This window comes from Marmota flaviventris, chromosome 12, assembly GCF_047511675.1.
Source record: "Marmota flaviventris isolate mMarFla1 chromosome 12, mMarFla1.hap1, whole genome shotgun sequence".
Taxonomy (NCBI): Eukaryota; Metazoa; Chordata; class Mammalia; order Rodentia; family Sciuridae; genus Marmota; species Marmota flaviventris.
The window spans coordinates 69,516,533-69,588,621 of NC_092509.1; the positions used below are offsets into that span (position 1 = coordinate 69,516,533).

The 72,089-nt window shown below is 36.9% G+C and overlaps 2 protein-coding genes across 6 annotated transcripts; one reads left to right on the top strand and one right to left on the bottom strand.

Moving 5' to 3' along the window:
• Positions 1-2,977: 2,977 nt before the first annotated feature.
• Tatdn3 (TatD DNase domain containing 3) lies at positions 2,978-26,119 on the bottom strand. 5 transcript variants are annotated; one of them, XM_071600094.1, is made up of 12 exons: positions 25,800-26,119; positions 25,158-25,231; positions 22,968-23,000; positions 15,674-15,747; positions 15,386-15,470; positions 15,203-15,268; positions 12,369-12,431; positions 11,357-11,466; positions 11,134-11,189; positions 9,126-9,238; positions 7,856-7,936; positions 2,978-3,950 (listed from the first exon to the last, which is right to left on the bottom strand). In XM_071600094.1, the coding sequence occupies exons 2-12, from the start codon at positions 25,164-25,166 to the stop codon at positions 3,807-3,809; spliced, it is 834 nt and encodes a 277-aa protein (XP_071456195.1). In that variant the 5' UTR covers positions 25,167-25,231; positions 25,800-26,119; the 3' UTR covers positions 2,978-3,806. The 5 variants fall into 5 exon arrangements, with proteins under 5 accessions (XP_071456195.1, XP_071456194.1, XP_071456193.1 ...); XM_071600093.1 differs by lacking the exon at positions 25,158-25,231 and having other exon boundaries at positions 7,856-7,933; positions 25,800-26,117; XM_071600092.1 differs by lacking the exon at positions 25,158-25,231 and having other exon boundaries at positions 25,800-26,117.
• On the top strand, positions 26,004-57,464 carry Nsl1 (NSL1 component of MIS12 kinetochore complex). Its single transcript, XM_027934722.3, has 6 exons — positions 26,004-26,262; positions 29,469-29,547; positions 39,279-39,409; positions 41,047-41,101; positions 53,804-53,871; positions 55,589-57,464. The coding sequence occupies exons 1-6, from the start codon at positions 26,029-26,031 to the stop codon at positions 55,862-55,864; spliced, it is 843 nt and encodes a 280-aa protein (XP_027790523.2). The 5' UTR covers positions 26,004-26,028; the 3' UTR covers positions 55,865-57,464.
• The last annotated feature ends 14,625 nt before the right edge of the window (positions 57,465-72,089 follow it).

Sequence of the window (72,089 nt, forward strand, 5' to 3'; positions counted from 1 at the left end):
AACTTGGGCATAGCTATAAAACATTCCTCCATCTTCCACCTGTCTTTAGTTTTATTTTTGTCCTCCAATTATATTCCTTTCCTCATTTCCAGAAGTCCTAATTGGAAACAGCTTCCCCCTGCCTTGGCTAAAAGGCAAAATGTCTCCCTACCTCCCAGCATATGGTGACATCCCTTACTGAAAGAAATGGTTTTCACTCTAGCTCTTTTTTTTTTTGTTTTGTTTTGTTTTTTTTAGTAATAGTAAGATGAAATTATATCATTCTTGTAAGAAGAAATTAATATCAGTTCTTTCATTATCATGCACTTTGCTGCTTGCTCTTTTTCTTGCTCACTCCTCTCCTATCATAATCCTTACCTCTGTCACATGTTTCCTTCCCCTTTTTGTTTCAGTCTATGTAGAAAATTCGAAGACAAAGCTGGACTCAGTGGTGCACGCCTGTAAGCCCAGTGACTCAGGAGCAGGAAGATCCTGGTTCAAAGCCAGTCACAGAAACTTAATAAGACCTTGTCTCAAAATATATATATAAAAAAGGGTGGTGATGTGGCTCAGTGATTAAGTGCCCCTGGGTTCAATCCCCAGTACAAAAAAAGAGGTGAAAACAAAAATTTGGCTTGTCTTCAAAAGGCTTACAACCTCTAAGGGTGCAAAACATACGCAAGACAATTCTACTAAAAAGGAATATAAACTGGGTGTGGTGGTGCACACCTGTAATTCCAGTTAATCTGGAGATTGAAGCAGGAGGATGACTGGCTCAGCTTGGTGAGACCTTGTCTCCAAAAAATAAAAAGGGGGCTGAGAATGTCCAGCACTTGCTCAGGATGCATGAGGATCTGTGTTCAATCCCCAGTACTGAAAAAATAAACAAAGGAATGTTTCATTAGACTGGTTGACAGCACTCTGATCTTCATTATTGTGGCATTTCTCACGTTGCTTTGAAATTATTTGCCCATTTGGCTACCTCTTTTATTAAAGCATGAACTGAGGACAAGGAACATGTCTTATTCCTCTTTGTAACCTCTGGACATCATCTAGTGGGTCACTTATAGAAGGGCCCAATAACTTTATGGAATACATGAAAGGAATGAATAAATAAAGAAAATGACTAAACAACATGAAGGTGGGGATCATGCCTGGCTGGAGTGAGTGAACAAGATGCAGTAATTTATGTTGGACATTAAGATGAGAGTTTAACAGAAGAAATGTGGGCAGGAAGAGGTAGGAAACAGGGAAAAGAAAGAGTTGGAAGAGCTCTGAAGTCTGGTTTTACTATAAGTTCCTGTTGAATGTAGAAATTTTGTGTATAATAATGCTGATGGATAGTTACATACCTCATTGCTATCATTTGAATCATTTTTTTTTTTTTTTTTGGTACCAGGACTGAACCCAGGTGTGCTTAACCAGAGACACATTTCCAATGCTTTTTCTTTTTTATTTTGAGTCAGGGTCTTGCTAAGATACCTAGGACCTTGCTAAGTTGCTGAGGCTGGCTTTGAACTTGGGATCCTCCTGGCTCAGCCTCCCAAGCTGTTGGGATTACAGGTGTACATCACCACGTTTGGATCTTAAATGTCTTCCCAAAGTCCATGTGCTGGAGACTCAGTACCCAGCCTTTGCTGCTAGTAGGAGATAGTAGAAACTTTAAGAAGCAGGATGTAGTGGGAAATGTTGGGATCATGTCCTCAAAGAGGACATGCCCTTGAAGGGGACTGTGGGAACCCAGTCTCATCCTTTCTTGCTGTAAGTCCTAGACATGAGATGTGTGACTTTCTTCTATCACATATAGTCCACCATGATGTGCTGCCTTGGCATAGGCCCCAAGACAATGAGACAAACTAACTATGGACTGAAACCTCTAAAACTGTAAGCCAAAAAATACTTTCTTCATAAGTTTATCATCTCAGGTGTCTTGTTAGAACAACGGGAGGTTGATTAACACACTCATAAAGTACCCTATTATGTTTCTTAGCTACTCTGCTTTAGTTTGGACAATCTTCCCTAGCATTAGTTTTGATTTCTCTGAAAATGAATTTACCTCAAAATATCTACTAAAGATTCCTTACATGAAATCATTTTGATTTTTAGGAAGTTGATTTTTTTCTATGACAAGTACTTTTTCTAGCATTTGATGCTTAGCAAAAATTGAATACCCAGATTTTAGTATAAATCATAGAAGTAAATTTGTATTTTTAAATTGTGGTAAGATACACATAAGTTTTCACCATCTTATCCATTCCTGGGCCTGGCAGAATGGCTCCCACAAAGAAGGGTAATGAGAAGGGCCTTTTTGCCATCAATGAGGCAGTGACCTGAGAATATACCATCAATATTCACAAGTGCATTCATGGAATAGACTCAAAATTGTGCCTCTTGGGCACTCACAGATCTGAAAATGTGTTATGAAGAAGATGGAGACTCCAGATATGTGCTTTGATATCAAGCTCAACAAAGCTGTCCAAGCCAAAGGAATAGGGAATGTCCCATACCGTATTCATATGCAGTTATCTATAGAAGTAATGAGGATGAAGGTTCACCACACAAGTTCTATATACTCTTGTAACTTATGTCTCTGCTAACATTTTCAAAAATCTGCATATAGTTAATGTGAGTGAGAACTAACCACTTACTGGCAAATAAATTTATAAAACTGCCCCCAAATAAAATGAAATGCACCATCTTAACCATTTTGAAGTGCACATTTCAGGGGCATTGGGTACACTCACTGTTGTTATGAACATTACCACCTACCTATCTACAGGATTGTTTTTACAGTTAAGATGTGTGTGTGTGTGTGTGTGTGTGTGGTGCTGGGGACTAAACTTAGGGCCTTGTGCATGCAAGCAGGCACTCTACCAATTGAGCTATATCCCCAGCCCCTACAGTTTTTTAAAATGTAAAAACAAAATATTATTATACACCAAAAAGGCCAGATACATTTTTAAGAAAGTCATTTACATTTTAAATATGACAAAATTCATTGGAACTTTAAATTAGTTTATTAACTCAACTTTTGTGCCAAGGGGCACAAGTTTTAGGCTTGCTATTTAATAGTGACTGCCAAACAGGGGCCTTGGAAGTCAAAATCTAATATCATTTTGAAACCTTACACATTTTGCTCTTAAAGAGAAATAATTCAAAGTACTGAGTATTACAAACTCAGGAAAGAGATTTCTGATGGTACAAAAAACAGACTTTCCTTTCACTTGTTCAGTTCTATTGAAGCAAAACAAGTAGCAAGGGATCAAACCCAACCTCCTCCTCATGTTGGTGCTGAAGTCTTCCTACCTGTGGGAGAACCCCTTCCTAGAAGTGATGGTTTGGGTTCAGAAGGTGGTTTTATTTAGTGGGGCAAGGTAAAAAAACAGCAATAGGATTTACCCAATTTTCTGCTAGCTCTTGGCTAACTGAAAAGGAACACAAGGTTGGAATCAGAACCAGGGTTTCAGGATCCAAGTCAAGTTATCCTTATAAGAGAAATATTCCTCTAGAATATACATCTGTATCCTGTGGAATGGTCTCTTCAGTTTCTCTTTTTTTGTGTGCTGGGGATTGAACCCAGGGGCACTTAGCCACTACTGAGCCACATCCCGCCCTGATATTTTATTTTGAGACAGAGTCTTGTTAAGTTGTTTGGGGCCTTGCTAAGTTTCTGAGACTGGCTTGAATTTGTAATCTTCCTGAGCCGCTGGGATTACAGGCATGTGCCACTGCACCCAGCCTCAGTTCAGATTCTTAATCTGTACATTTCTTTTTCTCAAATGTTGCCCCTTGAAGCTGATTTGATTATGCAATGAATGGTTTTGAAGCTATTTCTGGAGCAGGTGTTGAAGCTTGGGAAAGAGTTTCAATGCATTCTGTGTTGTTACTTCTACCACTTCTTCCACTGAGATTCCCTTCACTTGGGCAATATATTCAGCTGAAATAGAAACGTTGCAGGGCTCATTCCGTACCTGAAACAAACAAACAAACAAAAAAAAACAGGTACTAATTCAAACATGACATTCAAGGGAAGCAGGTCCTTGGAGACTGTAGATAAAACAGAAAAAAATGAGTTGGTGAAAAACAACTGATAAGCTCTTCAACAGATAAATGGATAAAGAAAATGTGATATATATTCACAATGGAAAATTACCCAGCCATTTGCTGGTAATTGGATGGAACTGGAGACTATCATGCTAAGTGAAATAAGTCAATCCCCCCAAAGCAAAGGTTGAATGTTCCCCTTATATGCTGATACTAACACACAAAAAGGAGTAGGGGAGGGAAGAATAGAAACTCAGTAGATTAGACTAAGGGGAATGAAGGGAAGAGATGGGGGGATGGGAATAGGAAAGACAGTACAATGAATCCAACATAACTTTCCTATGTTCATATATGAATACACGACCAGTGTAACTCCATATTGTGTACAACCACAAGAATGGGATCCTAATTAGAATAAGTTCTAATCCTTGTATAACGTCTAAATATACTCTGTCACATATACCTAAAAGAACTGATAAAATCTTTTTTTCTGATAAGATCGTCTTGTTTTTTCTTTTAAATTAATTTACTTTTAAAAATTGGAGTGTTTTTTCTTAATAAGTTGATGAAGGCAGGAGAAAAGGTACCTCTGCAATATTATTCTAAGTCTATGCTCCTGCCTTGGGGTATTAACAAATGAAGTCCCAGTTCCTAGCATATGAAGCAATATGTAGTAGTGAACACTTGGAGACTAACTTGTCTGATGGATCAACTGTTCTTTAGTTTGTTGTGTAAATGTGCTCCAAAAGGTCACCACGCTATTGCTTGGCCTCTTACCTCACAGGTTATATGACAGTTTGACTAAAAGAAAAACACCATCTATCTGGAAAGACCAGATAGCCTATATAATGGAATTTCACTGATTCCAAGATGCATTTCTCCCCACCCCATCTTAACATCTATGAAATGGATATATATATTTTACTGACACTCAGTGGCATGTCTTAGTACAACATGCAGTGTTTTTTCTTTCTTAATATATTGTACCTACAATCAGTAGCATTTAGATTTGATGAAATAAATAATTACTGTTATTATTAATAAGCATTTACTCATGGTGATAATATTCAGAGGAATAATATTAATTGTTAACGTTAAAAAACCTTAGTAATTAATGTAGCCTAACAACACAATAAAAAATGTGCACAAAAATTTATGTTCAAGTATGTTCATCACATTGTTTATAATACAATCTAAATGGCCAATATTTATTATTTATTTATTTATTTAGAACCAGAAATTGAACTCAGGGGCACTTGACCACTGAGCCACATCCCCATCCTTATTTTGTATTTTATTTGGAGACAGGGTCTCACTGAGTGGCTTAACACCTAGCTTTTGCTGAGTCTAGCTTTGAACTCACAATCCTCCTGCCTCTGCCTCCCAAGCCACTGGGATTATAGGCGTGTACCATTGCACCCAGCCAATATTTACTTTTTTTTTTTTTTTTTGAGAGAGAGAGAGAGAGAGAGAGAAAATGAAACTTTTTTTTTTTTTTTTTTGTAGATGGACACAACATAATGCCTTTATTTTTATGTGGTGCTGAGAATCGAACCTGGGTCCCGCCCCTGCTAAGCGAGCGCTCTACCACTGAGCCACAATCCCAGCCCAAATATTTACTTTTTTAAAAAAATTAAATTATTTATTTATTATAATTTGTTATACAATGGCAGAATGCAATTCATTTCATATTACACATATAGAGCACAATTTTTCAAATCACTGATTGCATATTTACTTTTAACATTGGAATATTATATAGTTGTTAAACATGATATGGAAAGTATATCTGTTAATATAGGCAGAAGTGCATACATAAAAGGAAGTTACGAAATAATACATTCAGGCTAATCCTATTTTTATGAAATATATGTATATATACATACACGGATATAAAAAGTCTGGACGGACAGAGAACTTACATTTATTTAGTGCTTTTTTTTATAGATGACTCTCTGTTATAAACTTTTCATGAAATATTTCATTTAATCCTCAAAATAACTCCATGCAGTAGGTACTATTACTAGTAGTACCTCTTTTTCTAGTAGGTAAAAAAACATCCTACACAGATAGCAAGAAGGCCAGCTGAGGTTAAACCCAAGCAATCTGACTTTAGAGTTTATGCCTGTAACTATTATAGTGTGGCAGATAGTTTTATTTTCTTGTTCATGATCTTCCCTGTTTCTAACTTTCCAGAATAAATGTTTAGGGCTGAGGATGTAGTTCAGTGGTAGAGCCCTGGCTAGTGAGGCTGTGGGTTTGATACCCAGCACCACCAAACACACACACACACACACACACACACACACACACACATCTATATACACACATACATACAAAAAATGTTTATTGAATACCTACTTAGTACAAGGCACTATGCCACAAACTCAGTTTTTGTTAAATCATCTAAATACAAATAAAAAAACTGAGTTATAACAGCATTCAAAATTTATTCTCATTTAGGAGAAAAATGCTAGATCCTTTTCTTTCATTTAACACATCAGGACAGTAATTCTATACTATTCTGACCTATACCCAAATAGAAAAAAGAAGTTATGATCCTCTACTTTCTTGTTCCTGGCTTTTATACTTTGATAAAAAAGGATTTACAAAAATGTAGTTAATTAAACAGGTATGGTGGTGCATGCCTATAATCCTACTGGCTTGGGAAGCTGAGACAGGAGGATTACAAGTTCAAAGTCAGCCTCAGCAAAAGTGAAGTGCTAAGCAACTCAGTGAGACACTGTCTCTAAATAAAATACAAAATTGGGCTGGGGATGTGTCTCGGTGGCCATGTGCCCCTGAGTGAAATCCCCAGTACCCTCCCCACTAAAAATGTAGTTAATTGGACATTAATTAGTATAATTCACATTGCAATCACAAATAATCATCGTTTGTTAATAATCACATAATGATTTCTGCTGCTTCTAGACCTCCAAATTTTGAGGGACAGTTCTCTGAATTTGGGAGGTGTGGAGACACAGATCCAATAGACATCACAAGCAGTTATCAAATTGTACATTATGAGCTAACTGTAACAGACACTGTCTAAAGCAAATAAAAAGCAGATGCTGTGACTTCCTTTCAGAAAATTATAATTTAAAGCAGTAGCAATATGAAAGTATGAAATTTAAAAGGTGATTCTTTGTGGTCTACAATAACAAAATGAGATTCTATAGCAATGATCAGATACAAAAATCTATGATAATATCAATACTTGTAATGAAAGAAATACATAATAACAAGCTAATTAAAAGGAGAAAAATGAATATTTATTGATCACCTACAATATACCATCTGCTGTTAGGTGCTTTCAAGTACCTTAATGTAGTCCTTACCATAATCCTTAAAGTATAGTATTCTTTTGCCCACATTTTATAAATGAAAGAAAAAAAAGTTTCAGAGAGATTAAAAAGCTTACCCAAAGTCATCTAGTCAGCAACAGAAACAAAATTTGAATCAAATCTTTCTGATTCTAGACACTGTGTTTTATTACATAAATTAGGTCATGCTCCCTAACAAATAACATTCTTTGTAGCACAAAAGCTGTATTTAGAAAAAAACTCAATAAAGGGACTGGGGTAGTGGCTCAGTGATAGAGCATTTGCCTAGCATGTGTGAGGCACTGGGTTTGATTCTCAGCACCACATATAAATAAACAAAATAAAGGTCCATTGACAACTAAAAAATAATTTTAAAAAACTCAGTGTAAACAATCAACCTAGCATTAGGATTCCACTGTATTTACACTATACTGAAAAACATAGTTAAACTGAAACAGCTAAAACGAAAGATACAACCTAAATAATATTCAAATTGAAAAATCATTTACCTGTTTTTCTGGTCCTAGCACAGGTGAATCTGTTTCTAAGCAGATGGAAGTTAAAGGCAACTGTTTCACAAGTTTCTGCTTCTTAGAGAAAAGAGAAAGGCAATAAAATTAAAATGTGAGAAATATAGATAAAATATTAAACCCATATGCATCATTCCAGAAGAAACTAAAATTCAGGCTTTAATACTAAATTGATAAATACTACCTGGATTCCTACTATGTTCACATTATTCCACTATTAACAGTTATCATTAAAATATAAACACTCATTGATAAACTTATTCAAAGCTTCCAGGGAACTAAGCTTCTAGTTATAACCATAGCAAAAATGAAGTATATCCATCAAGAAATTCAAATATCTGATATCACATATCTTCTGAAAGACCCAAAGAAGAGAATTCCGTCATTGGCCCACCACTGCCACATTCAGTGTTTCTTTCTATTTACCTTTAATTTTTTGAGGAACTACTAAACTGAGTTGGGTGGTGTAGCATCTCACTGTGCCTTTGATTGGCATTAACATAATGGAGAATAATATTGAGCATGTTTATGCACTTATGGTCACTTGATGTTTTCTTGAGAAAAATATCTTTGTAAATCCTTTACCAATTTTTAAAATCAAGTTTTTTTTTTTTTTAATTGTTGAGCTGTAATGGTATGTTACGTATTCTAGATACCTGAACTTTTATCAGATACATGACTTGCAGATTTTTTTTTCTCTTTATGTGGGTTGTCTTTCCACCTTATTGACAGAATGCTTTGAAGTATATGTCTCTTTTTTTAATTGCAGAAGTTGTGAATTTTGATAATGGCTAATATATATATTTTTTCTTTGGTTGCTTATGTTTTTGTTGTTGTAGCTAGGGAAACCATTGCAAAACCCAGGTCAAAATATTTAGACCTATTTTCTTCTGAGGGTTTTAGAAATTTTAGCTCCTATATTTAGGTCTGTAATCTAGTTTTTAATTAATTTACATATATATATGTGAGATAGAGACCTGAGTTTAATTTTTGAAATGTAACTAGAATAGTATCATAAGTATGTTGTCAAAGCCTATATATTTTTTTTTTAATTTTTTTAATATTTATTTTTTAGTTATCGGCGGACACAACATCTTTGTTTGTATGTGGTGCTGAGGATTGAACCCAGGCCGCATGCATGCCAGGCGAGCGCGCTACTGCTTGAGCCACATCCCCAGCCCGTCAAAGCCTATATTTTAAAGTACATTTCACAAAGTATCGGATGATAAGTTTTAATGAAAGAACTTACCTGTCCACTTCTTATGATAGAAGGTGGAATTGAGAAGAAGTACCCAGCTCTTACTCCTTCCATGGCTACAGATGGCCGGCCATCAAACGCATGCAGCAGTACCTTATCAGCACCTTCCAAAATTAAAGATAAATCAGTGTTCCATTTTGTTTCCTTAAGAAAAGTTTTTCTCTTTAGTCAAATTGATCTACAGAGATTTGAAATTCTAGTAAATCTTGGTCACTGCGATATAAAGGCAAGATTCTATGACTTCAGGGTAGATAAATACAATGTTCAATAAATAGAATAAAAAATATTCTTGGGCTGGGGCTGTAGCTCAGTGATAAAGCACTTGCCTTGCATGTGTGAGGCACTGGGTTCAATCCTCAGCACCACATAAAAATAAATAAAGATACTGTGTGTTCATTTACAACTAAATAAATATTAAAAATAAATTTAAAAAAATTTTTTATATTTTATTATTTTTATTAGCTACACATGACATTACAATGATCTTGGCAATTCATACATTTGAATCAATTGGGGTATAATTTCTCATTTTTCTGATTGTACAGATTGCAGAATCACATTGGTCATAAAAAATAAATTCTTTTAAATAAAATTTAAACAATTTAAAAAACAATTATTTAAACTGCCTATACCCTCAGATTTTTTTCCAGAAGTCTTTGAATTGTCAAATTATTGCCCCAGTAGAAGATCTTTAGGCACATTTATTTTCCTAAAAAAAAAATGCTAATAAAAAAGAAATGGAGAGCTAGATGACTCACAAATTAAACAATTAAGAGTTGGCTTCATAAAATCAACTCTAGTTTTTAAAGGACAATTGCTCAGTCAGCATAAAAATCATGTTTTCAATCATGGGGTTGAGGCTCAGTGGCAGAGCACTTGCCTAGTAGATGAGGCAATGGGTTCGATCCTCAGGACCACATAAAAATAAATAAATAAAGGTATTGTGTCCATCTAGAACTAAAAATTTTAAAAAATGTAAAAAAATCCTGTTTTCAGTGATTTCAGAAGTGTTTAGTATTCATCGCTGAGAAATACAATGTTTAATTGCAGGCAATTACATCTGCTTCATTAATTGACAGTGTTTTTTCAAATGGTATGGGTGACTATGAGTTATGACAATAAATGGGCTACAAAATCAATTTAGTAGGTGATAACCCACAAGCATGGGCTTGCATACACTTAAATACATTTACATACAAATACACATATATGTGCTGCTTATGAAAAATGTTAGCTTTCTTTATGTGCATATGAGTCTCAAAATAAAGAAAATTTCTTACTGTGGATGGCATTTAAAAAAAATAATGCTATCAGATATGTTTTTACTTTAGGGACAACCATGAAGATGACAGTGCATTTTATGTATAATGGCCATAATCAGTACAGTATTATTTTGTGAAGCAATAGGCAGAAAACCTACAAAACACTGATCCAAGATGACTGTTGTGTGATTGCCCTGCCTTGCCTTGTTTTCTTCTTTCATGTTACTCATGGTGACTTAGAAGCTGGAGTTGCTGCTGGGCGCAGTGGCGCATGTCTGTAATCCCAGCAGTGAGAAGCTGAGGCAGGAGAATCGAAAGTTCAAACCCAGCCTCAGCAACTTAGTGAGGGCCTGTCTCTAAATAAAATATAAAAAAAGGGCTGGTGATGTGGCTTGGTGGTTAAGCCCCACTGGGCTCAATCCCTGGTACCAAAAGGAAAAAAAAAACAAACAAACAAAAAAAAGAAACCAAACTGGAGCTACTGATTTTTAAAGTAAGGAATATAAATTGATTCAAGTTTTCATTTGCTCTATCCTGTCCTGTTAAATATATTGCGTGAAACCCTTGTAAAAAGTACCCTGACTTGCAAAATCACCTTAGCTGATTTCTGTCTTTGCTCTTGCCTCATTCCCTTCTCTTTAAGAAATCAAATCAAAACGTGGCTTGCTCTATGAGATTAGGAACTAGAAATGTCAAACTTGAAGATTAGACACATGTCTCTCAGGAATCTTAAATACCTTGTTCCTGCAAGAGGCTGATGGTAGGTCTTCCAGCTGAGCGCGAGTGAACGTTTCTGTTTAATAACAACAAAATTCCTTTTAATACTTGGAAATCTGAAAGTATTATTTTTGTTCAATAATTCAGAGAAAAAAGAGATGCAGAACTCCATTTCAGGAGGATTCTTTGGTCATTATTTAATTTGCTCTATAGCTATTAATACAGAAAGATAAGTAAACCTACAGAGGCAAATTTAGTCTTTTGGCTAATTGAACCTGTGTGATTAGAACTTGTCTTTGCTCTTCCTTCTGTTTATCAGTGTTAGCAAATCTGGGAGAGAAATCTAGTCCAACCTGTAACAGAAAAATAAAGGAAATTACATATTTATGGCTTAATAAATCCCCAAAGAGATTCTATAAATCAGTGCTACGTGATAGAAACACATCATAAGCCATATATAGAATTCATATTTTATAGTAGCCACATTAAAAATATTGAAAAAAAAACAAGTGAAATTAATTTTAATAACAAACTTTATTTTATTTAACCCAGTAGATTCAAAATATCATTTTAACATGTACAAAAACCTGAGTTTTTTATATTATTTTTCTGGGAGAGGGTACTGGACTTTGAAATTCAGTATGTGTTTTACACTTACAGCCCATTTCAATTTGGAGGACTCATATTTCAAGTGTTCAACAGCTACATGTGGTTATCACACTGGACAGCATAGATCATAGATGACTGTTTCCTTTGATACTATATTGGCATGCATTCTATTATCTATACTCTAAGTTTGAATGTTATTCTTCTATCTTGAATAAGAAATGGACTTTATTAATAGGTGATGAAAATATTTTAGCATTATAAATAATTTAAATAAAACTGTTACAAACTATACCCTATTTAAAGTTTGCTTTTAAATTACTTATGAAGGGATACACACACACATGCACAACTTTAACAAAAGCAATGATCTACATTTAAGCAAAAGGAAAAAATAAAAAGCAAAGTATTTAGAAATGCTATTAGTATAGTTTTTCTCTCTTATTAATAAAGCCTATGGTTTTCTATTCTTTCATCCCCATGCTCTCTTGCTTATTGAGGAACTCTCAACAAATTCAGCTGAATGAAGTGAACATAATTATTCAAGTCAGTTATAATCACCAATATGAAACTAAGGATTATCTTCACCTATCATATATCATTTGGAGGTCTAGATTAAAAGTTGTTTGATCAGCTAATGGGTCTTTACCTCTCCAATTGCCAACAACTGATCCTTATACTTCTCGATGATAGGCAAAGCTAAATCCAAATCCTGGGAGAACAAAAAGTAAATTTGTTAAAATGGAAGAAGGGAACTACTATTTCATGAGCACATATTGAGTGCTAGGCTCTATGCTATGCCGATACTTTACATTCATTTAATGTGTTTAACCGGTTAATGAACTAAGAATAGTAACCCTTCTATAATTGTGAGTACTTCTAGCTATAGTCTGAGTAGAAACTTATCCCATACCTATTCAGATTATAAAAATATGACTTTTCAACGAAGAGTCCCATTTAATCATTGCCCTCTGTTTACAGACATTTCCTGGCAGTTAGTTAGGAAGTATAATTTGGTAAAATTTTGGATTATTATAGCCAACTGGATCTTTTAAAGACATAAATCACATCTTGTCACTCCACACTTTACATCCTCCATTACATGTAAACTAAAATCGAACAAGGTCTTTATGAGATATCTGTCCAATTCTTCTGATTCTATCATTATCACTTTCTCTATCCCTTTAGCCATATCAGCCTTCTATTTCTTCAATCCCCAGTACCTCAAAAAAATATAAAGTAAAACTAAACAAAACAACAACAGCAAAACACCATCCAAATTCCTATCAAATAATCATTTTTTTTCAAAGCACTTAGTGCTTTGAAAGTTTTCTGGTTTATATAATTGTTGATTGTCCCATCTAAAATCTAGCTTCCATGAGAGGGTTTTTACTCATTGTCAGGTCTCTACTGCTCAGAGGAGGGGCTGGCACATAGTAGGTGCTCAGTAAACACTGGTTAACTAAATGAACACTTATGGTAATAGACCTCTATATAAATAGTAGAGATCCTTTGGAGTGCTGTCCTGCTCTGGTTTCCAACATTTTGGATTGTGATTCTCTGGCAGTTAAGCTAATTGTATCATACTCAACAACTCAGGAGGACAAGAGGATAAGCATTTTTACCTGAAGTGAATTAAAAGCAATTTCTTTTCTTTTCTTTCTTTCTTTCTTTTTTTTTGGTACCAGGGATTGAACTCAGGAGTGCTTAATCACTGAGCCACATCCTCAGCCTTTAAAATTTTTTATTTTATTTTATTTTTTATTTTGAGACAGGGTCTTGCTAAGTTGCTTTGGGCCTTGCTAAATTGCAGAGGCTGGCTTTGAACTCATAACCCTCCTGCCTCAGCCTCCAGAGATGCTAGGATAACAGCCATGAACCACCATGCCTGGCAAAGCAATTTTATTTTGAAATAAATTATTTGCTATTATGGTTTGGATATAAGGTATCCCCCAAAGTTTCCTGTTAATGCAGGAGTAGTTAAATGTAAAATGATTAGACTATGAGACCTAATCAGTCCATCCTGGCTGGAGAAGGTGGTTCACTGGGGGCATGCCCTGGAAGGGCTGTTCTACCTGCAGTCCCTTCCTCTTTCTCTCTCCACTTCCTGATCTCACTGTGAGCTGAGCAGAATTCCTGCACTGGGCCTTTCTCCTATGATGTGCTGCCTCACCCAGAGCAATGAAGTTGGCTGTCTATGGATGAAAATCTCCAAAACTATGAGCCCCCAATCAACTTTACCCCCTCTAAGTTGTTCTTGCTGGGTATTTTGGTCATAGTGGTGAAAAGCTATCTAAAACATATGCCAAATTCATTCACTTCTCTTTACCTGTACCACTCTCACTTTGGTTCAACCCATCATTATTCTCACGTGAACTACTGCAATAGCCTTCTAACTATCCTTTTTTCTTTTTTGCCCTCCTCAGAATTCATTCTTCATACCGTAGACAAAGGGATCTTTTTAAAATATAAATCACACCTTGTTACCATCTTTAATGTAGGAATATACTAAATACATTAGTATAAAAGTCGATGGCCCTAACCAAAGGGTAATTACTTCTTTGAAATGATCTATCAACTCCATTATATAACAAAAAAACTCAAAAAATTGTGCATCTTCATGATGCTGAGTCAGGAGACAAGCATGAAATATAACACATATTGAATACAGTGAGTCAGTGAGACCATGTGGATAGGATGATTTTAGAGAGAGTATAATATCAATGCAATTTAATAGCTTGTGAGCAATTCTGAAGAGATGCTTTCATGTTCAGAGAACCCAATTATACCTGTGAATCTTTGTATCTTTCTTTTTCTAGATATATTCTATCACTTTTTTTCCATAGAAATATGACTACAGGACAAAAAAAAGTGGAATAAAGTAATTTATAATTCTATCAGATCATCATAATTACTATCATTTCTGTGTTTTTCTTTCCAGTCTTTTCCTTGTGGAATATATTTTTATTATTATTATTTTTGGGGGTACTGGGGATTGAACTCAGGGGCATTCAACCACTGAGCCACATCCCCAGCCCTATTTTTGTATTTTATTTAGAGATAGGGTCTCACTGAGTTGCTTAGCGCCTTGTTTTTTGCTGAAGCTGGCTTTGAACTTGAAATCCTCCTGCCTCAGCCTCCCAAGCTGTTGGGATTACAGGCATGCACTACGGTGCCCGGCTTGGAATATGTTTTTACATGAATGTTACTAATAGTCAATAAACTATTTGGTATTGTTTTTCTCCTTATTATAGTAAACATTTTTCATGTGCTACAATAACTTCATAATTCTCATTTTCTATAACTGAATTATAATTAACATTCTACAAGTCAGTTAATGATTCCTTTATTTCTGAATCTTGCAGCTGTTTCTATTTTTCTCTACTATAAATAATGTCATAACAATTTTTTTTTGTGAATGAATGGATTACTTTCTTAGAATATAAATTAGAAAGAGAAGGATAACTGGGTCAAAGTTATTACCAGGAGCTGGGGTAGAGCTTGGTGATAGAGCTCTTGCCTAGGATGTGTGAAGAACTGGGTTTGATCCTCAGCACCACATAGAAATAAATGAATAAAATAAAGGTATTGTGTCCATCTACAACTAAAAAAAATTTTTAAAAAGTTATTATCATTTTTATGGGTCTTGTTTTATGTGACTATTACCTTTAATGTAACACTTCTTTGGTCTTCTGGTGAAAATTCTTGAACTGGGTGAACACCCAAGCATGGCAGAATGAACCCGCTATATCTAAAAATGTAGAATAAATTAAGAACACAGGAATATAGAGTAGGCAACTACAGTGTCATTATAAAGTAGAAAAGAATCTTAATTTTAGGACTATGCTAATATGCTTTTCCTCCCATTCTCTTTAAAAATAAATATTTGATGTTATATAACTGATATAAGTGTCCTTAATACCAATTCTTTAAAATTTTAATTAGAAGGAGTACCTTTCTGAAAGTTGCATAATCTTTTCAAATTCTCCTGAATGTTCAGCAACTGCTACAAGGGCCATAACATTGGCCTGAAAAAAAAAATAGAATAGTTAAGAGTCCCAAACAATACACATCACACATTTAATTCAAATTCAAATTTTAAATTTAGTTATTTTTATTTACTCAGGCTTTTATTATTAATATAATAATAATGGCTAACACTGATTACTTACTGTTTCAGGCCCCAGGCTCAGTTAATATAAATATTATCTCCCTTAATATACACAGACCTAGGAGGTATGTATTGTTATAATCCACTGTATATATCAGTAGCAGAGTTTTGAATACAGTCAAATAGCTTAAATAGGTCATTAGGCCTGTGGGATTGTAAAGCCCACCCACCTAATTAGGCTGTATGTAAAAAGATATTGGCAATCATTTCTAATTCTATTACTCTCCCCCCGCCCCCAGCCCCCCCCCCCCCCCCCCCCCGCAAATAATAAGGATCCAACCCAGGGCCTTGGGCATGTTAGGCAAGTGCTCTACCACTGAGTTGCATCCCTAGCCCTTTTTCTAAATTCAGTTTTAAGGCAGGGTCTCACTAAGTAGCCCAGGCTGTCCTCAAACTCATGATCCTCCTGCCTCAGCTTCCTGAGTAGTTGGGATCACAGGCATGAGCCACCACACCCAGACTCTACCACTTTCTGATTAGACCGCGAAACGCTAGTTATGATGGATTTCATAAACATTTCCAAAAACTAATAATTTTTCTAGGAAATAAAAATGTTTCAGAAAACTTTTATAATATATCCCCAATCTCTAGAATAATGTGAATTTAAGAACTTACAGATGGACCATTCTGTTATACAAGACTAGTAAGAATAGTGGTTTCAGGAATATGTTTTGAATTCAGACTAACCTGTCTCTATCACTTCACTAGCATGTGTCTTTGAACTAGAGATACTAATTTCTCGGCTTTAACTGTGTCATCTATCAAATGGGAAATGGTTGGCTACAAAATAGTACTTCCTCAGAGGGTTATAAAACATTAAGTGAGATAAAATTCAGAAAGGGCTTAGCTTGGAGTGGCCTCCGGACTCCCTGCGACCGCTGCTGGGACTGGAAGACCCCAGCTGCCACATTGAAACAGGCAGGGCCTGGCGTGCCCCCTGGGCATCCCTCCTTCCTCGAGCGGCCTCGGCTGTCCCGGCCCCCCACCCAGGCCGCCCCGACCTGCTGTCTGCTCCCCGAAGCTGCTGACCTGGCTGCAAAAAAACATAAGTTTCCAAGAGGCAGGTGGACAAAGAGGAGAAGGGCTACCCGGAGCAGCGGGGGGCGGTGGGGGGAGCCGGCTGCGGAGGGCGACTGAGCGCCGGGAGCCCCAGACATGTCCAGGTGGAAGCAGGCGAAGCCGGGCTTGGTGAAAGACAAACCACTGTGACTCAGCACTAAACGATCCCGCTGAAACAACTGGTCGGCTCTTCTGATCCTATGGAGGTTAATGCCAACCGAGCCTTCATAGGCAGTGGCCACAGGATTGAAATGGGGCTTGGGAGAGACAGTCAGGACCCACCTGTTGCATTGGTCACCCGGCAAAGGGAACGAACTGTCACCATTTGCATGGGATACCACCATGGCAGAGAACTGACGTCACCAGAATGCGGCGGAGGAGATAACTTCATTGAAACCAGCAGTGACAGCATCAAATAAATTTATAGGATTAAACAGTAACTCAGCAGTCAAACAGAACAAGAAGTAACATGAGCAGCATGAAAAAGCAAGGAAGAAAAGGAGTACAAACAATGCAGGACAGCCTAAATATTCAGGAGGACCTAGAGTCATCAGAAAAATGGTCAAATAAAGAACTCAAGGAATACCTTAGACAGATGGAATGGAACCTTAAAGAGGATATGAGACAGCAAATTCAAACAGTGAAAGAACTCATTGAAAATGAATTACATAAACAGATAAAAGAAGAAGTTAAGCATCTTTATCAGGAGATAGAGATTATAAAAAAAAAAAAAACCAAACAATAATTCTAGAAATGAAGGAAACTATAAACCAAATTAAAAACTCAAATGAGAGTATCACTAACAGAGTGGAGCAAGTAGAAGCCAGAACGTCAGATAATGAAGACAAAATATATCATCTTGAAAAGAGTCTAGCCAACTCAGAAAGGCTGGTAAAAATTCACGAGAAAAACATCCAAGAGATATGGGATAACATAAAAAAAACAAACTTAAGAGTCATCGGGATAGAGGAAGGTATAGAGATTCAAACCAAGGGAATGAGTAACCTGCTGAATGAAATAATTAGAGAAAACATCCCAGAAATAAAAAAGGAAACGGATATACAAATTGTAGATGCATACAGGACACCGAGCATCACAGTAGACCAACACCAAGACACATTGTTATGAATATATCTAATATACAGAACAAAGAGAAAATATTAAAAGCTACAAGAGACAGGAGGCAGATTACATTCAGGGGTAAACCAATAAGGTTAACAACGGATTTTTCATCACAGACGCTGAAAGAGAGAAGATCCTGGAACAACGTATTTCAAACACTGAAAGACAATGGATGCCAACCAAGAATTCTGTATCCAGCAAAATTAAGCTTCAGGTACGACAACGAAATAAAAATCTTTCATGATAAATAAAAGTTAAAAGAATTTGCAGACAGAAAACCAGCATTGCAAAGCATCTTGAGCAAAACACTACACGAGGAAGAAATGAAAAACAATAACCAAAACCATCAGTGGGAAGTGCCTCAGTAAAGACAGAGGGTGGGGGGAAAGCTAATCATGGAGAAACAAACTAAATTAAAAAAAAAAGATAAATAATCAAACATGGCTGGAAGTACAAACCATATATCAATAGTAACTCTAAACGTTAATGGCTTAAACTCTCCAATAAAGCGACATAGGCTGGTAACATGGATTAAAAAAACAAATCCAACAATATGCTGCCTCCAGGAGACACATCTGATTGGAAAAGACATACACAGGCTGAAGGTGAAAGGTTGGGAAAAAATATACCACGCACACGGTCCTCGTAAGCAAGCAGGGGTGGCCATCCTCATATCGAATAAAATCGACTTCAAGACTAAGTTAATCAAAAGGGATAAGGAAGGACATTATATACTGTTAAAAGGAACCATTCACCAACAAGACATAACAATTATCAATATTTATGCACCAAATAATGGTGCTGCGACGTTCATAAAACAAATTCTCCTCAAGTTCAAGAATCAAATAGAACACAACACAATAATTATGGGTGACTTCAACACACCTCTCTCACCATTGGACAGATCCTCCAAACAAAAGTTGAATAAAGAAACTATAGAACTCAATATCACAATCAATAACCTAGACTTAACGGACATATATAGAATATATCAACCATCATCAAGTGGATATACTTTTTTCTCAGCAGCACATGATCCTTCTCAAAAATAGACCATATATTATGCCATAGGGCAACCCTCAGTAAATATAAAGGGGTGGAGATAATACCATGCATTTTATCTGATCATAATGGAATGAAACTGGAAATCAATGATAAAAGAAGGAAGGAAAAATCCTACATCACATGGAAAATGAACAATATGTTACTGAATGATCAATGGGTTACAGAAGACATAAAGGAGGAAATCAAAAAATTCTTAGAGATAAATGAAAATACAGACACAACATATCGGAATCTATGGGACACAATGAAAGCAGTTTTAAGAGGGAAATTCATCGCCTGGAGGTCATTCCTCAAAAAAAGGAAAAACCAACAAATAAACGAGCTCACACTTCATCTCAAAGCCCTAGAAAAGGAAGAGCAAAACAACAGCAAATGTAGCAGAAGGCAAGAAATAATTAAAATCAGAGTGGAAATCAACGAAATTGAAACAAAAGAAACTATTGAAAAAATTAACAAAACTAAAAGTTGGTTCTTCGAAAAAATAAATAAGATCGACAGACTCTTAGCCATGCTAACGAAGAGAAGAAGAGAGAGAATTCAAATTACTAACATACGGGATGAAAAAGGCAATATCACAACAGATGCTACAGAAATACAGAAGACAATTAGAAATTATTTTGAAAACCTATATTCCAATAAAATAGAAGATAGTGAAGACATTGATAAATTTCTTAAGTCGTATGATTTGCCCAGACTGAGTCAGGAGGATACACACAATTTGAACAGACCAATATCAATGGATGAAATAGAAGAAGCAATCAAAAGACTACCAACCAAGAAAAGCCCAGGACCGGATGGGTATACAGCGGAGTTTTACAAAACCTTTAAAGAAGAATTAATACCAATACTTTTCAAGTTATTTCAGGAAATAGAAAAAGAGGGAGCTCTTCCAAATTCATTCTATGAGGCCAACATCACCCTGATTCCGAAACCAGACAAAGACACCTCAAAGAAAGAAAACTACAGACCAATATCTCTGATGAACCTAGATGCAAAAATCCTCAATAAAATTCTGGCGAATCGGATACAAAGGCACATCAAAAAAATTGTGCACCATGATCAAGTAGGATTCATCCCTGGGATGCAAGGATGGTTCAATATACGGAAATCAATAAATGTTATTCACCATATCAATAGACTTAAAGATAAGAACCATATGATCATCTCGATAGACGCAGAAAAAGCATTCGACAAAGTACAGCATCGCTTTATGTTCAAAACATTAGAAAAACTAGGGATAACAGGAACCTACCTCGACATTGTAAAAGCTATCTATACTAAGCCTCAGACTAGCATCATTCTGAATGGAGAAAAATTGAAGGCATTCCCTCTAAAATCTGGAACAAGACAGGGATGCCCTCTATCACCACTTCTATTCAATATAGTTCTCGAAACACTGGCCAGACCAATTAGACAGACGAAAGAAATTAAAGGCATAAAAATAGGAAAAGAAGAACTTAAATTATCACTATTTGCGGATGACATGATAATATATTTAACAGACCCAAAAGGGTCTACAAAGAAACTGCTAGAGTTAATAAATGAATTCAGCAAAGTGGCAGGATATAAAATCAACACGCATAAATCAAAGGCATTTCTGTATATCAGCGACAAAACTTCTGAAATGGAAATGAGGAAAAACACTCCATTCACAATATCCTCAAAAAAAAAAAATACTTGGGAATCAACCTAACAAAAGAGGTGAAAGATTTATACAATGAAAACTACAGAACCCTACAAAGAGAAGTAGAAGAAGATCTTAGAAGATGGAAAAATATACCCTGTTCATGGATAGGCAGAACTAACATCATCAAAATGGCGATATCACCAAAAGTTCTCTATAGGTTTAATGCAATGCCAATCAAAATCCCAATGGCATTTCTTGTAGAAATAGATAAAGCAATCATGAAATTCATATGGAAAAATAAAAGACCCAGAATAGCAAAAGCAATTCTAAGCAGGAAGTGTGAATCAGGCAGTATAGCGATACCAGATTTCAAACTATATTACAGAGCAATAGTAACAAAAACAGCATGGTACTGGTACCAAAACAGGCGGGTGGACCAATAGTACAGAATAGAGGACACAGAGACTAATCCACAAAGTTACAACTATCTTATATTTGATAAAGGGGCTAAAAGCATGCAATGGAGGAAGGATAGCATCTTCAACAAATGGTGTTGGGAAAACTGGAAATCCATATGCAACAAAATGAAACTGAATCCCCTCCACTCGCCGTGCACAAAAGTTAACTCAAAATGGATCAGGGAGCTTGATATCAAATCAGAGACTCTGCATCCGATAGAAGAAAAAGTTGGCTCCGATCTACATATTGTGGGGTCGGGCTCCAAATTCCTTAATAGGACACCCACAGCACAAGAGTTAATAACAAGAATCAACAAATGGGACTTACTTAAACTAAAAAGTTTTTTCTCAGCAAGAGAAACAATAAGAGAGGTAAATAGGGAGCCTACATCATGGGAACAAATTTTTACTCCTCACACTTCAGATAGAGCCCTAATATCCAGAGTATACAAAGAACTCAAAAAATTAGACAATAAGATAACAAATAACCCAATCAACAAATGGGCCAAGGACCTGAACAGACACTTCTCAGAGGAGGACATACAATCAATCAACAAGTACATGAAAAAATGCTCACCATCTCTAGCAGTCAGAGAAATGCAAATCAAAACCACCCTAAGATACCATCTCACTCCAGTAAGATTGGCAGCCATTCTGAAGTCAAACAACAAGTGCTGGCGAGGATGTGGGGAAAAGGGTACACTTGTACATTGCTGGTGGGACTGCAAATTGGTGCGGCCAATTTGGAAAGCAGTATGGAGATTCCTGGGAAAGCTGGGAATGGAACCACCATTTGACCCAGCTATTGCCCTTCTCGGACTATTCCCTGAAGACCTTAAAACAGCGTACTACAGGGATACTGCCACATCGATGTTCATAGCAGCACAATTCACAATAGCTAGACTGTGGAACCAACCCAGATGCCCTTCAATAGATGAATGGATAAAAAAAATGTGGCATTTATACACCATGGAGTATTACGCAGCACTAAAAAAATGACAAAATCATGGAATTTGCAGGGAAATGGATGGCACTAGAGCAGATTATGCTAAGTGAATCTAGCCAATCCCTAAAAAACAAATGCCAAATGTCTTCTTTGATATAATGAGAGCAACTAAGAATAGAGCAGGGAGGAAGAGCAGGAGGAAATGATTAACATTAAACAGAGACATGAGGTGGGAGGGAATGGGAGAGAAAAGGGAAATTGCATGGAAATGGAAGGAGACCCTCATTGTTATACAAAATTACATATAAGAGGTTGTGAGGGGAATGGGAAAATAAACAAGGAGAGAAATGAATTACAGTAGATGGGGTAGAGAGAGAAGATGGGAGGGGAGGGGAGGGGGGATAGTAGAGGATAGGAAAGGTAGCAGAATACAACAGTTACTAATATGGCATTATGTAAAAATGTGGATGTGTAACCGATGTGATTCTGCAATCTGTATTTGGGGTAAAAATGGGAGTTCATAACCCACTTGAATCTAATGTATGAAATATGATATGTCAAGAAGTATGTAATGTTTTGAACAACCAATAAAAAAAATCTATAAAAAAAAAAAAGAAAGGGCTTAGCTTGGTTCCTGGCATAGAGTAAGCATTTGTACAAATGCCACTTATTAACTACTGAAACAACATCAACATAGTATATCTAAACTTCAAACTGTTTCAGCTTGAAATTAGTTACAGTTTGAGATTAGCAGGAAAGACAAAGAAGAACAAGGGAGACAACTATAGGTACTGACTTACCTTCTTGGCTTTTTCCAACACATCGTCCAGATCCTAAAATAAGCATAGATTATCACAATTAGATGAATATGTAATGACTCCTTGGCTGTGTATATTGATGCAGTTGAGGAACCATAAAGAATGACAATGTTAGCAAGGAACAGGATGGTGGAAAGTGAGGAGCCTACACTGACCCACCTCCTGTTACTCTCAAGTCTGGCTTCTTTTGTCACTGCACTAAAAAAGAAATTGCTGTTGTCAAACATCAAGGATATTTCTCTGTTCTTTTCTTACTCTACCTCTCAGCAGCACTAGGAAACCCTCATTTGTCTACCTTTTCCTTCTTAAAAGAGTTTCCATTCTTGCTTTGCACAACCACCATTTTCTCACTGGCAGCTACTTGTTAGTTTCATGACTGGCTTCCCTCCTTCTCCTGACTTCTCCCTCTGCTCTTCCTTCTGCACTTGCATTAAGGGATCTCATCTGTTTTCAGTTTTAAGTATCATTCTATTGGGGCTGAGGTTTTAGCTCAGTAGTAGAACACTTGTCTAGCAGGTGTGAGGCACTGTGTTAGATCCTCAGCACCATATAAATAAATAAAATAAAGGTATTATGTCTATCTGTAACTTAAAAAAAAATTAAAAGATCATTTTGTTGAATCTCCAATCTCTCCTGAACCCATGATTCATATTTAAAAATGACTATATGACCGCTCCACTTGGACTGATCAAGCTTTCCAACCTGTTCCCAATATAAATCTTTCTTTTCTTCCCACAAACCAATTTCGTTTGCTTACCTCCCCACCACATGCTAGTAAGCAGCTCCACAATTCTCCCTACAGTATAAGTTACAAATATGAGACTACTTTGATTTTTCCCTTTCCCTTCCTCTCCAAATCCAATTCCTTAGCAAGTATAATAGAGTCTATCTCTAAAATATTTCTTGAATACATCTACTCCTTTCAGACTCCTCCACTATCATTATAGTACTGTCACCAAAAGCTCAGTCCTTGTCTCTGATATCAATCCAATAACGAGGGCATAATTTGGAGAAGAAAGGAAAACAAAGTTTCATTGCTTTACTAGCAAAGGAGAAAACACGAGGGATTCCTGTCACAGAGACTGTGATTCTGCTCATCAGGGGGAATGGGGGAGGGCGGTTTATTTATTTATTTATACTTCTAATAAACTAGAAAAATACTTTGATTAAGTAAAACAACAATATACCATGAAAAAGCCACTCCCATTATCTGGAATACTAAAACCCTTATATAACATTACATATTTTAATATAAAACAGTAGAAACTCATCAGAAACCTCAAAATATTCAAAAACCAATGTTAAGTACTCAGAAAAAGCTCCAGAATCTGAAATCTCATACTCCATACATCCCAGTGTTACCCTAAATTGTGATTAGCTACCCATACGCTGTGTCATAATTGACCTTTTCAAAATTTACAGACAAGTCAATGCATCTATTTTAAAAGACTACCCTTTACAGTTAAGAACTTTACATTAACTTTTATATTCTACTCAGCAAGATTTCTGGAATAGGGGAGTTTTAAAGAGATGATTCAGGGGGCTGGGGCTGTAGCTCAGTGGCAGGCCGCTTGCCTAGCATATGTGAAGCATTGGATTGATCCTCAGCAGCACCACATAAAAATATATTAATAATTTTTTTTTAAAAAGGTGATTAAAAGGCTAAGTTCCTGTAGTTTTCTGTCCAGAGTTGTAATTCACTTGTTTATTTGTGAGCTAGTCATCTCTTAAGATCCCCCAAGTCTGAATAATTTCTATTCTATTCCTGTTCTGAGTGTGTGCTCAAGGCCAGATAACTGCCTAGGATGGGAAAGAAAGATAATCCTGTTTGCCCTGAAATTAGGGAGGGGGAAATTCCAGAGAGAAAGGGAGGGAGAGAGGAAATGAAAGAAAACATGTCCATTTTAAAATAAGCCTCAGTGGCAGAGCAGCAAGGGCTATATTCAAAGCACAAAGTGGATCATTGTTATAGTACTAAGCATCATTTCTTGTCTGATAATGTAAAAGTCTCTTAACTGGTCTACCTTCTATTCTACCTCCATCTATTTGCCACAGCAGCAAAATGATCTTCAAGTGGCTATTTGATCTGGTCAGCCTTATTAACTCCTCAGACCCACTTTTAATGGAACTGAATTGTGCATCTAATGCAATTCAAATTCCTTACTGACTTACCTTACCCATCTCCTACAAAATTCTTCAGTCTAGCTTCATTTCTTCCTCTCCGTAGCTCATTAGGCTCATCCAGCCTTTTGGTAAATTGAATGAGCTAAATTTTATCCTGGGGACCTGCAACCTGCCTGCTCCACTAAACCACCTTGCCTTGGCTGGCTTTTTTATATTCCCAGCCATAAGCCTCACCTCCTAACAAGTTTGCTCCCTGAAATAGACACCCACTCTTCCTTCTCTGTTAGCAGTCTCTTGTTTCCAACGTAGCAGGCAAAACACTTTATAAACTGGTTTTGTGAGTGTGAGTGTTATTCTTTTAGTTTGCCTCTCTGCTTCATTAGAACTGGAGCATGCGATGTGCAGATGGGGGGGGAGGGGTTAGAGAATATGGGATAAGCAGCCCGGTCCAGGGAAGGTAGGAAAAAGGACTTCAAGAACCAGAAACAGCAAACACAAGCTTTGTGGAGAGTTTACTGTAATCCAGGGTCAGAAAAAAAAAAAAATCAATATGACTGGGGTTAAGCAGGAAATCGGGCAGGTCTCAAAGGGACACGGGCAAGGCCTGGGATTTGGGGGCTTCACTCCCAACGCGGGAGAGAAAGACGAGAACCTCCCCACTCTCCCGAGCCCCGCCTCGTTCTCACATACGCTATCAAAGTCCGAAGCGGACAGGTGGCAGTGACAATCCACCAGCCCCATGCCAACCGCGCCCATCGTCACTTCTGCAGCCGCCACTTCTCTAAACACGCATTGCGAAGCAAAAGCCGGAACGCTTAGGCTGCGTCCCCTCGAGTTTCAGGCAGGACGTGTGCTCCTTCCACTAGTTGGAACTCGGACTTCCGGTCCCAGGGTCCCCGCCTGCAGTTCAAACTGGAAAATGGCGGGGGCTTCTGAGTCAGTGGCTGTCGCCCCTTCGCAGGACCAAGAGATAGTGGCCGGGACAGACAGCCAGACCGCAGTCCCAGCCAACCCCCGAGAGGACTTCCGAGTACGTTGCACTTCGAAGAGAGCTGTGACGGAACTGGTAGAACTGTGCCGCCGTTTCGTGCAAAAGCTCGGAGACGCGCTGCCAGAGGAGATTCGGGAGCTCGCGCTGCGAGATGCGCAGTGGGTACGGACCAAGTTTGCCGCCTGTTTATCACTCCCTTCCCCCGTTCCCCGGGGCTCCGGGCTAAGAAAGACCCTACTCCAGGCCTCAGCGGAATTAACGGTGCCCAGGCTGCTGTAGAAGCAGCCTGAGAAAGGCGAGGGGAGAACGAAATAGATGTTAGTGTCAGCTGGGTATTATTAATTACTTGGACTAGTGCTGACCTGGGAGAAATGTAAGGCGACCTGCATATATAATTATAAAAGAAAAAACAGGCGAAATTAATTGAAATAAAATGTTTTCTTTAACTCAAGGTACCATTTTACCACTTAAAGTAATGATACACTGAACGTGTTACTTTCCTTTCTACGTATCTATTGATTCCTCTTTTGAACGGAGCAGGCATATAATACATTCTGAGGAATTCTCCAAGAAAGGGTAATCCTGGAAAGTCACCTGGCCTTGGCCTTTTGCCGTTTTAGAACCTCTTAGAAGCAGATCGAAAACATTTTCTTTATAAATCTAAAATAAGTGAAGAGGGTACATATGTTGCTTATAAACTTCATTAATGCTAAAGTTAGTCCTTACAACACATTTTCCCTTCCTTTCTCGGATATTTTGCAAAGCCCTGGAGATGGTAGTTTTTGGAAAAAGGAAATAAATTGAGGAATTGGTGCGTATCATAAGGAAACACACAATCTGTGCAAGAAAAATAATTTATAGCTTATAATGCAGCACATTGGTGAATATGAATGATCACAGTGCAAAGAGTTAAAATAGAGATTAAATGGAAAAAGAATGAAGGAAATTCTTTGGGTCCCAGAATGATAGTGCTTGCCTGTAATCTCAGGTACTTGGGAGGCTGAGACAAAAGGATCACAAATTCAAGGGCAGCCTAGGTAACTTAGTGGGGACCTTGTCTCAGAACAAAAATAATAAAGATGGGGATGTAGCTCAGTTGTAGAGTGCCTCTGGGTTCACTCCCCAGTATTACTGGGGGTGGGGGGGAGAGGGAGGGAGTAAGAGAGGGGAGTAAGAGAGGTAGAGAGAGAGAGGAAGAGATGAGAAGAAGAGAGGGGAGAGAAAGGGGAGAGGAGAGGAGAGAAGAGAGAAACTCCTTAAATTGTAATTGTAATTTGTATTCCTATTTTATATGCAGTGGTTCATGGAGAGGGAGAGAGAGAGAGAGAGAGAGAGAGAGAGAGAGAGAGAGAGAGAGAGAGAGAAGGAGGGGGGGAGGGAGGAAGGAGAGAGAAACTCCTTAGGTTGTAATGTATTCCAGTTTTATATGCAGTGGTTCATGTCATTCCCTCTTATAAGAAAGGCAAGAATAGAAGTATACCTCAGAACATTTTTTAGTAGTTTTTTTGAAAGAGGACTGCAATAATAATAGAGTTTCTCTGATCTTAGGAAATGTTAAGGTATTTTAAACACTTAATTACCAATTACCATACATAAGAAGCAGAATGTGGCTTAACATCTTATATCCTCTTTAGTGAGATCTTAAAGTGAATCACCAAGATAAATTTTTGAAGGCTTAGACTAACTACCAAGGAAATTAACTTGTGTTTCATTTTAAATAAGCTTTAATTATATTGATGTAGCTATTCATCTAAAACTGTATAATATAGTAGCATTTATTCTACAAAAATAGTATTGGTAGGACTGCAGTGAGTATTACAAAGATAATTTGTATTCTTAGGTAATTCTTGGAAGTCCATACATAAATTCTTGCAAGCCCATACACATTTTGTATTGTGTTATGAACATTTTCAACCTAAATTTTACTTTATAAAATCCTTGTAGAATATACATTTTATAATTGTCAGTTATTTGATTTATGCCTATTTTTAATTATAAAAGTGGTACAAAACACATACTCGTTTTTAAAAATTTAAACAGTAGCATTTAAATTTAAGCAATTCTACTTTGCTTAAATTTAAGCAAAATTCTGCTTTGAATTTCTTTTCCTTATCCCTCTTCAAAGCTTCCTGGAGATAACTATTTGGAGAGTACCTGGTGGGGAATAAACTCCCCCTACACACCTTTTTTTATGGTTTTACTCCCCCTTCTGTTTTTGTTTGCTTGCTTGCTTACATTAATAGTGTCATGCTGATGAATTGTTATTGACTTGCCTTTTTTTTAAACTAAATATGTCTTTGACTATTACCTGTCAAATTTTTTTTAAGATGTATGTTTATTTTTTTAGTTGTAGTTGCACACAATAACTTTATTTATATGTGGTGCTGAGGATCGAACCCAGAGCCTCGCACGTGCTAGGCGAGCGCTCTACCACTGAGCCACAGCCCAAGCCCCTGTCAATGTTATATAGAGATGATATTCTTTTAAAGTACCATCTGGTGTGGATATTTATCAATTTTCCTGATTTTTAAATTGAATTTTATTTTTCCCCTTAATTTTTCATATTTCAAACAGTAGTGAAATGAACATTCTGTATCATAAAGAGTCCATCCTCTTTTAATTTTTTTAATGAAACTAATCCATTTGGATATATTGCTATAAGTGAAATTGTTGGGTAATAGGGAATATGCATTAAAAATTTAATGGCACTACCAAATTCCTTTAGTTCTTTATTTTGTATTGTGTTAAAGCAAATCTCAGGTCTTTCTGGTCTTTGCATCCCTAAATACTTCAGTGTATCTCTCTCAAAAAAAAGTTAAAAAAAAAAAAAAAAAACTTTTTTTTTTTTTTTTTTAATGGTGCTGGGGATTGAACCCAGGCCTTGTGCATGTGAGGCAAGCACTCTATCAACTGAGCTATATCCCCAGCCCCCCCCATATTGTTATTTATAAAGTAGAAATTAATTTTAGTTTATTTTAAGGATGTTTATTTTCCCTCTTGTTAACAGTGGCATTCATTCTGCAGCATGTGTATCATAGTACACCTGGGATTCAATTGAGTCCAAATTGTTAGCCTTTATTTTTAATTTCATATACAGGTTTTTTATTTATTTGTTTACAAGAGTATTCTAAAATTATGCAGCAAATTTTCTCACAGGTACCATAATGGCTATCATAGCTAAAATTGTTATCAGTACATCTCAGTGACTAAAATGGAATTTTACTTCATTGCAAAGAATAAATGCACTAATAGGCTAGTCTCTAACTTTACTATGTACATGGTCACAAATCTGAAATTATTTTGACAAAATGCTTGGATTTGGCATTAAAAAATTTTTCGGTGACTTGACTACTGTGAATTTATTGCAGACCTTTGAATCAGCTGTGCAAGAGAATGTCAGCATTAATGGGCAAGCATGGCAGGAAGCTTCAGATAATTGTTTTATGGGTATGTGTCATAACTTTTTCTTCTGTCATTAATTTCTTTGTTTTTTGGTCGCTAATTTTATTTTGAATGTTTCTTTTAAATCCCAGTTTTCATTATCACTTGTTTTTAATTCTTTATGTGAATTATGAGAATAAAAAGTGGAAACTAATATAGAAGACTATTGAAGTCATAATCTGGAGGAAACACAGTAGTTACCTTGATCCATCATATATGCTCTCTAGTATTATAAACAGGATTTCATCTGATTAATCTTTAAAGTTTATTGGAAAATACTGTAGTATTATCCCCAGATGAAGAAACAGGCCCATGTCAGCAGGCTGGTTTCTCCTGAGACTTCTGCCCTTGGCTCACAGATGACCACTTTCTCATTGTGTCCTTTCTCACTGTGTCCTTTTCACTGTGCATGCATGTCTGTGGTGCCACTTTTCTTATTACACAAGTCATACTGGATTAGGACCTTTTCATATTACTTCATTTTAAGTATCTATCTCTGAGGTTTTCTGAGAGTTAATACTTCATAAGAATTTTATAGGGTTATAGTTCAGACCAAAATGTTCTGTTAGAGGGCAGCTAACTTATCACAAAAGTCTGACTACCTTGCTGAAGGTAGTTGCTCTGGCAGATGAGAGATTATAAAAGGAGAGGAGAAGTTCTGCCAGCCCCCAGCCATTCCGGCCATCCCAGCTAAGGCAGCAGACCTGTGATTGAAACCATCATGGGTCCTTTGGTCCATCAAGCCACCAACCCATATTATACAGAACAAAGATGAGCTCTTTCTACCACCCTCTACCCATGAGCAGAGAGCAGATAAGCAGCAGTTCTTTTAAGCCACTTGTTTACAGGAGATTTGTTATACTGTAGTAGACAAAACACCAGAATACTATGTATGCAAATGGTTCTGTTGTCAGATTTGGCAACTCTAACATGAAATAAATTCACTTATATTGGGAAAACAAAAAAAGAAAAGAAAAAGAAACAGGCCCAGACGATTCCTATTCATTCCTTATAAAACAAGTTTTATTTTTGCAAGTGATCCTTAGAGTGGATACTGAAGCACCCTTAGAAGTAGTATACTAGTACCAAGCAAAGGATGAGGTCATATATTTGTAGAAGACTCCTTAAAAAAAAAAAAATATTTTCTTGGCTTACAGCAGAGTTGATATATATATAATCATTTATATACATATGTATGTATACACACACTCTAACAAGTATCTAAAGATATCAAAAGTTTTAAGAGAAAGAATGGTTAGTGTAGAAAGAAAAAAAAAAGTAGAAAGGGAATTATCAGTGTGAGAAGAGAGGCAGAATTCCCCTTGCCAGGACAGCAATGTCCAGAGAAGGGCTACCTTGACAAGAGAGACTAGTATGTCCTCATGGTGCTATCACTCAGATCTGACTAGCATAGCTTGAAGTCATCACTGCTTTATGTTCATATTATTGAGTTGAAGTCACTAGCATAGCTTTATGTTCATACCCTTGAGCTGACTACAGCCCTACCACAAAACTTTCTGTGGTTATAATTTTTCTTCTCAACATTGAGGTAATACTTCGCTCTGAAGACTTTACTGTCCTTAGGATTATAATATTTATCTCTTCAAAGTCACCAAAATTCACTTTTTAATTTATACATTAAAATGAAAAAAACAATTGAATGTGGTGGTGCAAGCTTGTGAGGAGAGGTAGTTGAGAATGCTACAGTATACTTTCACCTTCTTCCATGGGTACCTGGTAAATACTAGGTCCTATGCCAAATGCTGGAAAACTGAGGAACAGACATGGTCCTGACATTTAGGAACTATCATTCATGGAAGGAAATGGAGAGCTGTGACCACCTGTGCAGAAATCAGAACCTCTGTTTTCCAGTCACATGACTGCAATCTAGCCATAGCACAAGACCATCCCAGCTCCTCCCACTTCACCAGACACCCCAGCGCTGGAAGCAGACAGACTCCATCTTGGAAAACCTTTCTCGCCATTTTTTGGTAGGTGTGGCTATCAGTGTATATCTCCGTTTGAACAGACCCTGAAAGCTAGAAGATCCTGGAACAATATATTTCAAGCTCTGAAAGATAATGGGTGCCAACCAAGAATCTTGTATCCAGCAAAATTAAGCTTCAGATTTGAAGATGAAATAAAAACCTTCCACGATAAAGAAAAGTTAAAAAAATTTATAGGTAGAAAACGGGAACTACATTTTATGAAGAGGAAATGAAAAACAACAATGAAAACCAGCAAAGGGAGGTAGTACACTAAAGCAAAACATAATCAAAGAGAAAAAACAAGTTAAATAACAAAAATAAACCAATATGGCTGGAAATACAAACCATGTCTCAATAGTAACCCTAAATGTTAATGGCTTAAACTCACCAATCAAAAGACATAGGTTAGCAGATTGGATTAAGAAAAAGGATCCAACAATTGCTGCCTACAGGAGACTCATCCGTTAGGAAAAGGCATTACACAGACTGAAGGCAAAAGGTTGGGAAAAATCATACCACTCACATGGACTGCGGAAGTAAGCAAGGGTTTCCATACTCATATCAAATAAAGTAGACTTCAAGCCAAAATTAATCAAAAGGGATAAAGATGGACATTACGTACTGCTCAATGGAACCATACACCAGCAAGACATAACAATCATAAATATATATACCCCAAACAATGGTGCAGCTATGGAAGGAAATGGGTGTGGAATCACTATGCTCTTTGGAAAGTGGGAGAAGACCTAACAATAGGTTGTTGTTAAGTAAGATGCATAAATAAATGAGTGTGCTAGATAGGAAGTAGCAAGGATATCTGAAACAAAACAGCATGTGCAAAAGCACACAGGAGTGATGTGTTTGGAAAATATCAGAAGTGAATTGGGAAAAATGGCAGATGTGGCCAGAAAGAGAAGTTGAGGTTAAATCTCCAGTAGCCTTGAAGGATATGCTAAGGAATTTGTACTTTATCCTGCAGGCAATGTGAAGCAGTGAGGTTTTTGTTTGGTTTTGCAGTGCTGGGGATCTAACCCATCTGTGTCAGGAAAGCACTCTACTGTTGAGCTACACCCCCAGCCCTCAATGAGTTTTTTAAAGTAGAATTACATGCAAAGGATTCTGTTTTAGAAAACTAACTGCTGGCTGTCTGAGGGATGGATTGGAGAATGGAGAAATTTAAGGCAGTCAGCCCTTAGGGAGTTAATTGCAATAATGCAGCAAAAGATGGTGAAGACCTGCGCTAAGATAATAGAAAAAGATAGGTTCAAGAGATATTTAGAGCCAGGTGTAGTGTCACACCCTTATAATCCCAGTGGCTCAGAGTCTGAGGCAGGAGGATTGTGAATTCAAGGCTGATGTCAGCAATTTAACAACATCCTATCTCAAAATAAAAAAATAATAAAAAAAAGGAATGGGAATATATATAGTTCAGTGATAGAGTACCCATGAATTCAATTCCCAGTACCCTCCCCCCAGAAAAGAGAGAGATTCAGAAAATAGAATTAATAGGATTTGTTTTGTTTTTGATGTAGTACATAGAAGCAGTAAGTAAGTTTTACAAGGGCAGAGGTGTTTTTTTTTTTAATTTTTTATTTGTTTTAATTAGTTATACATGACAGTAGAATGCATTTATGCACTTTGATATATCATAATAATGGGATATAATTTCTCATTTTTCTGAGTGTACATGTTGCAGAATCATATTGGTCATGTAGTCATATATATATACATACAGTAATAATGTTTGTTTCATTCTACTATCTTTCCTATCCCCACATCCCCTCCCCTCCCCTCCTATCACTTCCGTCTACCTAATCTAAGGCAACTCTATTCTTCTGTAGTGCCCTGCCCTTATTGTGAATTAGCATATTAGAGAAAACATTCGGCCTTTGGTTTTGTGGGATTGGCTTTTTTCACTTAGCATGATATTCTCCATAATTTCACTCTTCTTTAAAGGGTTGGAATATTCCATTGAGTATACATATACCACATTTTCTTTATCTATTCATCTATTGAGAGACACCTAGGTTGTTCCATAGTCTAGTCTAGCTATTATGAATTGAGCTGCTATAAACATTGATGTGGCTGCATCATTATAGTATGCTGATTTTAAGTCCTTTGAGTATAAACCAAGGAGTGGGATAGCTGGGCCAAATGGTGGCCCCATCCCAATTTTCTGAGGAATCTCCATACTGTTTCCCATAGTGGTTACACCGATTTGCAGTCTCACCAGCAATGTATGAGTGCACCTTTTTCACCACATCCTCACCAACATTTATTGTTGCCTGTAATCTTGATGATTGCCATTCTGACTGGAGTGAGATGAAATCTTAAGAGCAGTTTTGATTTGCATTTCTCTTATTGCTAGACATTGAATACTTTTTGATATGTTTGTTGATCAATTGTATTTCTTCTCTGTGAAATGTCTCTTCAGTTCCTTAGCCCATTTATTGATTGGGTTATTTGTTTTTTTGGTATTAAGTTTTTTGAGTTCTTTATATATCCTAGAGATTATGCTTTATCAGAGGTGCATGTGGTAAAGATTTTCTCTCAATCTGTAGGCAGAGTCTCTCCTCACATTATTGTTTCCTTTGCTGAGAATTTGAATCCATCCCATTTATTGATTCTTGATTTTACTTCTTGTGCTTTAGGAGTCTTGTTAAGGAAGTCAGATCTTAGGCTGATGTGGTGAAGATTTGGGCTTATTTTTTCTTCTAGTAGGTGCAGGGTCTCTGTTCTAGTGCCTAAGTCTTTGATCCACTTTGAGTTGATTTTTGTGGGGGTGAGAGAGAGAGGTTTAATTTCATTTTGCTACATATGGATTTCCGTTTTGCCAGCACCATTTGTTGAATAGGCTATCTTTTCTTCAGTGAATGTTTTTGGCACCTTTGTCTAGTATGAGAAAACCGTATTTATGTGGGTTTGTCTCTGTGTCCTCTATTCTGTACTATTGGTCTACATCTACCATGTAGACCAATAGTATAGAATGTATTGATGCCAATACCGTGCTGTTTTTGTTACTATAGCTCTGTAGTATAGTTTAAGGTTGGGTATTGTGAATGGAATAAAATTAGAAATCAAAGATAAAATAAAAAAATAGAAGCTACTGTAACAAATGGAGACTAAATAATACACAATTGAATGATGAATGGATAGTAGAAGAAATCAAGGATGAAATAAAAAAATTCTTAGAGGTAAATGGGAACACTGATACTACATATCAAAATATCCGGGGCACTAAGAAGGCAGTACAAAGAGGAAAGTTTATTGCATTGAGTGCATTCATTAAAAGAATAAAAAGTCAACAAATAAATGACCTAATACTACATCTCAAAACCTTAGAAAAAGAGGAACAAATCAACACCAAAAGCAGTAGAAGACAGGAAATAATTAAAATCAGAGCTGAAATCAATGAAATAAAAAAAAATTGACAAAAAGTTGGTTTTTGAAAAAATAAATAAAATAGGTAAACCTTTGGCCATGCTAATGAAGAGAAAAAGATAACTCAAATTCTAAAAGATGAAGAAGGAAATATTACAATGGACATGTCCGAAATACAGAAGGTAATTAGAAACTATTTTGAAAATTTATACTCTAATAAGATAAAAAATATTGAAGACATTGACAAATTTCTAGAGACATATGACTTACCAAAACTGAATGAGGAGGTCATACATGATTTAGACAGATCAATTTCAATAATGAAATAGAAAACACCATCAAAAGCCTACCAACCGGGCTGGGGATGTGGCTTAAGCGGTAGCGCGCTCACCTGGCATGTGTGCGGCCTGGGTTCGATCCTCAGCACCACATACAAACAAAGATGTTGTGTCCGCCGAAAACTAAAAAATAAATATTAAAAAATTCCCTCTCTCTTAAAAAAAAAAAAAAAGCCTACCAACCAAGAAAAGCCCAGGGCCAGATGGATTCTCAGCTGAGTTCTTCAAGACTTTCAAACAAGAATTAACACCAATACTCTTTGAAGTACTCCATGAAATAGAAAAGGAGGGAACCCTTCCAAACTCATTCTATGGGGTTGATACAACCCTGAGTCCAAAACCAGACAAAGAAACACCAAGGAAAGAAAACTTTAGACCAATATCCCTGGTGAACATAGGTGCAAAAATTCTCAAAAATATTTTGGCAAATCACATACAAAAACATATAAAAAGATAGTGCGCCACACTCAAATGGGATTCATCCCAGGGATGCAGGGTTGGTTCCACATACAGAAATCTATAAATGTAATTCATCATATTAATAGACTTAAAAACAAGAATCATATGATCATCTCAATGCAGAAAACGCATAGGACAAAATACAGCACACCTTCATGTTCAAAACACTAGAAAAACTAGGGATAGTAGGAACATGCCTCAACATTGTAAAAGCTATATATGCTAAACCCAAGGCCAACATCATTATAATTGGAGAAAAATTGAAAGCATTCCTGCTAAAAACTGGAACAAGACAAGGATGCCCACTTCACCACTTCTATTCAACATCATCCTTGAAACTCTAGCCAGAGCAATTAGACAAAAGAAAGAAATTAAAGGGATACAAATAGGTAAAGAAGAACTCAAAACTCATCACTATTTACTGATGACATGATTCTATACCTAGAAGATCCAAAAAATTCCACCAGAAAACTTCTAGAACTAGTAAATGAATTCAGCAAAGTAGCAGGATATAAAAACAAACCCACAAATTAAATGCATTTCTATACATCAGCGATGAACCACAGAAAGAAAAATTAGAAAACTACTGCATTCACAATAGCCTTAAAAAAATAATAAAAAAAAGCCTGAGAATCAATCTAACAAAAGAGGTGAAAGACCTCTACAATAACAGCTACAGAACACTAAAGAAAGAAATTGAAGAAAACTTCAGAAGATGGAAAGATCTCCCATGCTCCTGGATATGCAGAATTAATATTGTCAAAATGGCCATACCACCAAAAGCATTATATGGATTTAATGCAATGCCTATTAAAATCCCAATAACGTTCTTCATAGAAATAAAAAAAGCAGTCATGAAATTTATTTGGAAAAATAAGAGACCCAGAATAGCTAAAGCAACCCTTAGCAAGATAAGTTTATTTTTTTTTTCCAGTTATAGATGGGCACAATACCTTTATTTTAATGTGATGGTGAGGATTGAACCCATTGCCTCACAGGTGCTAGGTAAGCGCTGTACCACTGAGCCATAACCACAGCCCCTGGGGCAGAAGTTTTTTGTCTGTTTTGTTGACTAAGATTTCTAGGATCTGGCACTTGAGATCCTTATGTAAATGAGTGAAGGAACAAAGGAATGAATGAATGAATATACAAGTGAAACCAACCTCTTCCCTTCCTCTGTTACTACCCTGAGTTATCTTAGTTACAGGAGGATCAGTTAGATTTAATGTTTGGAACATAAGTTCCTTGAGAGCAGGAACTGTATTTGTTTTTCTCCTCATATTTTTTCAACTTGGCACCTTATAGGTCCCTGTTAAGTGTTTGTTAAATTAATGAATAATTCTCTGTTCAAATTTGTTTATATGTTTCAATTTTGCAGCTTTTTTATCCTTAGGTGGCATTAAGAGACCATTTTCCTTCCCTACAAAGGTTTAGCTGGGAGACTTTTTTTTTTTTTTTAAACTGGTTGTGTACATTATTCTTTTCTAGTCAGTGATTTAACTTTTTTAATGGATATGTTAAAATTTAGAGCTGCTTATTTATAAATAAGTATTCTAAGTAAGAAATGTCTCTCTCATAATACTCTCTAAAGAAGTAATTTATTTGGATTCAACAAATATTCATTACATGAATGAAAGAGCATACCTGATGTATTTCATTAATCTTTACCTGATATGGATGTATATGCTGACATATATCAGCAGTTTCTCAGAATGTTTCAAATAATATACATGCTGTTTCAAATTTTATAACAAAGCTTCTGCTTAATAAAATAAATAGATCCATTTTAAATTTTTTTTTTGTAGACAGACAAAATACCTTTATTTTATTTATTTTATTTTTATGTGGAGCTGAGATCGAACCCAGTGCCTCACACATGCCAGGCAAACACTCTCCCAACTGAGCTACAACCCCAGCCCCTAGATCCATTTTTTAAAAAATATTTATTTTTTAGTTATAGGGGGACACAATATCTTTATTTTTATACGGTGCTGAGGATTGAACCCAGTGCCTCACGTATGCTAGATGAACATTCTACCTCTGAGCCACAACCCCAGCCCCAAATAGATCCATTTTTAACAGATTTTGACACAACAGAACACATCTGATGTAAACCAAGTAAGCTGAGGACCTAGTTTTTTAGGATTCATAACTACTTAGTGTTTTTACTCTTCAAAATTATTTTCAGAATAAAGTTGATCAGCACCTGAACTCATTTCATGTAGAGTGTCATTTCTGGGCCCTATGTTCATACTGAATCAAAATTTTTGCACTCATAAGGACAAGCTGATTATGAGTTCTGCAAAAGTTTTTTTCTTAATACCTTTATTTTTATTAATTTATTTTTATGTGGTATATTACTCTTTAAGATTTTTTTTATTTTTATGTGAGGATAATCACATTAATAACTTGTGGATATCTCTGATACTAAATGTCCTTTATAGTCTAAGGTTTTGTTTGTTTTTTTGTTTTTGTGTTTCTTTTTAGTGCTGGGGATTGAATCCAGGGCCTCTTGCATGCTAAGTACTTGCTATACCATTGAGCTGTACCCCAGCCCTACAGTCTAGTTCTTAAATATTTTTCATCCTTTTTACCTTTAGTTCATTCCGCAGGCATTTAGAATTTTTCGGTTTCTCAAGACTCTGTGCTATTACAAATACTGTTTTCCTCTGCCAAAAATGCGTTTCCTTATCATTTTTCCCCTACTTTTTTTTTTTTTTTTCTTTTGGTTCTGGGGATTGAATTTAGGGCCTTGTGAATGCTGGGCAAGAACTCTGCCAACCAAGCTGTATCTTCAGTCTTCCCCTACCATTTTTATCCAGTGGATTTACAGTTATATTTTAAGCTCAAATGTTATTTCTTTTTTGTATTAGGGAATGAGCCCAGGAGTGCTCTACCACCAAGCTATATCCCCAGCTCTTTATATTTTTTTTGCTAAGTTGCCAAGGCTGGCCTTGAACTCACAATCCTCCTGCTTTAGTCTCATGAGTTGCTGGAATAACAAAACTGTACCACTGAGCCAGGCTCAAATATTACTTCCTTTTAAAAGTCTTAAACTCCAGACATAGTTAGTGTTTCATTTTCTGTGTCCTGATGACATTTTGCTAATACCTCTGTTGATTTATCAAATTGCAGTTATCTGTTTCTTGGGATCATATTAGGTTAACATTTATATTTCTCTGGTTTAGGCCTGACTTCCTATTGGTGCTCAAAAGTGGATTGTTCAGCTGGGTGCAGTGGCACATGCCTCAAAGCCAGCCTCAGCAAAAGCAAGACGCTAAGCAACACAGTGAGACCCTGTCTCTAAATAAAATATAAAATAGAACTGGGGATATGGCTCAGTGGTCAAGTGCCCCTGAGTTCAATCCCTGGTACTAAAAAAAAAAAAAAATGGATTGTTGAATGAGTAAATTAACTAATCACCAAAGTAGGAGTGTCTATTAACTTGCCATATATGTTTTCTTTAATTATTTGTGTTTTCTAAATTTAATTTACTTATAACAATTTTTCATACTAATATGTATAGTGAGTTTTAAGAACTTCTTTTAGTTATTATTTTTTTCTGAAATAGATTCTGACATCAAAGTACTTGAAGATCAGTTTGATGAAGTCATAGTAGATATAGCAACAAAACGTAAGCAGTATCCCAGAAAGATCCTTGAATGTGTCATCAAAACCTTAAAGGCACAACATGAAGCTCTGGTAAGATGATTTATTTAATTTTTATGTATATTTTACCACAATAAAAAAATAAAGTATGTGAACCACATGGAGATAGATGATATTTTGTTCTCTTTGTCTTTCCTGTCTTAATCAGTACTATTTGTCTCTTAAGACTTATTCTTGATCTAAGTTGTATGAGGTGTGGAACACAGCTGATGTTAAAATTGAAATTGAAGATGGAAGCCTGATGATGACTTAATGATTCTGAGACCAGGAAGGGAAAGGAAATTTATCTTTTAACTGTTTTCTAGTTCTTATTTGTATTTGGAATATTATTTGTATATGGTTGTGTATTTTGGAATAACCCTTTAGTTAAATTGGTGGAGAAAATGATTTGAGTACTTATTTATAACGCTGAAATTCCAAATTTGCTTTATGAATTATGTATAATTTTTTTTTTTTGCTTTAAAACTCAACCATCTGGGTCATAAGATCAGGAAGTCAACTCCTTCAGACTGATCTCTTTAGATAGGCAGAATGATAGGCTTGCTTCTTCCAATTACTGTAAATATTAGTATTAACTGTATTATACCTTCATCTTTCAGATTTATTAGGACTGGAATAAATACAAAATAAGTCCACAAAGCAAATTAGATCTAAATGTCACCTTAGGGATTGTGGAAGGTTTATTGGAAGTGGCATTGCCCATTGAATACGAAATTTTTGCTGCTTTTAGACTATTCTATACTATTTGCCTTAAGTATTTGAAATCAGCATACTTTTGCATGTAAGTCTTCTAGTCTTTTCCCTTTCAGGGATTGTTCTAGGTCATTAAAGACTGGGCTTAATACTTTAAAACACTTTAGTCATCATTCTATGAAAAAAAAATTATAAGGAGATCGTTTCTCTTTTTCTTCCATAGCAGTTATTCTTCAAATACCTAATCTGTTACCACTTTAAAATTTCTTGAGAAAAACATTCTAAGCGTGTGTATTTTCTACTGTCTCCTTCCTTGCCTAGGTGATGTACCCACTGTACTTGTTTAAAAGTGAGGTAAAATGGATGGAGTGAAGATACCAAAGAGTTCTTTCTTTCTTCTTTAAATTTTATTCCATTTTTTAAACTCTTTTGCTCCTTTTGACTTTGGGCAGGAATAAGAAGAAATATTTTCCTCTTTCTTGTTGCCTGAACTGTGGAATTACCAATAGTTCTAAAGTAGTTCAAGTGTTAATATAGGATATGTAGATTTTAGTGTGATAATATGGTAGCTCAACTATCATTTAGAATGGCATTTCTGTGGAAATACGAATTTTGAGTTTTCCTAAATGAACTTTTGAAATGTAGTTATTCATAATTTGGAAACTGCCCTGTACTTTAAACAAAACATTCAGTCTCTGTTTTTAATTTACTTGATTGGTTTTTCTGATTATACCTGTTTTTATGGTGCTATTTCTTAGTGTATGCAGCAGGTGGCAGTACTATAAAAGATATAAATTGGACTTCCTGACCTCACCTTTTTTCCTCCCTTTCCTACAGATTTCAGGATCTAAAATATATATTTTCCCCCTTAAAAAATGGTATTATTGATTACATAGTATATTTTCTTACATTAGTTGAAAGACATTACGTGAGACATTATATGATTAAATTGTCTGTTTTATTTATGCTATTTGCAGAAACAGTACCAACCTGTTGTACCTCCATTGGATCTAAAATATGACCCTGATTCAGGTAAGGCAGTGTTCATTTATGGTAAAAATGAAGCATGAGCTTGTGATTTTTATTAAGTTCTTGCTGTTCTTCTAAAGGTACAGCATCAAAGATGTCTTCCTTTGATACTTAAACTTAACTACCAGTCATTCATATTTTACTCTTCATTCAGAGTTCTGAGAATTTGCTCTAAACCTGCTGTCTTTGAATCTCCAGGGCTGGACCCAGGAATCTAGACTTTATAAAGCTTTCTCCTGACCTAGATTACTATAACACATGCCCATTTCTAATTTTATTATAATAACTCTGTCTCTAATTGCTGTTACCGTCTGTTCTTTGCATTACAGTCAAAGTTATACTATTAAATCATAGTGTTATAACCTTCATTGGTTTCTCCTTGTTTACAAAATAAAATCCAATAAATAAAATTACATTGAACTTAAGAGATAGGTATTTATTGTACCTTTGAACCTAGTTTTATTTCCACTTAGATGTCTCCCTTAAAACACAGATAAATAAAATCAATACAAACAAACATATGGAAATGCAGCAATAGAGCTGACATTGCTAAAAATATGAATCATACATATTTTTAAATGTCTATTCTCACATTTTAAAACTTTAGCAATCTTCCTAACAGACTTTTTGAAATTTCCTTTGGCACTCAAAAATGCCATTTTTTAACAATTATTGAGGGGCGGGGAACCTAGCAAAACCCTTGATTTATTTGATTGAAATAGTTATGCTCATGGCTTGAAATACCCTGTCTTTCTTGAATTCTGAACTCTTTTTTTCACACCTCTCTCTCCCCTCCCACAATTTCCCAAATCTCCTAAACCAGCAGGATAAACTGAGAAGGACAAGTACAAGCATTAGAAACTGTTCTGAAGTTGATTAAAATCACAAAACTCGCAGTTTGACTTTTAAAAACTGACCTAGAACTTAATGCTTAATCAATTATCATGGTTCACCAAAAATGGGTAGTTTCCAAATACAGTGATTGACATGTATTTGTTTTGATTTTGCACAGCATAAAAACAGTAATTGAAATTTGTTTCTTTAAAATATACTGAAGTATCTCTTTTTAGATACAGTTAATTTTCACCTAAAGAAACCTGGTAACCTTTTTATCTAGGAGGGAATACAGATTTACTTAAAGGATCATTTGAAGGTTTATGTGATTTTACTCCCAACATTCTGGTTACATAGCATTAGTATAAAAATCTTCTGTGTCATATCCTTCTAATCTCAAAAGTAAGGAAAGGATTAATTAGTGTATATCTTTTGGAAAATGTATTGTTTTTCTTAATCATATAAATAATGTATGCATATTTGAAAACATTAACAAGCAAAAATAGTTTAAATCACATTTTTAACATGTCACCAGAATTAGGAGTAAAATTGTTTGATATCTACACCCTTAAACTGCCAGCAGATCCTGCAGCCTTTATCTTGAAACAAACATTCCAAATCCAGCTGCCACTCACCAAATCTACCTCTTAATACTTTTGTTCTGTTTATCATAGGCTTTCTCTCTCTCTGGGGATTGAACCCAAGGCCTTGAGTATGCTAAGCAAATACTTTACCACTGAGCTACATCTTCAGCCCTCATCATATCCTCTTAGTAGGACTACTGTAATAGCTTCCTTACTAGTCTCCTTTTCAATCCTATTTTTTATACCATATCCAGAGAATTCTTTTAAAGCAAAATCAGGTTGTTACCTCTTACTTAAAACCCTCCAGTTTCTCCCATTATACTTCACCTGTTCTAGAATTTGGTCCCTGGCTGCTTCTCTGATATCATCTCTGACCCTGGTATTTTTCTCACTCTTATCCTTGCTTATTGTTCTTCAATCACAATAGCATCCTTGCTGTTCCAGGATGTTCCAAGCTCACAGTAGTCCTGTGGCTTTCAGGCTTGCTGCTTCCTCTACCCGAAACACATTTCTCTCTGAAACTATCTGCCCAACTCTCTCACTTCTTTCAATTCTCTATCAAACTATCACCTCATCAGAGGATCTTCCCAGAGAGCCTTTGTCAAATTCCCTTATGACCTTTATGGTCATATTCTATCACCTCCACCTGCTTTATTTTAGTCTAACACTTACTGATATCATTTCTATTTATTATTGTTGCCCTTCCCCTTTTCCCATATCTTAAGCTCTCACTTCTCTATGTCCTAACTTGTCAGGCTGTCCTGAATAGGAGCTGAACATGCCCCCTTAGCCTTGAGTAATGGGGGTGTGGAATTGGAATCACATGCAGTGAGGCAAGTGGGCCTCACCGTCCCTTGATTGTCGTCTTCTGAGTTGCAAAATAGATTTCTCTCTCTGAAGACAAAGAATTCCCCATAGTTTATTTTATTTTTTACGTCCACTCACTTTCCTCCCTCCTCTCACTTTCACAAACCAATCCACAATACTCTGCAAATATATACGCGCTTCTTACTATTGGAGAGAAAGCCACACCTACCAAATGCCTGAAATTCACGCAGAATGTCCCTGTTCTGGGCGCCAACTATTGCCCATGTCCTGCGCAGGCAATGGAGTCAGGGTCCCTCTGCGTGAGTTGGGCTGGCAACGAAAAGACTACACAAACAAGAAATAATGTTTTTCGGGGATCAGGGACGGCTCTGAGACCTCAGGTGTCAGCTCCCACATTGGAGGGCAAGGGAAGTAAGGGAAGCAAGAGGCAAGAGAGCAAGCACACCCCAATCCCTGTTTTTATTTAGGGGAAAGACATTTGATAGAAAATTCCACCCAAATAAGGCAAGGGATTGTGTTACAACAAATGGGGATGTAGCCCAGTCCCCTTGGGTGACGCCCAAATCCTGAGTTACACTTCCTTGCCAAGGTGAGGCCCACTTGCCTCCCATAGCCAGTTCCACCCCCCCATTACTCAAGACTAAGGGGGCGTGCTCCAACACTAAGATCAAGTGCACGCAAGAAATATTAATGCAAAAATTTTTGTATAGATGAGCTCATATTATTCTCCTTTTAAAATCAAGGATACTGTTCTTTTTTTTTTTTTCTTTTTGTTTTGGTGTCCTCTCTCCCTTCTCATCTGCCACTCCTTTAGATATAGAAAGTTAAGCTGGTATGAGTCCATTTTTCTCTGCACATATAATTTTATAGGAGCATGTATAAACTGGATAATTTGGGGGCATAATTTATTTTACATAAAAGTGATTCATATATCAGGTTATCTACAATTTAGTCTTCTAACTCAAATTTATGGTGGAAATCCTCCGGTTGAACTGGCATAGATCTAACTTGGTTTTAAATTGTGGTTGTAATTTAAATATTTTTATAGTTATGTTTTTATTATTTTGATACTGGGGATTGAATCGAGGGGCACTTTACCACTGAGCTACATCCCCAGCCCTTTTTATTTTTTAAGACAGGGTCTTGCTAAGTTTCTGAAGGCCTCTCTAAATTACTAAGGCTGACTTCAAAGGCAATCCTCCTGTCTCTGCCTCTAGAGTCATTAGGATTACAGGCCTGCGCCACCATGCCTGGCTCTATAGTTAGTTTTTGTGTTTTTAATAAATATAAGTTTATCCTAAAAATTAACATAATTAAGAATTTTAAACAATTAGGAAATGATAATATACCATAGCCTCTTTTCCCAAGGCTACCTGATCGCATACACCTTCAAATAGGAACTACTGTTAGGAGTTTGGTATATCCAATTTTATGTTTTTATTAGTGCATTTGTATACAGATAGCACAGGAGTTTTTAAGTTGCTTTCTCGTATAAATATTACATAATACGTTGTGTTTTGTCAATGTTTTTTTCACTCAACAATATATAGTTTACCTTCATGGTTTTTAATTGGTAATTTCTTCACCTGTTGGCAATTTTATTTATTTATTTAGGTTCTAGTTTTATTTCTAGATCTATGATCCATCTTAATTTTTATGAATATAGTGAAGTAAGGGTCAAGGCAATTTTATTTAAATGGGATTATATACACATAGTTCTTGAATTTTTTTGAAAAATTGTTTTTGTTCCTTAATTCCTCTTTCCTCCCATATTCCACTAACATCTGCCTATATACTTTCACATCTTCTAGAAAATCTTTATCCTAGTGTTTCAATTTTGCTAATCAGTTTTTCTATTTTTATATTATACTTGTTTTTAATTTATTATTATTTTTTTCTTTCATGATGTGTGTTCTGATTTTCTTTAGCTATTGGAGAATCCAGAACTTTTTTTTTTTTTTTTTTTTTTGGTACTGAGGATTGAATCCAGAGGCACCTTACCACTGAGCTACATCCTCAGCCCTTTTTTATTTTTTATCTTATTTTTCAAAAAATATTCTTTAGTTTTCAATGGACCTTTATTTCATTTATTTTATGTGGTGCTGAGAATTGAACCCAGTGCCTCACACATGATAGCCAAATGCTCTTCCACTGAGCTACAGCCCCAGCCCTCTTTTTTATTTTGAGACAAGGTCTCACTGAGTTGTTTAGGGCCTTGCTAAGTTGCTGAGACTAGCTGCAAATTTGTGATTCTCCTGCCTCAGCCTCCTAATCTCTGAGATTACAGGTGTGCACCACTGCACCTGGGGGTCTCAAACAATTTTTGAAGTCATCATCAGGTTGCTCTATTTTAATTTCATTTGCAGGAGGTTCCTCTCCCCAACATTAGTTATATCAGTCATCTTTCATGTTTTTAATTTCTTCACGTATGTTAGAATTTTTTCATGCTCTTCTTGAATAGAATTTTTCTTGTGCTTATTTTCTTGTTTTTGCTTTCACCCTTCCTTGTCCAGTATTTTTGTGGTTGCCTTCATTTGGCCTCAACAATCCCATGTAAGAACCATATCTTAAATTGGCTCATATCCCACTATTGATACTGGAGCCAGTCAGTCAGCATGTGGCCTGGTCCAGGTCCAGGCCTTGAGGCATTATTTGTTTCTCATTGTTTTTGCTATAGATTTAAGTAAGCTTCAGATCCTGACAGTGGTGGAAGGCAGGCTCCCCCACCCCCACCCCCACCCCAGCCTCTTTTTCAAGGTGGGAAAACTCACCTCAGCCCTTGGTTTCAAAAGTGAAATGGACACTTTCCATTTCCTGCTCTTCTAGAACACATTGAACCCCTTTCATTTTTGCAGGAGACAAATTTCTGGCTACTTTTGCCTTGCATGGGCATGGATGTGATCCACAATTGTAATCCCATTAATTAGCTCAGGAGCCTGAGGCAGGAGGATTACAAGTTTGAAGGCCAGCCTAAGCAATTTAGCAGGATCCTGTCTCAAAAAGGATCGGGGGTGTTACTCAGTGGTAAAGCACCCCTGGATTCAGTCCTCAGTGTTGATAGGTAGATAGATAGATTGATTGATTTTTGTATCCAACATTGTTTGAGGCAAAGATAGGGTGTTTTATGAACTTCCAAAATCACTTGACTAGAAATCTAGGATACTTTTTAAAAACACAAATCAATTTTCATTCCTCTGCTTAAAATCCCTAAATCTTTTGATATAAAAATATACATACAGGGCTGGTGTTGTAGCTCAGTGGTAGAGCTCTTGCCTTGCATGCGTGAGGAACTGGGTTTGATTCTTAGCACCATTTTAAATAAATAAAGGTCCATTGACAACTGAAAAAATATTTAAAAAAAATATACATACATATATATGTAATAAAGTTTGAACTTCTCTGCATTCCCTTAGATGATTTGACCCCCATTTGCCTCTCTAAATCCATTTCAGGCACTTTCCTTTGGCTATCGCCCCCCCATTGCCTACCCATCTTTCAGTTCATTGAAGGTGTCTCACTTTCACACATGCTTCCCCTCCTCTTCCCATGTTTTCTTTCTCATTTAAATGTTACCCTCTCAGAGTTCTTTCCTAACCATCCTAATTAAAATGTCTCCCTCCCTAGATCTTTATCATAACATGTTTATTTCTTTAATACTACTAGTTATAATTTATTTGTGGGTTTCCTTATTTATAGTCTCTCTTTCACACCTACAACTGAAAGTTCTATGAAATTTTTTCCAGTATATTTACATTATATGTAGCCAGTGTAATAGCACCGTGCTCATAAATACTTAGTGTGTGACCTCTGTCCATTTAATCATACATGTTGAATGTCTACTGTGTGCCAGAACTGTTCCCAGCATGGAGGACATAATGGTGAGCAGCAACATAAAGTCTTTGCTTTGTGAAGCTTACATTCTAGTGGGAGGAAAAACTAATAAATACAAAAATAAGTTAGTGACATCAGTGCCAAGATGATGTGTTTAAGTGATAGGAAACACATTTCTGTGGTAGTAATGGAAAGGAATTTTATTTGGTGACCATCAAGAGGAAGAGCTCTCTAAGCAAAGGGAAGAGCTAGAACAAAGTTCCTAAGTCAGGAATGAGCTTAGGTATTTATGGAATAAAATCCACTGAGTATAGTGGAGTGAACAGAGGGAAAGAACTTTACAAGCTAAGATTAGCGATTTCTCTGAGGCCAGATAAAATGAGTGAGGGTAAGGGGTTTAACAATGCCTTAGAGAGACTTCACAGTGCTGAAGGAAGTGGCAAGGTATGTGTGGGAATGGGTGTGGAGGATTATGTCCAATAAGCAGATCTCTTTAAGTTCTAGAAAATCATAAATCATGGCTTAGTTTTTGTTTTCATTTTCACCAGGGATGCTGTTTTCCTATTCATGGTTCTAATTAATGATTTTAGTTGTATTCTCAGAAACCAGTACAAACCAGTCATCCTGTGCTATATGATCTTGCTTGTTCATATGTATAACATACATTGGAAATAGAAAACAAACAGTCAGTTAATACATTTTTGCTGAATTCCTGAATTTGTGCCTGCTTTGGAAGTTCATGTTTCCTACTTTAGTCACTGTGATAACCCGAAAGCAAAACTAGGCTGATTACTCAATCTTTCATTTCTACTTTTTCATTTCCCTGTGTTTTAGAAAGCAGCAGCTAGGGAAGGCAGCATTCTCAAGGGTGCTTAACTTCCACATTTTTAAGGACAAACATTTTTTAATATCCTTGAAGTAATCTACTGATTAACTGTCTACCAATAAAATGTGGTTCTCATTTGTCAGTAACAACCTTTTATAATTCTACTAGTATAATGAATAATTGCCTCTATCTTGCCCTTTTTTTTAAAAGTCCTTGAAATTAATTTGAAGAGCTCTCCCTCCCTTCTGTCCTCTCCTTCTCCCTCCCTCCCCCCTTTCTCTTTCTTCTTCTTCTTTTTTTCTTTGTTCTTCATTAAACATGTGATGGCAAGGAGCTATTTTAAGTTTCATACAGCAGCCTTAATAATACTTCAGTTCTTTACTAACTCTACAAGCAGAGGACTTAAAGGCATTTCCTCTTCTTTCTTAACAATGCTGTCCTTCTTAGGCTACAATATTTATAGGTAGCCATGCACTTATAAGTAGTTATGTTTTATAAGTTCAAAGTCTGGGCTTTGGAATTAGAAATGCATTCCCCCTTGACAAAAAAAAAAATTGTAAATTATTAGAAATGAGTGAGTTTCTAGGCTCCCCCTTAAAGGCTTGTTGAACATACAGTGTAACTGAAATACTACACATTGGTGATAAAAGATATTAGGAATATCACATTTCAGGTGCATAGTTTTTACTGTGTGATGTTTAGGTAGGATTTTTTTCAGGGCAAAGTCTAGATCCCTAAACTTTGGATTCCATCATTGTTTGTGGCAAAGAGGGTAAATAGTGGTGCCATGAAGATTTGGGGTTTTTTTTTTGTTTGTTTTAGTCTGGGTATTGAACCCATGGGCATTTTACCACTGAACCACCTCCCCAGCCCTTTTTATTTTTTATTTAGAGACAGGGTCTTGCTTAGTTGGTTAGGGCCTAAGTTGTTGAGATTGGCCTCGAGCTTGCTATCCTGTCTCAGCTGCTAGAGTCACTGAGATGATAGGCTTCTGCCACTATGCCTGGCAAAATTGTCTTATTGAGGCTATTGAGAATGCTTCTGCCTATTTCATATTCTGCATGGCCTGGACCAGACATCTACATGTGAGACATTCTTAAATTAGATTTTGAATTGGGAGTACCTATATGCTCTCACAGTTAAAAAATGTGAAAAATTCACATAGAGTAATCTTGAGTGAGGGAGTGAGATGTTTGTATATTTTGAAATTTCCTAAACAGATATTAATGTTGGAAATTATTTATTATTCCATTATCAGACAGCATAGTCACATATTTAGTGATCTTTTTAAATGTGTCTCCTCCTACCTTGTCTCTTTTTAAAAATCTTTAGTTCTGTTCTTAAAATTATTGATACTGCTTAGTTTTTTAAATGCAAAGAATTTAATTTACTTAACTCAAAAATATTATAAAGTTAATAGTTAAAACATTTAACTCCATAATTGTGCTATTTTAATTCTTTATCAGGCATAATTATTTTTGTTTCAAGATATTTTCATTATGTTGGAGCTAATTTTCTTTTTGTGGTGCTAGGGATCAAACTCAGTGTCTTGTGCATGCTAGGCAAGCTCTGTACCACTGAACTATATCCTCAGCCTTGCTTGAGCTAACTTTTAAATATTTCATAACCTCTGTTCTTCTGAAGATAGTGTAATTCCTGGCAAAGTGGTATTTGGGAAAGTTACATATAGAATATAGAAGAGTACATGCTTTGGATTCTAGGAGATGTAAATTCTAATTCTCTTCAATTGTAGATTCGTTTCTCAGCATCTAATTTTTTTTAACCTATAAAAGAAGGCAAATGAAATCTGCTTGCCTTACAGGGTTACTAAAATTACATAATGTAGATTGGCATGGCAACATGTACTATTGTAGGAATGGGCTAAGTAGGAACAAGTAGAGAAAGCTTTCATGTTGTATTTCTTTCCTGAAATCTTCCCTTTCATTGTCAGATTTCTTAATAGAATCATCTCACAAGCATTACTTTTAACCAAATCTCAGTCATTCTTGTAAAAAAAATCAGTAGTATTTAGTATTTATATTGTTATGACTATATAAATGTTCTTCAATCTGAGTCAGGTAATTATTACTATGAGTGTATTTCTTTCTTGAATAGTTTTTTGCTCCCTTCTGGAATGATAATTGCTTTAATTTTCTTTTTGGTTCGTTCTTTCCCAAACACTTCAGGTTATCCATCAAATCCACTTTTAAATTCCTTTCTTTTCTTGGAAATAATCTGGGAACCTTCCACCTTCCTATTCCAAATCTGGACTGGGTACTCTCTAAGCCTGCTGCAGAGAGCTTTCATCCTATCTGTTCCTTTCATTATCATTCTGGGAATTTCCTTTACTTGTCTCCTGTTTTGGATCACATTTCCTGGTTCCTGTTTTCTCCTGTTTCTTGATTTATTCCCTTGTTTTGGTATAGCATATCCTCTGCCACCCACCTCCTACCCCTATAGTCCCCAAGCTCCTCCAAGCACCAAATCCTCTTTTAAGGCAGCTCTCTTACAATACCTGTGATTTTCTTTTCCCTTCAGTTTTCCTGTTAGATTGACCTCACCCTTTTGTGCCTGTATAGTATTCTCTATTATATAGCCTAGCTCCATCATAACTATTGTGCACTTCTTCTACATGTTAGGTGTTCAACACCAGAGATCATAAGATGAGAGCATGAGGTTCCTGTTCCCAAGGTAGTTCTAGAAGATAAAGAATACTAGAGTTCTCCTTGGAGCAGGTACTGCCCCCTAGTGGTCCTTTTTAAAAAGTTGGGGGACATTTTTGAGTTACCATAGTAATGAGAAGGGTATAGCTGGCATTTCATACTCAGGCCAGGGATACTAAATGTCTTATATGTCCTGCACAACTTTAGAATATCCCTTCAGACATTCATGTGTGACAATCTGTATTCAAACTTAGGACCTAACTACGTTTTGTATACAAGCCCAATCTACTTTTGCATTGCGTGTGTAACAGATGGAAAGCTTTGTTGTTCAGCAATATATAAGTTTATAGACCAAAAAAGTAATGAGGTGTTTTAGGAATTCTTTACATTAGTCATTGATAGTTCTTAGTCTCTAAGAATCTTCCAATTAGAGAATCATAGTGAAGGCTTCACAAATTGGTGAACATAATTATTGGTACTGTTAATAAAACATTGAATAGAATCACTCAGGTGATAGATCATTTTGTAAACTATGCAGTAACAATGAAGAAGATTAGGATTGCCTTACTATATAAGTAAAAGTAAGATAACTTTCTACAGTAAATGCTAAAATATATTGTGTTCATTGTGTGTGTGTGTCTGTGTGTTGGTATAACGTGCAGTGCACAGCTTGGTGAATTTATACACATATATACATGTACCTGCCACCTTGATTTAGGTATACAGTATCTGCATAGTTGGAAAGAAGGATATACTTATTTTTAAGCTCTGCATTTTCAAATAATGTTCCCATTATGTTTATAATTATACAATAAATATAGTTTGGAGTATCAAAAGAATCTGAAAGCATAAGTAAAATAGTATATTTGTTACATTTTTTTAGATTAACAATAGGGCCTATTGCTTTAAAAAAGATATTGAGCATATCATTTGAAAATGGAACTAACACATGTGTATCCTGTTTCCTAATTTTATAGACACTCTGTGTAACATTCCAGTATCTTCCAGTATCCCCAAAAGTTTCCTTATACCTCTTTTTGGTCAGTATTCTACTTCTACTAGAGGTGACCACTTTTCTGACTTACATCATTATAGATTTGTTTTATCTGTTCTTGAACTTCGTATAAATGGAATTGTACAGTTATGTACTCTTGTGTTGCCTTCTTTAGCTCTGAGTTGTTTCTTTGAGATTTCATCCATGTTTTAAGGGTAGTAAAAAAGTTTTTTTCATTGTTGTGTAGTATTCTACCATGTGTCTATAAACAGTTTATTCTGTTCTTCCACTAATTGTCATTTGGATTGTTTGAAGATTTGGGCTATATGCGTAGTGCAACTCTGAATATTCATATACTGTTTTTGTACTCATTTCTTATGGGTATAAATCTAGAAATAGTTTTTGTGTCATGTGATAGGCATATATTTAGTCTTTATAGCTACTGCAGAAAGTTTTCCAGTTTACATTTCAATCAGCAGGCATGGTAATTGTTCCACTTGCTTCATATCCTTACCAACACTTGATATTGTTAGTGTATCATATAAGGCTCAGTCAAAAACTGAAAGTTTAACATGGTATCATATCTTTAGATATATTTGAAATTTTAAATGAGGTTTGTTTTAGTTGCAAAGAAATATCTGCATATATTTAAAAATAAATCACTGTATTACTCACCAGTTACTATAACAAATACTTGAAATAATCAACTTATGAAAAGAAAAGGTTTATTTCAACTCACAGTTTTAGAGGTATCAGTCCACGATCAGTTGGCCTTATCATGGCACATCGTGACAGGAATGTGCAACAGAATAAAACTTCTCACCTCATGGCTAGTAAGGGAAAGAGAGAAGAGGAAGGTACTGGGGTTCCACAATCCCCTTGTGGAAGACAAACCCCCAGTGGCTTGAAGCCCTCCTGCTAGACCCCACCTCTAAATATTTCCACCATCTCCTAATAGTGCCAAACTGGGGACCAAGCCTTTAACCCACGAGTTTTTAGGGGCATTAAAGATCCAAACTATAGCACTTGCTGAGAATTTTAATTTTCACCTAGCATAGGCCTTAATATATTGATTTGAAAATTGCTTTCATGTTGTACTAGTTATCAGTTGTAGCCTAACAAATTATCTAGAAAATTATACTACAAATGAACAGAAAAGAACAAAAACGGGGGCTGGGGTTGTAGCTCAGTGGTAGAGCACTTGCCTAGCATGTGTGAGGTGCTGGGTTCAATTCTCAGTACTGCATATGGATAAATAAAATAAAGGTCCATCAACAACAAAAAATTTTTTTAAAAAGAACAACAATGGTATATTATAAAAAATTAAACAAAAAGAAGGCAGTAACAAAGGAACCCAGGAACAAAAATGGTATAATAATATACAAAAAAAAGATACCAAAGTGGCAAAAGTCCTTCTTTATTAATAATTACCTTAAATATAAATGGACTAAAAACTCTCTAATTCAAAGTAGAAGTTGGCAAATGGAGAAAAAAGACATGATTGAACTATATTCCGTCTAGAGAGAGTCATTTGAAATCCAAAGGCATGAACAGGTTGAAATTGAAAAAATGAATGAAGATATTCCATGCAAACAGTAACCAAAACAGAGCTCTTGTTGGGTTAATAATTGATAGAGCTTCTGAATTGATTGACTTCCTTTTATCAATAAAGTCTTTTTGATAACAACTTTTGACTTAGAGTTTATTTTGTTTGATATTAGTATAACCACCATAGCCTGATTGTATATCTAAGTTCAAAAATCTTTTGCTTAAGTATTAACCTATATTCTAAAATATGATGATGGTGTTCAGAGATGTTAGATATGATGGTAGATAATATATAGAATGAACATTGCACTCTCTTCTAGGAGCACACACTATTAGGACTGCTCATGGTAGAATCTTGTCTACTACCTTATGCCTCTAACTTTTAGTTTTACTTTACTGTTTTAATGTTCTTATAGTCTTTTCATTTATCCAAATTAACTTACTAGGATGTTTGTTTTAATAGATTACAAGGCAATCTAAGGAAGATTAAGTTAAAGCAAATGGTCCTAACAGATTTGTGTCCAGATAGCATCTGAATGCTTCTATGATTTGCTGTTTGATTAAAAAACCTAATATTGCTTGGTGATGTTTTTGTAGATTCTCGCATGGAAAGTCTGAAATGCAGAGGGGAAACCATAGCTAAGGTGATCAGTGAAGCCGTCAAGGTAAAAACTATGTGATAAAAAAGTATAAAGTGAACAAAATGAATGACTACTTATTTACTCTCAACATCTATATGTGTTTTAGTGTATTATAATTCTTAGTCTTTTAAATAGATGTTTAATGGGCTGGGGCTGGGGCTCAGTGGTAGAGTGCTTGCCTCTAGCATGTGTGAGGCACTGGTTTTATCCTCAGCACCACATAAAAATAAATTAATAAACAAAGATATTGTGTGTCCCTCTACAACTAAAAAATATTTAAAAATAAATAAATAGATGTTTAATAAATGTATCAAGCAACAATAAAATTCAGAACACTTTATTAGGCACATTAAAGGTATATTAAAGGTTGGTATTATTATCCAGAATCATCTAATGGGCTGAGTATTAGCCTCCCATTAGATGATTCTGGATAATAATACTAGCTAACATTTATTGTCTACTTGGAGTGAATCAGGCACCATGTAACTGCTTTACATTTATTACTTCATTTAATCCTTATACTAACCCTATGTTATAGGTACTATATTTCCCCCATTTTACAGATAAGGAAACTGAGATGCTAAGGTAGCCAAGCCAGGATTTAAACCGTGAATGTTTGGCTCTAGAATTTATATATTTTCTCTCTCTCTCTCTCTCTCTCTCTCTCTCTCTCTCTCTCTCTCTCTCTCTCGGTATTTGGCAGCTGAATGCAAGGCCTCACATATGTTAAAAGGATTTACTGTACCACTGAGCCATCCCCACACCTCACCTAGAATCTATACTCTTAATCACTATATTATACTACTCTTCCAACTGGAGAATCTTGATATTATTATAATGAAAATGTTTATGGTTTGATATTTATTTTATCCAAACAGGAAACATTTGGATTTCTAGTATATGAGAATTATTTTTAAACTCCTTCAGAATCTCCCCTGTTCTAATGTTAATTTTCTGTAATATTCTTTTGAGGTTTGGATTGATTCTATAATTTTCTAGTAATTATCTCTCTCTCTCAGCATGTTCTTGATTGGGTATTGGCAAATTAGGGTAGGCCAAGCTAAAATTCAGCCTACCCCATTTTTTTTTTTAAGAGAGAGAGAATTTTTAATATTTATTTTTTAGGTTTTTTTTGGCGTACACTACATCTTTCTTTGTTTGTGGTGCTGAGGATTGAACCCGGGCCGCACGCATGCCAGGCGAGCGCGCTACCGCTTGAGCCACATCCCCAGCCCCGCACTTATCCCATTTTTGTAAATAAAGTTTTACTAAAATATAGCTATGTCCATTCATTCACTTATTTTCTGAGGTTTCTTTCACATTACAACAGCAGAATTGCATTCTTATGGTAGGAGATGCAAACCTCCAGAGCAAAACTATTTACTGTCTGGTCCTTTACAAGAAAAATGTACTGATCCCTCTTCTTGATTATTAAGCTTTGCAAAGTACTCCTTAATCCTAAAATACAGAATTTCAGACATTAGATCCTTAGCTCTGAAATTCTGTTATTCCATTCTGTTGAATTTAATTTTAATACCAGACATTGTAGGATAAGAATAAATCTTTCTAGTCTTAGCTTTTAGTAAAAATTCCTCGGCTTAAACTGTTATTTTGAAGATAAAAGCAGAATATCTATAACCCCAAGATATTAGGTCTCAAAAAAGCCTTGACCTGAAGATAGTGCTGCGTCCATATGTTTGTATTACAACCTGAGATTGATGTTGATTGTTACTTTTTTAAGGCTTTGCCTGCATTGATTGAACAAGGAGATGGATTTTCCCAAGTTTTGAAGATGCAACCTATCATTCAGCTCCAGAGGATCCACCAAGAAATCTTTTCCAGTTGTAGAAAACCAGATGCTAAACCCGAGAGCTTTATAACACAAATAGAAACCACACCAATGGAGACTGCTCCCAGGAAAACCTCTGATATGGTACTGAAAAGAAAGCGAACTAAAGACTGCCCCCAGAGAAAATGGTATCCACTGCGGCCAAAGAGAATTAATCTGGATTCATAAGCTCTTTTGTTTGAGACTATAGGTGCTGTCAGTGTTTAGATTACCATCTACTACTTAGACAGGACTTTATTTAACCAACAAATAATTCTTACTAGTGAGTCATTGATACAAACATAGTAAGTCTGTGCTGGGATATGATATAATATTGTGTTTCTTATCATTTCATTTCATGTATACTAGGTGAAAAGTGTTTTTAGGTTGGGTTTTATTTTTGTTGGTGGTGGTTTTTGGGGGGCTTTGTTTTGTTTTGTTTGAAGTTGGCACAAATCACATCAGTGGACATTAAGAGTGCAGATTTTTTACTTTCCTTAAATGCCATCAACTCTTGGCTGCCTTGCTGCTTTTGAGGAATTGTATAAGTAATGTATTCTATTGATTTCCTTGATGTATATCTTTCCTTAAAACAAGAGGGGGAGGCTGTGTGATGATTCATTCAGTGCTGAAAACAAATCAGTTCTATACAGGAGCAGATGCATTTTTTTATATGTAGGATTTTATTTGTTTGGGGTGCTGGGGTTGGGACCCAAGGCCTTGTGCATGCCACACCTGTGCTCTACCTCTCAGCTAGAGTTGCATATCAACTTAATGTGCAAATGACAATACTGGCTTTGAATTTGTTATTCTGAAATCAGTTAATTTGTATTTGTGGGATTAATTTTAGGCTTTTTTTGGGTTTGCTTCAAAAGACAAAGATGGCTGTTATTTGTGCAAGAATTATTATTCAGAATGGACATTGGCAAGTAGCCAGTGTTTCTGGCCTATAATTTTATTTTTCATGAATATTTAACATAATTTGACTTGGAAACTAATAATTTTTTTCTTAGGATTCCTCATTTCTTTCTTTTTCTTTAGTGTTTTTTTTTTTGGTTGTAGTTGGACACAGTATCTTTATTTTTATGTGGTGCTGAGGATCGAACCCAGTGCCTCACACGTGTGAGGCGGGCACTCTACCACTGAGCTACAGCCCCAGCCCTCATTTATTTCATTATACATAAATTCTTTCAGCTCAAAGTATATATCAGATTAACTGGCAAATTTTCATTATACAACAAATGCAATAATACTGAACAATTTTACATTTAAGGATATTTGTAAGTCAAATAGATAATCATTGATGGAAGCCTGAGAAAATGTATTACGTATATTTCTAACATTTAACTACAGTTTCCTATAGCCCTTTTGGTGCCTCTTATAATATGCAAAGTAGGCAGGACCATATAACTTACCATGTTTCCCTTTTGATATGTATACTACTTTTCTCCACTTCCAAAGGAATTTACTAATCATGGCTTAGATTTTTTTATATATCTGTTGCTCATAATATCTTAATAATCATAAATGTCTAGATTTGTGAAGCCTGTTTCCGTGAAGAAAACTTATAAAGTCACTTTATTGCATTTTTACATTCTATGTTTTAATGTTACAGTTTCATATCTGTATATTTGTATATAATGTTTTTAATTAACATAATGTACAAAGACTGACTTTGATACTATGTATTTTTAAGAGTTTTCAGTGGGTGTTCTTGAGCTCAGCTTTAGTTGAATTGTAGGTCAGCACCTTGCATTTCAGAACATATTAAACTTCACTTTAAAATTGTTTTGAGGCTATAGAATATTGCTCTTTTTACAGTGCTAACTTCATACTGTTGTTTTGGGTAGAGGCCTGCTGCAAGACTGATATAGCACAGAGACCTTTCTTGCAGTCATGCCAGAAAGATTTCAGACATGTCACTCAAGGTAACAGGCATGAATTTATTTGAAGGGATACAAAAGAGGAAAAGGGGACACTCTTAAGGGAAAGAGTAGGTCCTCTCAGGAGAGGGATGGCATGCTGCTCTGGCTTTCCAGTTTTATTGGGAGATAATCCTAAAATTCACTTGGAGGAAGACCCAGAGAGGGCTCCCAATGAAATTTCCAGAGAGTCATGCCCACCTCTTGACTTTTAATTGACAGCAAGATGATGTCAGACTTTCAGGTTCCCACTGTTATGACAACTGTAGGTCACTTTGACCCATGCTGATTAGTCCTAATTAGAACCTGTTCTTATAGATTTTATGTTTAGAGAGAATTATCCTGATCTGGGATCTGGTCAGTATAAGGGTCACAAAAATCCTCCCCCCTTCACCCCTTTCAGGGTGACTTATATTCTTTTTTTAATAGTTGTAGATGGACAGAATGCCTTTATTTTATTTGGTATGGTGCTGAGGATCGAACCCGATGCCTTACATGTGCTAGGCAAGCACTCTGCCACTGAGCCATAACCCCAGCCCTTGTATTCTTTTTATTAGCATTTCAGACCTGCATTTCTCCTGCAGATACAGGTTATTTGCTAAGGAATGCAACATATCCTGTCAACTTAAGCCAGGCAGGGATGCAGGTAAATGCTTTTTAAAAAGAAACATGTAGCTGGGAGTGGTGGTACATGCCTGTAATTCCACTGTCTGGGGAAGCTGAAGCAGGAGGAGTGTGAGTTCAAATCCAGCTTCAGTAACTTAGTGAGGTCCTAAGCACCTTAGTGAGACGCTGTCTCTAAATAAAATATAAAAAAGGGTTGGGGATGCTGGGGTTATGGCTCAATGGTAGGGCACTTGCCTCACATATGTGAGGCACTGGGTTTGATTCTCAGCACTGCATATAAATAAATGAATAAAATAAAGGTCCATCAACAACTAAAAAAAAATTGGGGAAAAAAAAAGGCTGGGGATGTGGCTCAGTGGTTGAGTGCCCCTGGGTTCAATCCCCAGTTCCAAAACAAACAAACAAAAAGAAACATGTGAGGGTCAGCATAGTGGGCTTTATAGAATTATTCCCTTAACCGCATGTTCCCACCACTCACATCTGGCTATATCCTATCAGTATTGAAATTCTGTATGATTGGTTTTACTTCAGAAATTCCCAAGCAGAAACAAAAATTGTTTATTAGATTAATAACATAATTTCATTTTAATTATGTAAGGAAGTGCCCCACCTTTTAAGGGCTAAATATTGAAATACATAGAATGACATGATGTATTGAATTTGCTCTGTAAAATTTCATCAAAGAAAAAAATAGATTAAGCAAATGTGGCACAAATCTTGGTAATGCTGAATCTGTGTGATGGATGTTTATAATCTTTCTAGTTTTGTTTCTGGAAATGTTTATAATTAAATTTAAAAAAATATCTAGCTCTAGACAGACAGCTGAGGCTTGCAGTCTTGAGAGCCCAAGTTTCACTATACAGTTATAGCAGAGTTTAATATAGAAATACCATTTGGGAAAGACAGTGTTTTAGATTATTAACTAAGATAAAGATGACTATCAATAATATTGAAGAAGTATACACTGTTAAGAAGAGAGATTGGCATACAAAGTCAACATACAAAAGTCAATAAATAGCTTTCTGCCAGGAAAGAAATCAGGAAAACAATTCCATTCACAATGGCCTCAAAAAAAAAACAAAACAAAAAAACCCTAAAATACCTCAGAATAAATCTAACCAAGGAGGTGAAAAACCTCTAGGGTGAAAACTATAGAACACTAAAGAAAGAAACGGAAGAAGACCTCGGAAGTTGGAAAGACCTCCCATGTTCATGGATAGAAATGGACATACTTCCAAAAGCAATATACAGATTCATTGCAAACCCCATCAAAATACCAATGCTATTCTTCACAGATCTAGAAAAAAATAGTCCTAAAATTCACTTGGAAGAAGACCCAGAAGAGCCAAAGCAGTTGTAAGCCAAAAAAGCAATGCTGGAGGCATTACAATACCCAACTTCAAACTGTACTGCAGAGTTATAGTAACAAAAACTGGCATAAAAACAGACACACAGAGCAGTGGTGCAGAATAGAAGACCCAAAGACAAACCCACAAATCTATAATTATCTGATCCTTGACAGAGGTGCCAAAAACATACATTGGAGAAAAGATGCCTTTTTAACAAATGGTGTTGGGCTGGGGATGTGGCTCAAGCGGTAACGCGCTTGCCTGGCATGCGCAGGGTGCTGGGTTCGATCCTCAGCACCACATAAAAAAATAAGTAAAGATGTTGTGTCCACCAAAAACTAAAAAATAAATAAATAAATAATTTAAAAATCTCTCTCTCTCTCTCTCTCTCAAAAACCAAAAAACCAATGGTGCTGGAAAAACTGGTTATCTATATATAGAAGAATAAAATTAGACCCTTATCTCTCACCCTGTGTAAAAATCAAAATCTGTCAAAAGACCTGGAAATTAGAGCAAAAACTATGCAACTCCTAGAAGAAAACATAGGATCAACACTTCAGTACATAGGTATAGGCAATGACTTTCTCAGTAGGACCTCTAAAGCCCAAGAAATAATGTCAAGAGTTAGTAAATTGGATGGTATCAAATTAAAATCTGCACAGCAAAGGAAATAATTATGAATGTGAAGAGAAAACCTACAGAATGAAAGAAAACCTTTTCTAGCTACTCTTTTGACAAAGGATTAATATCTAGAATATATAAAGAACTCAAAAAACTTCACACCAAAAAGTCAAATAACCCAATTAATAAGTGGGCAAATGAACTAAACAGACACTTCCCAAAAGAAAAAATACAGTGGCCAACAAATACATGAAAAAATGTTCAACATCATTAGCAATTAGGGAAATGCAAATCAAAACTATACTGAGATTTCATCTCACCCAGTCAGAACAGAAGTCATTAAGAAAGCAAATAATAAATGCTAGAGAGAATGTGGAGAAAAAGGATTATTTTTACACTGTTGGGATTGTAAAATAGTACAACCACTATGGAAATCAGGGTGGAGGTTCCTCAAAGGATTAGGAATGGAGGACTGGGGTTGTAGCTCAGTGGTAGAGTGCTTGCTGAGCATGTGTAAGGTGCTGGGTTTGATCCTCAGCACCATATAAAAATAAATAAAATAAAGGTTGGGGCTGGAGTTGTGGCTCAGAGGTGGATCACTTGCTTAGCATGTGTGAGGCATTGGGTTCAATCCTCAGCACCACATAAAAATAAAAAAAGATACAGTGTTCACCTATAACTAAAAAATTAATATTAAAAAAGTATTTTATCCATCTACAACTAAAAAAATATATATTAAAAAAAGGAATGGAAACATCATATGACCCAGCTATACCACTCCTGATATTCATCCTGAAGAATTTTAAGTCAGCATACAACAGTGATTACAGGCATACCCATTTATAGCAGCATAATTCACAATAGCTAAACCATGGAACCATCCTAGGTGTCCATCAGTGTATAAATGGATAAAGAAAACGTGGTATATATACACAACGGAGTTTTATTCATCCATAAAGAAAAATGAAATTATATCATTTGCCAGAAAATGGATGGATGGAACTAGAGACCATCGTGTTAAGTGAAGTAAGTCAAATTCTGAAGGTCCAGGGTTGAATGTTTTCTCTCATATGCAGATGCTAGAGAAGAAAAAGGAAAAGAAAGGTGGGTGTGGATCTCCTAAAAAAGGGAGATCAGTAGAGGAACAAGGGGTGAGAGATGGGGGGAGTGCTGGGGCATGATATTGGCCAAATTATGTTGTTATATTATGTCCACATACAAATGTAACAACAAATTCCATCATTATACACAACTATAATGCACCAATAAAAAATGTGGGAAAAAAATAAAATCAATGTTTCAATGCTGTAAAGAGAGAAAGAGAAATTACATTTCTTCATAGGCCAAAAACTAGCAAGCTAAGAGGATTAAAAGCAAGAAATTTAGTAGTTATAGGAAGTGTTGGAAAGGTTGAAGGAAAACAGTGAAAATTTTTTCTCTGTCTTACAAAAAGTAGACTGGACTGAATAAAGTCTTAAAATTCTCTTTCAAGACTAAGACTGTGGCTTAGTGGTAGAGCACTTGCCTGCACGAAACCTTGAATCTAATTCCTAGTACTACCACCACCACCACCACCAATAACAACAACAAAATCAGCAGAAAATAAACACGAAAAGGTCAAATCTAATTCTGAGAGAGAATGCTGTCAAAGGGGGTGAGGGTGATGGAAATACTCTAAAATGATAGTGATGGTTGCTGGGCAAATATACTAAAAACCACACTTTAAAAAAGTGAATGGAATGACATGTAAAGGGTTATCTTAAAGAATATAATAGAGAAATAGAACTGATAAAAGAAACATTCCCAGAACTGACAAATACCAAGTGCTATGGTTTGGATGTGGTTTGTTCCCATCAAAACTCATGTTGAGGCCTGATCCTCAACATAACAGCACTCAGAGGTGGTAGGACAGGTATTAATGTAGTTCCTTTGAGAAGGGGTTGTTATCAAGAGAGTTTGACTTCCTTGTCTTGCTCTCTTGCTTCCTCTTTTGCCGTGTGATGTGTTTACATGAACCCCAACTTGTTCTTCCACTTTTACCACCATGCATGGAGAAGCATGTAGCCCCCACCAGAAGCCAAGCTGATACCAGTGCCATGCTCTTGGACTTCTAGACCAGAGACAAGGTAAACTTTAATAATCACTCAGCCTCAGGAATTTTGTTATAGCAACAGAAAACAGCATGTGTCCAGATGGAATGGCCCCCTTAGTATTCAGTGCATGGAATGAAGAAAGACCAAATAAATAAATAAATAAATAAAATCACCCCACCAAGACACATCATTAAGAAATATTAGAACACTAGGGATAGGCTGTGCATGGTTGTGCACACCTGTAATCCTAGAGGACTGGGAGGCTGAGGCAGGAGGATCGTGAGTTCAGAGGCAGCCTCAGCAACTTAGCGAGGCCCTAAGCAACTTATTAAGACCCTGAATCTAAATAAAATATAAAAAGGGCTGGGGATGTGGCTCAGTGGTTAAGTGTCCCTGGGTTCCATCCCTGGCACAAAAAAAAAAACAAAAACAAAAAAAAAAAAAAACAGAAAAACGAAAAACCCACTGGGGATAAAGAGAAGTTCTTCAAACTTCCATTGGGGGTAGGGATGGAGGGGAGATCATGAATGAGAATTCAAATGGCATCAACTGAATAACTATCTTAAAATCTAGAAGCCTTTGAGGCATCGCAATCTGTAAATTCTCAGCATAAACGGTTTGTAACCTAATATTCTATACCCAGCCATGCTAATAACCAAATGTGACTTATCAAACATTCCAAAAGCCATTCTCAGAAACACAAAGTCTCAAAGGAAAAAAATTACTTCCAAAGCTTCCTGTCTGGGGACACTACTGTGGGTTGTGGTCTACTACAAAGAGTAAACAGAAAAGAAGTAGCCATGGGATCTGGGAAATGGAGGCCCCAAAAGGGAGGCACTAACTAACTCCTCAAATGAACTGGAGAACAGTCACGAGAAGCCAGGTTGAATGAAGAATCTATAGGACTCCAAAAGAGATTTTCAGAAGGAGAAAATATAACCAACAACAAAAGTGATGGTCTTGACCCCCTGAAAGAGTGTATAAAGGAGATATTTTATAGTATTATTCATATACTATCAAGTAAACAAACAAACCAAAAAAGTCAGGAAATTATTTATTCCAATAAAGCCAGAAAGTTATACAAGAAAAGATACGTAATCATAGTAACAGTTGGTTCCATGGTGAACAATATTTATACAGACATAATAAAAACATTGAATCTGAAGTCAATAAAGAATTGGAACAGTTATACTGCAGGACTGAGAGGATGGGTATTAGCAATCAGTACAGCCCCGGCACTGACAGGCAAATTGTCATTGGTCAAAGACTGAAGCTGGATTCTGGAGAACCCCTATAGCTACTGGGCCTAGGCACAACCAGTGTTCCAGATGGGCTGGAACAGCCGGGGGACAGGGGTAGGGACACTGAGAAGCCTCCTTTACCAGCTAGTACAGAGATAACATATCCATGTTTGAACAGTTCATAAGATTGTCCCAGTATGACCATCAAGTATCAGCCCTGAAATGGGAATGTTGGGGGTGAAACTCTCATCCACCACCACTGGATGTCAGTGGATAATCTCTAAGTAGCTGCTCAATATGGATATCATTTAGTAGATACCAGAATAAAGAACTAAGAATGGAAAGTGTTAACTGTAGATGAATTTAGGTAGGGGGAAGTAGGCCACGGTCTGTCTGTTTGTCTGTCTGTCTCTCTGTGTCTCTCTCTGGATCTTGCTCTCTCTCTCTTTTTATGCCTTACAGATTTGATTTTTAAAACTATGTGCAAATAATACTTGGGTTTAAATATTTGATTTTAAAATTATTTGAAAATTATGACAAATATAGGTGAACAGGAATTATCTTCTATATTATCTATGATTCATCATATTTTTAAGAAGAAATAAATTATTCTCCAAAGACTATTTCAGAGTTTCAGTTACATTATCTCCGTTTAGTTCTGGTAAGATTTGTACTCTCTTATTGGATGAGGTTTAATTTTGGTTTCTATGGAGTGTTTTTTCCCCCCTACTCCTAACTATTTGTTTTACAAACAGATACTCTTATCAAGTCTTTATGCAAAAATGAAGGGGAAAAAATATCTTTCTAGAGAACCACTGAAACATTCTTGGGGATTTTATACAAAAGGATAAGGAGAAACTAATATTCATTTGAAGTTTCAAGAGTGAACAATCTCCCCGTAATTCATTGCTGTTTCTCTATATTGCTTGCACCCTGTGGGCCCTTCACTAATATTAGTTGAATGAATGGTTTCGTATTGCCGATTTTTAACTTGCTGGTTCCCATAGATCACAATCTCATATTCATTATTGGGGGAGCCTAGAAGATGAGCTTGTTATTGATAAGGAGGGAAGGGAGGTATAAAAGTCTGAGGGCAAATCACTGGGAAACTCGCCTGCAAGAGGACTCTTTTGGCTCCTGGAACCAAAGTCTAGTTCCCCTGTCCCTGCAGGATATCAAAGCAAAAGGTGCTACTCACACCCCTCAGATGACTCTATAGCACTAGAAGGTATATGTGCCTTCTGCTGCTGTTTTCCTTTGGACACATTTCCTTGACTTCTGGGAGGCCTGGAGTAGCCAGATAAGAAAACTCACCTCCTCCTGGTCTTCTACTCCAGCTGCTTCCTCAGTCTGTGAAGGTTAAGCTTCTGTATCATCTCTTGACCACCTCATTCAGAAAAAGGCTCCAGTGTCATTGGGCACATGCCTAGTTGCAGATTTTAAGACTTCCCCGATGCCTACTCAGGTGGCTCCCTGGCTTGTACCTTCTGCTACAATGGGTCTGGAGTTCTTTGCCCATTTCTGCCCCAATGCCACCTTGATCTCCTCCTCCATGCACCTCTTCACTGGTCCATGAGTATCAGACTTGAGCAGTTGATTCTTCTTCCTTCAAAACTCCTCTAAATGTCGGACATGGTGGTGCACGCCTGTAATCCCAGGGGCTTGGGAGGCTGAGACAGGAGGATTGAGTTCAAAGCCAGCCTCAGCAACTTAACAAGGCCCTAAACTACTCAGTGAGACTCTATCTCTAAATAAAATACAAAATAGGGCTGGAGATGTGGCTCAGTGGTTGATTGTCCCTGAGTTCACTTCCAGGTACCGGAAAAAAAAAAAAAAAAAAAAAACAACTCTCTGGAACCGGGTGCTGAGGCACATGTCTATAATCCCAGCAGCTCAGAAGGCTGAGACAAGAGGATCATGAGTTCAAAACCAGCCTCAGCAAAAGTGAGACACTAAGCAACTCAATGAGACCCTATCTCTATTTAAAAATACAAAATAGGGCTGGGGATGTGGCATAGTGGTCAAGTGCCCCTGAGAGTTCAATTCCCAGTACCCCCTCCCCCCCCCCAAAAAAAAACACCCACAACTCTTCTGGAGGTTTGTTTCCTTCATTTGTCAGCTCTGACTATCCTCTCACTTGGGTCCTTGCTGCCTGGATCTCCTCCCCAATCCTTTAATCCTCTCATCTCTGTTTTTTTGCAGTACCAGCTGAATCTGGTGCTTTTCCCACAGTATGGCTCCTTTGTTCTGATTTCGGAAACTCTTTTCAGCCATTTTACAGCTAAGCATCTCTGCCAGAAGAGTGAGTAGGAAAAAGGAGAAGAAGGGAATCTTTGACCTTGGTATCTTGCTTCATTTCCCTCTCTGATAAAAAGTGGGTGAGCTCAAAAGGTTACAATAAGGTGAATCCTCTCTGATTTGCTTTTATTCTCTATGTGGCCTGTTTGCCCATCTCTGATCTGCAATGGGGTAGAAGGTAGGGGGACACTGGCAGAGTAATAAAAACTTGCAGGACACCTTTGTTCCAGGTCCTATCTATCCCAACTCCAGAGTCTCATGATCTTTCCCAACTGCATCCCAAATGATATTTGAAAATCATTTCCCATCACCATGCCTTTTTTCATTCCACAAATACTCAGTGACTCCAAATAGTGTGTGCTAACAGTTGTGAGGCTACACTATACACAAGCAAACCAAGGCGCATACCTTGCTCACAAGCAATTTACCATCAGTCATGGGAGATTTGAGTGACAGTTGCTGGGGATCCCTTTGCTGAGAACACTCAGGAGCCCAAGCGTCCTGCACTTTGGCTCCTAGGGGGAACATGAGAGTGAAACTCAGGGTTTGGAGAGTTCTGTGGAATTAGCTGCTTGCAAGAAATGGTTTTGTCTGAGGAAACTGTGATGGAGCATGAAGAAATTCCTGTAATTTACTGGCAAATATTTACTGCAATTTCTTTTTGTTCTAAGCCCAACCCAACAATTCTTAAAAAAAATGTTCAGATTTGACAGATGATTGCTTCTTTAGAAATACCCCTTTTTAAAATGACTTCTCATTTCTTTTGCCGTTTGTACACAAAGGAAATAAAAGTTCCAAAAGGTAAACATATACTACTCTCTGCCCTGGTGAGGGCTGATGGACTCTGTGACCCCAGCCCCAACCCCAGGCCTGCCCTTCCTGAAACACTGGATTTCATTTCTGAGGGGCTCTTCCCTGGAGGACCCTGAGCTTCTGTCAGAGTAGACAGAGAGGAAATAGAGGGACACACTGAGATTCAGCCACAGAGGAGGACCTGATTGGGTGTACCGGGTTGTTTGCTGTGAACGGTGACCACCCTCCCTCCAGAGGGCTCAGCAAGTGGTGCCTGTGACGTGCCAGTCAACCTGTGGTTCCCTTCACTGTGTCATATATCAGAGCCTCTAAATTCTCAGAAACCATTATTTTTTCCCTAACAGAACTCCTTTTTTTTTTGCATATCTCCCTGTAAATCTGACTTGAAAAAATTATTGAAACAAACCCAGGATGTCAAATTTGTTTTAGCTACATGAGGTCACCCTTCATTCCACTCTTGGTAGTTCAAGATAAAAGATTACCCAAAGAAAAGGAAGAGATTAAAAGCCACATCTATAAGTGCAGCAAAACCAGGTGAAAGATTGTTAATAAATAGTATGAATTATAGAACTGTGTAAAGCAGCATATATACTCTATATTATATATTATAGATTAAAATTTTAGAAATACACACACACACACACACACACACACACACATTGAGATGTAGTCTTTCTGTTGCCCAAGCTGACCTTGAACTTCTGAACTCAAGTGATCCTCCTACTTCAGCCTCCTGAGTATCTGGAACTATAGGCATGTACCACCACTCTCGGCTAAAGCAGCATATAGAGGATCCACTATGTATCCAGAATTGTACAAAAAAAAATCTTTTTATAACCATTTAAGTATAATTTTGTCAACCAGTTTGCTAAAAGGTAATAGCAAATTGCAGTAGTTACCATGCATTGAGTGCTCCCTATGTGCTCAGAGCTTCAATGCATCATCTCATTTGATGCTCTAAACAGCCCTTGAGGTAGGGTTATTATCACCTTCATTGTCATGATGAAGAGAGAGATGAGAGCCTCCCCTTCCCAGCAGTTTGCAGACCACAGGAGAAGAACAAGGCCTTCTGGCTCACAGCCCAGGCCCAGGCCCATCCTAGATGCCTTCACCATTATATCACAGCTTCCTCCTCCTCCTCCTCCTCCTCCTTCCCAATGACACATACCATGATATAGTAACAACAGACATTTCTAAATTTCCCAGGAATTCATGAATAGCTAATATTTCAAAGTAATAGCAGCATCCAAGAAAACACCCAAAGTTGTCAAAACCAGTTATCTCAATGAGGTTAAATATGTACTTTTGTTATTAACTGCTTGGGAAATATCAATCATCATCTCTAATCATCCTTTATTATAGGACACAAATGGTCCTCACTGTTTAGGGATTATAGTCATAAGAAATGATCCACTGGTAAATCGTGAATTAATAAGGTTTCAAAGCAACCTCCAGACAACTGAGTCACAAAGTTTTTAGAAGTATGTGTCACACACTTGATTCATTGTTCTTTGGCAATATTAACACAAATTATTAAAGAAGTTATTTTAGTGAATTACTGCTAGAAATCATCAGTTTCCTAAATCTATGTGGCACCTGTTGTAAGGATATTTTGGAAACATAAAACTATTAAACCAATGTGTGTGTGTGTGTGTGTGTGTGTGTACATAAACACATATTTATTTATTTGACATATATGTATATGTGTTTTTTTTTTGTGTGTGTGTGTGTGGGGGGGGGGTACTTGGGATTGAACCCAGTGGCACTTAACCACTGATCCACATCCCTAGCCCTTTTTTATATTTTATTTAGAGAAAGGATCTCACTGAGTGGCTTAGGGCCTTGTTAAGTTGCTGAGGCTGGCTTTGAACTCACAATCCTCCTTCCTCAGCCTCCTTAGCTACTGGGATTACAGGTGTGCCCCACCAAGCCCAGCTAAACTGACTTATATTTATTTCCCCAGTTAAACTTTGCTCCCTCCTGACTTCAGAGTGTGGAGGCCTACTGCCCCTAAGGAAGGGGAGCTTGGGCCCTGCCTGGATCAAAGGGAATGGAAGAGCGAGAAGTCTCAGGGCACGCCTTGAGAGCCACATTTTGTTTATAGAGAAAGAGGTTCTTTAAGTTCCACTGGCCCCATGTAGCACATTAAGACCCAGGCCTACTGGACTAGCTCTAAGGACAGTAGGTGAACTAAGGGAAGATGGTTAGAATGAAGCTGGTAGACTTGGAGCCTGACCTCCTCTCTCTGAGACTGGGGAGTAGACCAGAGGGACTCTGAGAGACCCATCCAGAAAGCACATTTCCCAGTGACACTCATCCACCATGACAACACAGGACATGCTGGTGTTGGTTAGGGAGAGGGGCAGCATCTGGCCTTTGAAACCTGCCTGTGCACAGAAGGCATTTAGAGATCTCCATAGCCAGGGGCAGGACTGTGGGAGGAGCCAACTGGGGTGACCAGCAGTCTTTCCAGGACATCAGGGAGAGGGACAGAAGCTACCTGCATCTGAGGGCTACAGAGTGGGCTATTAGTCTAGACACAACAGGGGAGTGACAGCCACTTTAAGGGTAATGCAGTGCCCTTGGTTAAGCCAAGTGGTCAGTGGGGGCTACAAGCCTAAATCAAATCCAGTAAACCAGCCACATATCATTAGATATGTCCAGAGACCAGGTGGATAGGGACATCAGTGTGGAAATCAGAGGGGCCAGAAGGGCACAAGAACCTACACAGGTAGATCCAGCACTCCTTCCCCTTTCAATTGCTATCTTGGTAAGGAGCAAAGGATTCTGAAAAATACTGAGCCAGAGTTATCTCTCCAAAACTTGTTTAAATAATTGAATTGTCCCCACTAATTTGAGATGCCACAATTTTCATCTAATAAAATCTAATATATATTTGGGTCTGCTCCTGTTCTGTTCTTTTCATATTCCCATACCATAACCACTTTAATTTTTATAAAATCATGATATGTTTATTTTCTATTAAGAGTATCTTTCTCCATTCGTGATTATTTTTCTACAAAGTTCCTGGTTACTTTTGCTTATTTATTTCCCCACGTGAACTTGAGCCATCAACTTTCTCAAGATGTTAAAAAATTCCTGTTGGTAATTTTTTGGGATTACATGAATTTATAGTTTATTTTAGGGAGGGTGGATATGTTAATTCGTATACAAGAACATAATAGAGGCCTAGTTTTTAAAAAAGTTCTGTTGCTACCATGACTCAGCTTGATTTTAGATTTGTAAATATTTGGTTTACCAAAGTATCTTGAAGCTGTTTTTGAAGGTTGTATATTCCTCTCTTGTCTTTAGGAGTTTGATTTTGTTTTTGTTTGCCATTGTTACCAGTTGCTATATAACAATATATCCTCCAAATAGTGGCCATAAACAACAACCAAATTGTTGTTTGCACACAATTCTGCAATGTGACCAGCCCTAGTTGGTCCTGTTTCCTTGATTTTTGGTCTGTTGGACTTAATGGTGGTCACCCATGTGGCTGCATGCAGTCGAGGTGGCTGGAAGTTGGGTTCTGCAGGGACCAGGGTATGGCTGAACTTCCCTTCCTTTCTCTTTGCCTCAGGACCTCTCCCCTTCCAAGTGGCCACTCCACCTGATTTCTTCAGCAGAGTAGCTGGACACCATGCACGATAGCTCAGGGATTTCAAAACGGCAAAAGCAGAACCTGCCAGGCCTCTTGTCTTAAGCTTGGACTTGGTACGTTGCTTCTACTATATACTTTTAATTCAGCAGATTGCAGCCAGCTCAGATTCAAGCAGGGCTGGGTTAGGGGATATGCAAAGGACATGAATACTTAGAGGAATTGATGGGTCTACCACACTATTCCCAGTGCACTTTCAATGGGACAATATCCCCAGTACCTACCTAACACAATGTTGGCTCATACAGGGGCGGGGGGGGTCCCAGCAAACATTTGTTGAATGAATATTACTGAAGCATCTGGCTAATGCTGCCCATATAAAAAGCACCAGTGGAAATGTAGACGTTCAGGTTCTGAAGTCAAAGGTGAAGCAACTACCTGCAATGTCACACTTAGAGTGGCAGTCTTTGCTTCTCTGATATGATGGGGTCTTTCCATATCAAAGTAGATGCCATCCTACTTCTCAGAAGTCAACACCTAAAATCTTTTTTTTTTTTGAGAGTCTATTCAAAACACATATTGAACTAATAAATTGCAGAATTTATAAGAAATTCTCTGAGGGGAGTGGTTAGTGTGGAGGGAGGTCCCCTTCCAGTCTTCCTCTTCCAGAAGAGGCTGTTTCAGGAAACCTTTGAAAGATGAGAGAAGACAACGGTTGACTGGGAGTGCCATGGGCAAGCATTATGAGCTTTAAAAAATATCAGAGGCACAAAAGGCAGATGAATGAAATGGAAGGGGGACAAAGAAGGGAGGGCCATTCTGGGCCAGTGTTTGAATGAGTAGCCCAGGCACTTCCTGCAAAAGTTTGGCAGTGCCTCTGCCAAGGTTGAGCCTTTGATGAGGAGCCTGAGCTCAGAAGAGTATTTCGGCACTGTCACTCCATGCCTAGGGTTCCCTCCCGCTCTGAGGCTTTCTGGTTAGGTTGAGTTTGAGGCATGGGGAGAACATGGCTGTATCTCTTAGGTTCCTGGGTACTCTGGAGCAACAGTGCACCATCTCAATGCCACCACATTTCAAAGTGGCATCCTTGGGAAGAAACAAGGAAATGGGTAGCAATTTGGGTGATCCCCTACTACCTAGAGCTATCCAGTGGAGTAAAAGCAGTGCCTAAGAAGCCGAGTTCCTTGAAGTACACAGTCCCCAGGACGTATCCCATGTAGGAGAACATACTGCCAGGGGCACTGGGCCCCTCACACTGTTCTTTGTGGCTACCCCTTTCAAGATGTATGTGGGGAGAAGTGGCTGGGAAATGGGCAGGAAGCCTCCATTCCCTTCCCTACTTGATCCACCACCACTGAGTAACAAGCAAATTCCTGGAACTGTCATTACTGGTTTTTTGTGGCTCTTATTAGGAACCCATTCTTGAGTCATACAACCAGTAAAGCTCACTAAATATTTGCCAAGTGCAGAATCCTAAGCCAGGTCCAGAGAGGAGGAACATCAAGTTCAGAACTGAAAGGAAGTCCCCCAAGCCAATTCGACTCAGCTCCTGGCTTTCAGGGAGATGAACTTTAAATAACCAAGGAAACTAGTAGTTAGGAAATATGCCTTGCTCTCAGCCTCAAGGGCCGCTGGAAAAGGATGAAACAACTGGAAAATGAGAATTGAAGGCCAAGATAGACACTCGGTTGACTGGCCCCTGGGAAGAGTGGGTTGAGATACACTGGTTCTGTAGGCGGAGGTGAGAGGCCACCGCTTCTTTGCCTCTGCTGGAGAGAGAATAAGAGGAAATGGGTTTGAAGAACAGCATGTGGAACCAAAAATAAACACAAAGAACTGCTGACCATCAGCA

What these genes read in the sequence shown, in the direction of transcription:
- Tatdn3 (XM_071600092.1), bottom strand. Translation starts at nt 25,865, where the DNA reads ATGGGCGCGGTTGGCATGGGGCTGGTGGATTGTCACTGCCACCTGTCC. An exon ending in CCGCTTCGGACTTTGATAGC is followed by an intron (nt 23,001 to 25,799) that starts GTATGTGAGAAC and finishes TGCTTATTTTAG; the next exon opens with GATCTGGACGATGTGTTGGA. An exon ending in CAGCCTCTTGCAGGAACAAG is followed by an intron (nt 9,239 to 11,133) that starts GTATTTAAGATT and finishes TAATTTTGGAAG; the next exon opens with GTGCTGATAAGGTACTGCTG.
- Nsl1 (XM_027934722.3), top strand. Translation starts at nt 26,029, where the DNA reads ATGGCGGGGGCTTCTGAGTCAGTGGCTGTCGCCCCTTCGCAGGACCAA. An exon ending in AGGCACAACATGAAGCTCTG is followed by an intron (nt 39,410 to 41,046) that starts GTAAGATGATTT and finishes TGCTATTTGCAG; the next exon opens with AAACAGTACCAACCTGTTGT. An exon ending in TGATCAGTGAAGCCGTCAAG is followed by an intron (nt 53,872 to 55,588) that starts GTAAAAACTATG and finishes TACTTTTTTAAG; the next exon opens with GCTTTGCCTGCATTGATTGA.